General features: G+C 47.0%; 5 protein-coding genes across 6 annotated transcripts in view; 1 reads left to right on the top strand and 4 right to left on the bottom strand.

The window, feature by feature from the left end:
* gpr171 (G protein-coupled receptor 171) overlaps positions 1 to 2475 on the bottom strand; it is a 2541-nt gene extending 66 nt beyond the window's left edge. The window contains exons 1-4 of the mRNA XM_085371559.1: positions 2308 to 2475; positions 972 to 1181; positions 713 to 841; positions 1 to 462 (exon numbers count right to left, since the gene is read on the bottom strand). The exon at positions 1 to 462 is cut by the window's left edge and continues 66 nt beyond it. Of these exons, the coding sequence (XP_085227685.1) occupies positions 1 to 462; positions 713 to 841; positions 972 to 1181; positions 2308 to 2475 (969 nt within the window). The remainder of the gene's footprint in view (positions 463 to 712; positions 842 to 971; positions 1182 to 2307) is intronic.
* A 21481-nt stretch (positions 2476 to 23956) lies between these two features.
* On the bottom strand, positions 23957 to 27168 carry LOC146619533 (P2Y purinoceptor 14-like). The gene is made up of 3 exons (XM_085371120.1): positions 27049 to 27168; positions 26688 to 26947; positions 23957 to 24662 (listed from the first exon to the last, which is right to left on the bottom strand). Exons 1-3 carry the CDS (start codon positions 27166 to 27168, stop codon positions 23957 to 23959), a joined length of 1086 nt encoding a protein of 361 aa, XP_085227246.1.
* Positions 27169 to 38541: 11373 nt separating this feature from the next.
* LOC146619532 (P2Y purinoceptor 14) lies at positions 38542 to 44998 on the bottom strand. The gene is made up of 2 exons (XM_085371522.1): positions 44941 to 44998; positions 38542 to 39682 (listed from the first exon to the last, which is right to left on the bottom strand). The coding sequence occupies exon 2, from the start codon at positions 39678 to 39680 to the stop codon at positions 38631 to 38633; it is 1050 nt and encodes a 349-aa protein (XP_085227648.1). The 5' UTR covers positions 39681 to 39682; positions 44941 to 44998; the 3' UTR covers positions 38542 to 38630.
* An 8777-nt stretch (positions 44999 to 53775) lies between these two features.
* On the top strand, positions 53776 to 61441 carry shkbp1 (SH3KBP1 binding protein 1). The gene is made up of 17 exons (XM_085370517.1): positions 53776 to 53929; positions 54800 to 54853; positions 55156 to 55201; positions 55285 to 55417; positions 55501 to 55581; positions 55980 to 56150; positions 56259 to 56349; positions 56794 to 56984; positions 57097 to 57212; positions 57350 to 57437; positions 57665 to 57781; positions 57933 to 58103; positions 58222 to 58377; positions 58530 to 58626; positions 59013 to 59197; positions 59294 to 59396; positions 59589 to 61441. The coding sequence occupies exons 1-17, from the start codon at positions 53874 to 53876 to the stop codon at positions 60304 to 60306; spliced, it is 2574 nt and encodes an 857-aa protein (XP_085226643.1). The 5' UTR covers positions 53776 to 53873; the 3' UTR covers positions 60307 to 61441.
* A 1497-nt stretch (positions 61442 to 62938) lies between these two features.
* On the bottom strand, positions 62939 to 68378 carry LOC146619530 (estrogen-related receptor gamma-like). 2 transcript variants are annotated; one of them, XM_085370514.1, is made up of 8 exons: positions 68329 to 68378; positions 67136 to 67454; positions 66570 to 66723; positions 65352 to 65468; positions 65166 to 65273; positions 64921 to 65130; positions 64444 to 64716; positions 62939 to 63177 (listed from the first exon to the last, which is right to left on the bottom strand). In XM_085370514.1, the coding sequence occupies exons 1-8, from the start codon at positions 68376 to 68378 to the stop codon at positions 62939 to 62941; spliced, it is 1470 nt and encodes a 489-aa protein (XP_085226640.1). The 2 variants fall into 2 exon arrangements, with proteins under 2 accessions (XP_085226640.1, XP_085226641.1); XM_085370515.1 differs by having other exon boundaries at positions 64921 to 65082.
* Between the last annotated feature and the right edge of the window lie 1239 nt (positions 68379 to 69617).

Below are 69617 nucleotides of genomic sequence, written 5' to 3'. Positions count from 1 at the left end.
TGCGTCTCTGATGGCGTGGTTTCCGAGGCAGGGAAACAGCTTTCTGATGGTGTGTCTGAACGGGGCGTTAAGGTAGAAGAAGATGAGCGGGTCGAAGCAGAGGTGGAGCACGCTCAGCAGCAGAGTGGACTCCTTCCCCAGAAACAGCCGCTTCTTGGTTTCACAGTCTGTGATGAGTTTGGTCTGGGCCAGCGTGTACGGCGTGCGGACCACGTGGTAGGGGACGAAGCTGAATACATAGGCCAACGCCACAGCCGCCACGCTTGCCGCCACCCTCCTGGCGTTCGCCCAGAGTTTGGGGTCGCTGCGGCTGCGCAGGAGCTTTTTGACAGCCAGGGTGCTGGAGATGAGCGTGGCGGCGGAGGCGTTGAGGAAGAGCGCCGTGCAAAGGAAGACCGTGAGAGCGTGCCAGTGAAGGCTGATGTCCTCCTTCAGAGAAGAGCAGCTGAGGTAGGTCTGCTCCTGCAGGAGCAACAGAAACACACCAGTCTGAGGCACAGTGTCACCTCCTTCTGCTCAGAGGACAAAACAGCAGCAATTTCCTAATGTTGTAAACCTGCTCAACATTTGGCAATAAAACCCTTTCTGATTCTGATTCTGATTCTGAAAACGTCTCCAATAGCCGCCGCCGGCCTGCATGGTGCACTTTAGACATGTGAATCGTGCACCTCCAACGGTCACAGAGGCTTTATTGTCAGGACTGTTGCCTTACCTTGACCTGTTTTATTGGCAGGGCCATGTTGGGCACCATGATGAGCAGCAGCAGCAGCCAGACGACCAGCGACAGCAGCCGGGCGAAGCCGACCTCCTGCAGCCGCAGAGAGCGCACAGTGTGGCATTCCTGCAGGAGGACACTCACATTTTTGTTTCTGATGTCTGAAAACGATTTCAATCTAAACACATAAGAAAGACCGCACGGTGCGTGGTGCCCACTAACCAGAGCGCTGCTTTTGAACATTTTTGGAGAGTACCTGGAGGTAGCGGTCCGTGATGATGAAGGCGAGGAAGGCGATGGATGCGTAGAGGCTGATGTAGATGGTGACGGCGCTGGCCTGGCAGTGGAACACCATGAGGTTCCACGGCGCCACCCCGAGGTCCTTCATGATCTTAAAGGGCAGCGCGAGCAGGAGCAGCAGGTCGGCCACCAGCAGGTTAATCAGGTAGATGCTGGCGCTCTTCTGCTGAGGGACACAAAAACATCTAAACATGGACACGGACTCAGATCATCAGCTCTGCTACTACAGCCACCTGTGCTGCAGCTGCCTTAATACTATCTAACCAGGTGAGTGTTTAAAATAAACTTCATGCATTTGTTGTGAAGCAGTTCTGTTGGACCTTTGAACATGCAGGACTGTGGGGACTGACTCACTGTCGGAGCCTCCAGTGGACATTAGAGGAACTGCAGTTCAGGGGAAAATTAATAAATTCTAACAAATGAAATTTAAAATGACCAAAAGCTCTTTGAATTTGTCCAGAACCTGTAGTTTGGGTAAGGTAGGAGTACTTACCCCACACTGGGGTAAATGTGTGTTCATGGGTGTTTTTAAGGCTGTGCTGAAGCGTCTTATGCCCCATTTTCATTAGTACCTAATCAGATCGACTTGGCAACCGTTCGCCACGGTTTCCAGGGTTTTCCATTAGGTCATAGTCCCTGCTCACCCAGGCAGGTACTAAAATGTGACATCATCAGACTGCGTGCCACATATTGGCCGGTCAGAAGCGCCACTCGATGAGTCATGAGAGCGTCTCACTCGCAAAAATTAAAACTGTCATTTTTTAAAACTCGGCAACGAAGGAAAGCAGCAGGTTTATTCTTGCCTCGACGTCCTTTCTTGTAGCGTTCGTATCGCATGATTATGTCGCTGGCCACACAGATGCGTTGCTATGACGACAAGCACGCACACTGGGTTGTAATGGAAAACCGGTTGATCTGAGTAGGTACTGATGCAAAAGGGCTTTAAATCTGCCTTCTTTTTGTCCACATCTCCATCTGAGAGCTTTGAGCTCAGAAGAGTCAGAGGCTGATGGACGATTTCATTTTAAAGCTTCATTTTTAAAACCTCGACTATATCTTCTTCTATGTCCGAGGAAAAGAGAAGCTTACAGTGAGTCACGGGGTCAGAGAAATCCTCATTCCAGCTCATTTCACCATAACTGACCACAAATCCTCTCATCACTTCTTCTTCTCTTATCTAATACGTGCTCTTCAAGCACCTTTACACTGTCATGTGACACCTCGCCACAGGACATTCGCCTCACTTTTCACCTCGTGTGTGACCTCGGGTCATCTCGAGTCGTCCTGCCTACCTTGGCTCTGGGGCTGCGGATGAAGGCCCACACTGACACCAGATTTCCAGGCAGACTGATGATGAAGATGAGGATGTAGACAACTGTGAAGGGTCCCATCTGGTCGTTGACGATGCAGGGCTTCTCCTCCGGAGCGCCGCCGGTGCTGAGATTGGTGGCAGGAGTCATCGTGAGGTGGCGCTCGTCGGGAGGTGAAAGCAGAGAGGCTGCAGGGCTGCTCACGGCGGCATTCACTGTCGGCCTGAAAACAGGAAGAGGATCCACTCCAAAGATTAAACCACAAAATCTCATTTGTATTACAGCGTCGGATGAATTCATCTCGCTCTGTAGAAACGCAGAGAGATCGATCGAGCACACGTTAAAAATGCACAATCACATGTTTTTATCTGTCTGCACTGAAAGTGTTGCAGTCAGTTTAAACACACTGGTTTCATTTCTTTCCCAGCACCTGCAAAAAATGTTTTTATTTCATAAATTATTTCACATATTTGGCAGTGGATTCATGAGAAGCATGAAAAAGGGGCCAGTTTAGGTACAGGTGCATAGATGTGTAGGCGGGCATGAATGTGTTAAAGGGTCGGTGAGAAGGAAAGCGTGTAGGTTGACAGGGAAAAGTGGAAAGCTCTGCCGTAGGAGGGAAGCAAAGAAGAAGCAGGAAGGTTTGAGGTGGGAAGGAGGTGCTGTAGCTGCTGGCACGAGCCAATGAGAGTTTATCCTTTTAAACTGTGAGAGGTCATCGGCCAAGCAGGGGGCGGGGCTCTGAGAGATCCCGGCGTACACAAGTGGTTCACTCAAACTGTTACATGCAAGTTTGCAAATCTGCAGCAGCTGTGACACACACACACACACACTTGTTTTCATATCTTAGTGAGGACATCTAACTGACACGATGTTTTCCCTAGCTGCTCACCCTAACCATCAAGAATGAATGCTAACCATAACATAACTGTAACCCTGACACTAAAACCACACTCTGAGTCTCAAACATGCCTTCAAACTTGTGGGTACGGGGATTTTGTCCGCATAAGGGCTGTTGGTCCTCACAAAGATATGTAAACATGGTACACACACACACACACACACACACACAGACACACACTCACACACACACACACACACACACACACACACACACACACACACACACACAGAGAAACAAACACATTGAAATCAGAGCAGCAGCACAGACACGTTTCTCTGCACAAACATTTACTCAACTTTAGAAGAATTTAAACAGCTGCTGCTGTAAACACCACGTGCTGATCAGCCACACACAGTCTCATCTGATCTTAACTGACATGTGTCCGTGTCTGTGACTGTGATGTGACTCTGTGTCCGTGATGTGACTCTGTGTCTGTGATGTGACTCTGTGTCTGTGATGTGATGTGTCTGTGATGTGTCTGTGATGTGACTCTGTGTCTGTGATGTGTCTGTGATGTGACTCTGTGTCCGTGATGTGATGTGTCTGTGATGTGTCCGTGATGTGACTCTGTGTCTGTGATGTGATGTGTCTGTGATGTGTCTGTGATGTGACTCTGTGTCTGTGATGTGTCTGTGATGTGACTCTGTGTCCGTGATGTGATGTGTCTGTGATGTGTCCGTGATGTGACTCTGTGTCCGTGATGTGATGTGTCTGTGATCTGACTCTGTGTCTGTGATGTGTCCGTGATGTGACTCTGTGTCCGTGATGTGTCTGTGATGTGTCTGTGATGTGACTCTGTGTCTGTGATGTGTCTGTGATGTGACTCTGTGATGTGTCTGTGATGTGTCCGTGATGTGTCTGTGATGTGACTCTGTGTCTGTGATGTGTCTGTGATGTGTCTGTGATGTGACTCTGTGTCTGTGATGTGTCTGTGATGTGACTCTGTGTCCGTGATGTGTCTGTGATGTGTCTGTGATGTGACTCTGTGATGTGACTCTGTGTCTGTGATGTGTCTGTGATGTGACTCTGTGTCTGTGATGTGACTCTGTGTCTGTGACGTGTCCGTGATGTGACTCTGTGTCCGTGATGTGTCTGTGATGTGACTCTGTGTCTGTGATGTGTCTGTGATGTGACTCTGTGTCTGCGATGTGACTCTGTGTCTGTGATGTGACTCTGTGTCCGTGATGTGTCTGTGATGTGACTCTGTGTCTGTGATGTGTCTGTGATGTGACTCTGTGTCTGCGATGTGACTCTGTGTCTGTGATGTGACTCTGTGTCCGTGATGTGACTCTGTGTCCGTGATGTGTCCGTGATGTGACTCTGTGTCTGTGATGTGTCCGTGATGTGTCCGTGATGTGACTCTGTGTCTGTGATGTGTCTGTGATGTGTCTGTGATGTGACTCTGTGTCTGTGATGTGTCTGTGATGTGACTCTGTGTCCGTGATGTGACTCTGTGTCCGTGATGTGTCCGTGATGTGACTCTGTGTCTGTGATGTGTCTGTGATGTGTCTGTGATGTGTCTGTGATGTGACTCTGTGTCCGTGATGTGACTCTGTGTCCGTGATGTGTCTGTGATGTGTCTGTGATGTGACTCTGTGTCTGTGATGTGTCTGTGATGTGTCTGTGATGTGACTCTGTGTCTGTGATGTGACTCTGTGTCCGTGATGTGACTCTGTGTCCGTGATGTGTCCGTGATGTGACTCTGTGTCTGTGATGTGTCTGTGATGTGTCTGGGATGTGACTCTGTGTCTGTGATGTGACTCTGTGATGTGTCTGTGATGTGTCTGTGATGTGACTCTGTGTCTGTGATGTGTCTGTGATGTGTCTGTGATGTGACTCTGTGTCTGTGATGTGTCTGTGATGTGTCTGTGTTCAGGGCACTTTCTCCCTGCAGTTAAACAGACTTGAAACAGGAGCTGACACAGAAACAGGTTTACAGCCGACGGCTTCAAACTCTCAGCTGCACTAAATTTCCTCTCACGCTCACAGTGGAAATCCAGCACGCCTACAATCTCAAACTCACAGGTTTTTGTCAATAAGTTTTGAAATCAGAGGAATCATCATGAAGCGCCCTGTTTGAAGTTTGTTAGAGCGTCTGGTTTACCTCAGATCTCTCACCATCTAAACCCTGAAAACGAGCAGCAGCTACTGAATCCTCCCGATGTGCCGACACAGCTGCTCCCAGCTGGTTTCAGGTCTTCTTCATCTTCTAACAAGCTCCCCTCAAACTTGTTATTTATGATGTTTGTAGATGTTTTCTTATCGTGAATCATTTCCTGTTATCTACATTATTATAAGCAGCCACAAACCAGATGAACTGCACATCTTATAGAACATTAAACCAAAAGTTCTGGTTTTGAGGCTCAGTACATCAGCAGTTGTTAGCAAAGCATTTATGAATGTAACCGTCACGTAAACATAAAAAGGCTGAGAAGCTGCTTTCTATGTTTACATACGAGCCTCTGACCTCTGAGCATTTCTGCTTTTTCAGAAACAGCAGCGAGCTGTGGCAGAGCCCGAGGTGTGAGACGGGCACACGCTGACGTGCAGGATGTAAAATAAGCTCTGTGGTCGCAGCAAACCTGTGTGAAGCAGGAAGTCAGAGAAAAGAAAGCTCGCGATCACGGGAGCTCATTTTCATGTCGAAGACACACAAACCGATGCAGATTCTGTGATGACAGCTGCAAACCATCAGCACGTATCCTGTCCTGGTGATAATCCTCTCAGAGAGTATGAGCAGGTAAGAAACATCCTGTAACGTCGAGTCAGGATCACAGATCTGCTGCATTTAAATGCAAAAACATTTCTTTTTGATCCCATCAAACCACCGAAGCTGAACTGAGCCAACCGCTGCGAGCTGCACACATGAAACAAGTTATTTCCACCTGCTTCTGCAGAAAAAGTCACATTTTAATTTTCACAAATCCGCCTTCCGTAATAAAACATCACTCGTGTCATATTTTGACTTCCAAAGAAGAGGACCGTTGGTCAGCCTGCTCACGTCCTTCAGTTTTCCTCACTCTGAAGGTGATTCTGTCCAAAAACATTCACTTTCTGCTAACGCTTAGAGCGCGGCGTCCTCCCTCCACGGCGCTCGTTTCTTAACGGTAACTAGACGTTAGAAGTTAAAGTAGGGTGACCAAGCGTCCTCTTTTTTTGCACTTGTTGACTTCTTGACTTTCACCATTCATTAACGGCACAGAAAAAGCATCATTTAAATATGTTAAAATTTTCTTTAAACGAAGTTTATCAAAGTCCTTCGTGACTGGGCCAAGTGTCCTTTTTCAAAATATGGTCACCCGAAGTTAAAGCCCGGCTGAAGCGGCTGAGCGTGGTGGTTGAAAGTGATGCTATCAGGAGGCCGCTGCTCGCTTCACGCCCCAAATCAAAATGGAGGATGCCAAAAAGCACCCCGGGGCGCTATGATGCCCCCAACACTCGCAGAAATGTGTTTTACCTTAACAGTTTTTCCCATGAGGGCCTCATTCGTTCTCATAGGTGGAACAGGAAGTCCTCGAAGTTCTCAGCCCAAACCAGGAGAACGTGGCCTCCAACACGATCTGACTTCCTCTCTGTCTGTGGCTTCACCTGAACACTGGCTTTTGTTCAAGCCTCGGAGGAGAGAGCGCTCGTCTTCAGGACTATTTTCAGCGGCGGATGAATCCACATTCTGTGAATATTTGTGGCAGAAGGACGACGCATGTGCACCCAAGTGAAAATAAACTGCGTTGCATTTTTCGTCCAAATAAGGAAAATAAAGCAGGAAAATTTAGACGAAGGAAATCGTCTGTACTGAGTCACACAAACTGGGGAAAATCAGCTTTACAGAAAGCGACACTGGGGGTTTAGCTTTCTTTGAAAATGAAGAGTCATCTAAAGGTCATGGCACTCAGACACCAGGGTTTGGGACTAGAATTTCCACCTGCAGCTGCAGTTGTATGATAAACAAGCAGAGGAGGCAGAAATGTCCAAACCCGTGTCGAGACCGCAGAGACGAAGCGGTGAAAGCTGAAGGAGAGAACCACGAGTCTCAAGATGCATTTCAGCATGTGCCCAGGAACCTGCCGCTTTTGGATGCATTCAGTATTTTTATCCCCTGAACCTTAAAAAAGGAACAGCCTGTATATAAAAGAGGGACACCATAGTGTTTACACACTGGTTTTGTATCACAAACGGGGTCCGGAGGTCCAGTTCAGGGACTCCAGCGAGCCGAAGCGAAGGCCAGCAGACAGCTAGCAGCTACCTGCCAGTCAGAGAGGCCACAGCCCCAATTATGCAAACGTTAAGCCTTGAAACAATCAAACAGGTGAGTCACGTACAGTTGTTGTGAGGAAATTAGCTAAACCGTTTCTGTATCAGGCTGTAAACATGTTTTACCTCACTGCTCGAGCCCCTGCTGGATGTTAGAGGAACGCAGCTTTTGGTTCTTCATTTGTAATCCTTTAACACAGCGATATGAAATATTGAGGAGAGGTTAGAAAATAAACCTACACGCTGTGAAATGTGTGAAAAGATTACCAAACTGTTACAGAGGTGACATTTCCTGTTGTAAATCAGTCAAACAACCCCAAAGACACACAAGCTCAGCACGAGAGGATGTAAAACCACCAGAGTGACACGAAAGCGACCACAGAGACGTGAAGTGATCAGACAGAAAACTACTGAAAGGAGACGACGAGACTCGAGGACGGGAGCAGGAAGAGAAAATGACTCTCAGATCACAGATCTCAACTCTGTTAGTTCATTATTTCACAGTGTGTGTGTGTGTGTGTGTGTGTGTGAGTGTGCCGGTCATCCATTTCACATGGTCCCCCTTGAAACAGACATTCCCACACAGTCACGATTGTTTCCCCTTAAAAACAAACCTGAGTGAATCTTCAGCTCCCGCCTCGTCCCCTCCCGGGCTCTCGGACCGCGTGTTGGATCCCTAAGGGACTGAGCGGGCCCTCCGGCTTCTCTTCGGGTCCTCTGTGTGCGTTTGATTCGGTGTGTCAGTGCAGATCATGTGCTCGGAGCTGCGGAAGCTGCAGACAGATGGAAGGTGTTTTCCTGCCTGTTAGCAACATGCTGCTGCTGTCGTCAGTGTGACCACAAGCCCCGCCTCCCTGACACACACACACATATATGCATATTGAAGGCGTTTCCAGCAAATGAGTTGTGAGTAATGATTCTTTACAGATAAATTTAGAGACTTCTGGTTTATCTGACGAGGCTGATCGGCACTTATCAGCTTTTAGCAGAAGTGGGAAAAAAAGTTAAAGTCCACAGAAGAGAGGAAGGGGACGATGACGTCTCTTTAACAGTGAAAATGTCAGCTTTAGTGAAAGTAAAGAGTAACAAATGTGCTCTAAATAAATGGTTCGACGTCACAGCGCTGAGAGCAGAAAACCCCGGGCAGGCGCAGAGCGAGCGACGTCCACAGGTGAGGTCACACCTGCGGTTCCTCTGACCCGCTGCAGCTCATCAAGCTGTCTGTTTCTTTAACACAAGCACACACTCGGAGCTCAGCCCAGCAGAGCCGCCGTGTGATGATGTCAACACGGAGCAACGTCTCGCTCCTCGTTGGATGAGCCGCGATGAAAGAAAAGGGAAAAGCAGGCGCCCGGCCCAGCACGTCTGCGGCTATGAACAGAGACGTCCTCAGATGCAGTTAAAGACACGGGGTCCTGTGGACAGGTGGGCAGCGCGCACGTCTGTGTCAACGTGATAACTCAGTGAACTCAACTTAAAGGTCGGAGGTCAAGTTTTCTGAAAATCGAGGTGGAGAAAATGTAGGGTTTTCATACCGTAGCTGCGGGGAGGCCGAGGGTGAGGCACGAACTCCCCCCTGAGCTTTACAGCCTGAGCTGCACACAGTTTGCAGAGACTGTGATGATTAATGCTTAACCTCAGGAAGATACGCACAACTACAGCAGGTGTCTTAACACAGCAGCGCAAAGCTACACCGCTTGTGTTTGTTTTCATTAAGGAGGGAAAATGCACATAAACGAATTCATCATAGGAGCGTGTGGATGTGATGGATTCATGTGCGGTGCCTGCATGTAGATGCATGCAGATGACACTTAAAGGCAGTGGAAACATGTAAGCGCAGCCAAGAGCAGGAAGCACAATGAATGATAAGATGAGAGTCATACACCAGTGTGAGGTCTGTGATGAAGAGAAAAGCGTAGAGACAGTCAGGGCTGTTTGTGCTGCGTCCCTGCAGGAAGTGTCTGTCTGATGTGTAGGAGGGCAGGACGCGCTGTGATAAGTATCTGCAAACTGAATCACGGTTTCCCACGTTGTAAAAAAACACGCGGCAGTGCGCTGTGTGAATGAACGTGAAGGAGCGGAGAAACTCTGCAGACTTCCAGCTGCTTCACGCACAGATGAGAAAGCGCAGTTACACAAATGTCACGCACTCGCTGCTCCATCATTTCAGACGATTCTCAAATTGAATTCGTGTCCAGAAAAATGAGGCAGGCAGACTACGATAACAGGATGTGATGTCACAACATGTGCAGGACGTACTTCTTTGTTATGGAAAACAAATTAAAATCACCGTAAATAAACAGGAGTGCTGATTTCTACAACTAGGCTGGAAGTGCACAATAACATTTCTTTTAACTTAAACGTTTCTGTGCAAGACTCAGAAGAGAAACAGCGAAAGTTGTGTGTTGTGCGTGAAACAGGAATGAAGTCTCTGTGAGTGCACACACAGCAGCTGTGAGGCGAAAGCGCTGAAATCAGATAAAACGTACAAAGCGAAAGAAAACGAAGGCCGTCTCCTGACCTGTCCCGTGAACACCGGCGTCGTGACGTTTATTTGTTTGCGGTCGCTTCGTGTATGAGAATATTTTATTGGTCAAAAAGGCTGCGGTGTGTGTTTGAAAGGACCTCACAAATGTCACAGATCAGATGTTCAGTGTTTATTTGCTGGTTTGTCGGAAGCGGCTCCAAGTCTGCCGCTGTCTGTTAGTCTGGGACCCCGGCACACAGCTTTCAACCCCCGCTGGGTTCAGCTCTCGGTGGAGGTGAAACACCGGCCCGGTCTGTCTGTAGGGTCACGCTTACGTCACTGTTTAATTTGGCTCAGATTAAAGTTTCATAACTTTAGTTTAATGTCTCACTGAGCACGTGTTCGACTGAACCATTCGCGCCAACTTTGAATTTAAACTAACATTTAAAATATTTTTTACAAGGAAAGAAGAGAAGACGCTGTCCAGAAATGATCATCTGTTATTAATATGTGTTCAACTATATTCTCAGCACCAGCTGTCTGTTAGGATGACTGAAATAAAGCAAAAATAAGTAACATCTGATTTGTGTTTGTTTGATGTTGCGTTTAACTGTGTTAGAAACTGTGAAACACACGACAGAAGGAAACGCTGCTCACGAACGAGACGGAAGGAAAGTTTCCTTCATAGCTAAACATGTTAATAGCAAATCCACATTTAGTTTATAAATATATAAAGCACGTGTGCTTCAGCAATAGCCTGTTTATTTCAGTGCAGTGGGGAACCGTTCTTACCAGTTTGTCTTGGAGAGTCCACACCAGTCCAGATTTCCGAGGACACAGCTCACGTGGGTGTTATCTGCGATACTCCTAACTATAAGTTAACCAGGTCAGACAGTTCGTTCGTAATGAAAACGTAAACACGGAGTTGCCGCAGTGCCAGCTGTTTAATTCACCGCAGTAACCATGGTAACCACGGACGCTGGGTGGATGTAACCCTCGTGTCTGCAACACATGGCTAAAAACTATTTTCCATTGTTTGTCCCACCAAACATCCAACCATTTAAAATCAAGGCGCTGCTGAGAAACAAAAGGTAAAAGTTGCGTTTAAGGTTTATTTATCCAACAAACAAAAGATCAGTGTTCGTTGTTTCCTGCTGCTTCTCCTGCTCTGGTACAGAACCACAGGCCCACCCGGTGCATGCTGGTCCTATACTCGTCCTGAGTGACTTTCAAAGAAAAACAGCAAAACTAAAGTTAAGCAATTATTAACCTACAAATAAAACTTGTAAATAACCCCAAAATATAAGTAAACTGAGAACAAAATTTAACACTTTTCAAAGTAATAAAATGAGAATTATTTTTGTCTTTAGATTAATTAAATAATTAGTTAAATATTAACTTAGTTATTGTTTTGCTTTGCCAGCGCACCTCTCAATGAAGTCGCTAGATGGCGCCGTGCGCTCGGGATAACCGAGCAGGGCTGCTGTGCAGGTGTTTAGCGCATGCAGGTGAGTGTTAAAGCAGCATGTAGCTCTGATGAGAGAGCGCTGACTCAGTGCGGAAGGTTTAATGCGCAGCACTGAATGAAAGTGGATCACATGATTCGCTGTGACACAGCAGGAGGAGCCAACGCTGCAGGGAGGTTAAATGGGAAGTGTAGAGATGCTGATTAGAGACGGCAGGTTTGCTTTGTGCGCCGTCTGCAGTGCTGATACTGATCATCGGTGAACTCTCAGTAGCTGTGCTCACGCAGGCCTGAACCTGAGGTTTGACTGAGAACCAGAATATGTGATTTACTCTCATATTCACGACCCAGAGTCTGTTCAGCAACAACAAGGCGGCCCCAAACCTGAGAGAGCAGCAGAACACAGCAGCTGAGCAACGTCTTCAGTATGTTAGAAAAACCTCTTACAGAGTCTGTTTCACCGGCATGAACATCACAACCCAAAGCAGAGGATGAGGCTGGCTGCACATGCAAACAGGGGGCTGTAGTTCCCAGCAGAATCAGTCACGGACTCAGCTTTGTGAAATCCGGTCTGCCATCAGGATCGGAGTGCTTGTGCCGGTCAGCGTCGACGCCTGCAGCCTGTTCTGAGTCGCCGTGAGGGTCACAGATACGTGGACCACGTGAACGTTTTCAAAGGGCTGATCTGGCCCACGAGCCACGAGTTGGTGAGAGACGGAGAGGAGTTCAGAAATAAAACAGCTGCACAGCTGCACGTGAGCATGAAAGGTTTTCTGGCACTTGAAAAGTTTATCAGCAGAGTTTTCAGTGTGTAAACACAGCGTGTGTTTACCCTGAATTAACTCCCTATGTGATGACTCCAAAAAGCCAGCATCAATAAATCACTGATATTATGGTTCACCGTGGCAACCAGCCAGAAAGATCCCCAGCTTACCTCACCCTGCACGAGCTGGGTGTTCTGCTGCATGCCTGAGGCGTGTACGTATGGATCTCGCTCTGGGATCAATTCAATCACTAAAGTCAGAAGTGGCCGAAGGCCGGTGTGCCCGTGCTGCACTGCTCTGAGACTTCCTGTTTGTTACTGGTTGCTGATGCCTGGCGGAGAGTGCAGCTCAGGGAACCTGACACAGTTTTAACAGAACGATGAAGCTCAGCTCGATCGTTGCACATCAGTCCTTATTTAGTCCTCATCGGTCAGAGCGTACTGCTGGCTGCACAACAGCAGGAAACCCACTGTGTGACTATAATACTCAGACACATGCTGTTTGCTGACTTCCTGTTTGCACCTGCTTCAGCATGCTCAACACAGAGACAGACCAGATCAAAAACCTGCAGCGTCCTAAATCCCCGGGATGATGTCACGTCAGTGCGGCGTCTGTCACACTCTGACTTTAGATCTAAGAAAGGCTCCTGGAATCACACCCATGTGTGTCCTCCCAGCTGGTCTGAGTGAATCCTGGAAAACTGGTGCTGACGACGACGAGCCAGTAAAGGTCACGACTACATCGCCTCCTGCGGTGACGCTGAGTTTGTTCTACAGGAGCTAAACTTAATGCTGCGTCCACATCACGCAAACAAAAGAAGACGACATGAGCAAAAAGCAAAAAAAAAAAAAAAAAAACACATCGAAGAGTCTGCAGTGAAATTAAAAAACTGAATCCTGGGATAATAAAAAGCATCAGGCAGCTGTTTGTACAGCTGTTTTCCTGCTTGTCTCCTAAATGTCACCAATACCATTTTTGGAGCTTCAGATGATTGATCAGCAGCAGATATCGGAAACTTCAGGCCAGCAAGTCACAAAGTTTTCTGAGTTGAACTGAAGCGTGATTATGTAGACCGTCAGCCGTTTTTACCCCCCATCACTGACACGCTGACAGAGGCTTCGTTCCCTTTGCTGGGCACCGCTGTCGTACATGTCAGCTGTAATATTCTGCCTGTCGTGTCGCACCAGGCGGTTCTGTGCCCGTTAGCGCATAGTTGGTAAGGTTGTTGGCGTTCACCTCCATGCACGAGGGGGTGAACAGAGGCAGAAGGTGGAGTGACGCTCTGCTCACTGTGAAAGGTCTGAAAGGTGACTCTTTCCCCGCACGACCAAAGTGATGATGATGATCCTGAATGTGTCCAAAAAGCAGAGAAAGATTTCAGAGATGAAGCAAAGTAAAAGCTGCAAGCTCATTGTTTTAAACTTCTTTTTTCATTACTGCTGTGAAAGTGGTCAATAAAAATATCATAGCAAGCATTTGAGATGCCTTTGAGCGCTGTCTGATGTAACTGTGATCCAAACATGGGTTTCGAGGTCGGACAAACTGGAGAAAGTTTGAAGATTTTCACTGTTAAGTTCCTGAACTCTCAGAAGTTATGATGCATCTGTGCTTCCAGCATCTTTGTCCTTTTGAGCTCTGTTCATTTGGGGATTTACAATATAGAAAGAGCCAAACTTCCCCATTATGCTGTCTAATGCTGCAGCTTTCAGTGTCTGTCAGTCGTGTGGTTGAGGTTACCAGAAGAGGAAATGAAACACTGTTACTTCCCTTTAGTGAGAAAAGTCCCACCAAACTCCCCTCACATCATTTCACCTATAAATCCACTTCTTTAACACCTCTGAGATGACAACAGCAGCCAGATGACAACAAAAGTATTCCAGTCTCTTCCATGTTCACAGGTGTATAAAACCAGCACCTGCAGACTGCTTCCACAAACATCTGTGCATCGCTCTCAGGAGCTCAGTGAACTCCAGCGTGTTACTGTGATAGGAGACTACTACTAAATATTCCACAGTCAGCTGTTAAGATAAGACTTTATTGATCCCACGACGGGAAAATGTTTGTGTTGCGTCAGCTCAGGTACAGATAATACCAAAAATACAAAGAAAATACAAAGAAATGAAAAATAAGTAAGATAATACTGGGAAGCTCATCTCGTAACCGGAAGGTTGCAGCTCTGTCTGTCTTGGTTGTGTCCTTGAGCAAGACACTTCACCTGCTGCCTACTGGTGATGGCAGGTGAAGTGCCACAACTGTTTTAGATCAAAGATGTTACTGCACCATGAGAAAACTGCAGTTTGGTGAATGAGTTATCTTAACCAGCAGGTTAGTTGAATCTCCTCTCTGCTGTGTCCTCAGACTAGTCTGGCTTTAGTCATGATTTCTAACCTTGTGAAGCACCACAGCTGTCATGTATGTCATTTCAACAGACAAGGTCAGTGTGCGTTACTTCCCGCCCTTTTCTTCTGTTAATCATAATGAGATAATAATAATGGATTGCATTTATATAGCGCTTTACAATGCTACTATTCACACACTCTCACATTCACACACTGGTGGAGGCAGCTACAGTTGTAGCCACAGCTGCCCTGATATAATTAAAAGCTTTGTCCATCCTCTCCTGCTTATCCTTATCAGGGTCACGGGGGGGTGGAGCTACCACAGGTCGCCAATCTACCACAGACAACCGTTCACACTCACATTCATACCTGCGAGCAATCAGTTTTATAAATAAGCCAAACATGATAGGTGAAAACCCGACAGAAGGATGGTGCAGCGGCAGAGTTCGCTGATCTTATCATTCAGGTCATCGCAGTTGTTTTTACTTTATCCTGTGTATAGAGAGCACTGCAAGGCAGCTGTTATTGTGATTTAGTGCTATTGAAACAAATAGACTGAAGCTGAATTAAATCGATTAGAAACAAAACAAAACACCAGGAGCACAAGTCCAGATATACAAAACTAAACTAGATTGGGCCAAACCATGAGTCCACGAAAAAGTTCGGGGGGTCGACCCGAAGGTAGACAGCACGGGGCCAAAAACAGTTCAGGGGGCCGGCCGATAGCAGCCAAAACACATCAGGAGGTCAGCCACGCGGAAGGCAGTGGCGGCGACAGAGCAGGTCACGAGAAAGTTCAGGGGGCCGACCGTGCGGACGGCAACAGCAGCGACGCAGGTAAAGGAGACAACAGTGCTGATTCGGAGGCCGCCTACGACGGCGATGACGTCCGGCAAGAGGCCCAGAAAGTGGCCGCCGACGCTGAGGTGGCAGTTGGGGACCTGAAGACGGCGCGGCCCCCACAGCACCAGGCGAGGCAGAAGCTGAAGCAGAGGCTGGACCAGGCGTGGATGATGAGGGTGATGACGCAGACGAGGATGAGGGTGATGACGCAGAGGCAGGACCGGGCGAGGCAGGACCAGGTGAAGCTGTGGCTGCAGGCGTGGGTGAAGACACGGAAGGCAACAGTGTGGAAGCCGCAGGTGGTGGCGCTGCAGGCGATGGTAATGGCTGGACGGGCTCCTCGGACCCTCCAGCAGGGCCAGTCACAGGCCCAGTGGGCACAGGGGCCCCTGGAACACACAGGGCAGAACCAGCAGGTGCTGGATTGATGCTGGTTGGTTGATGCTGACTGGAGCAGAGTAACACCTAGGTTTGGCTCAGACAGCAACAGTTGGGTGCAGTCCTCGGCTGACTTCTTAGCCTCCAGGGGTCCAGAGTCGACTGCGGGTTGAAACGCAGACTCTGGGGAGGCCCTGGAGAGAGTAACTGTCTCTAATCGGGTCAGCTTTTGAGAAACAAAAACAGTCTTATTGGGTGCGTCTGTTTCACACGAGTGAGAAAAGAGGACTGCTCAGCAGGCGACTGGGTTACAAAAGGCTGAAGTGACGGTGTGGCAAGAATGAAACTGGTAATGGAGCAGATGATTGAGCTATAGGTAATGGAGTAGCTAACTGGGCAGCTGAATGAGCTGACGGTTGGAGAGTAGTGAACGTGATGCAGGGGGTGGTATAGGCTCCCCTGAGCCTCTAGGGCTGGGTTTTACTAGCAGAACGAGTTCAGAAGAAACAGTCCTGCTTAGGCTTCTCTGCTCAAAGAGAGCAGGACAAAAACAGCCCGTTAAGTCTCCCTCTCTATTCTTAGATTGCAAACCCACAGCATTATTAACAGATTCAGCAGTGCACCTCAAAACTGAATTCAAACTGTCCGAGGTTAATTCTGTATCGACTCAACAGTTCTTAGCAGGCTCCAACAGAGGACGATTTCGCGGCAAGCTCCTTATGTTGCAGCCGCCGCTGCTGCAAGCTCCCGAGCTTGTAACACCTCATGAGCTTCATGCAACTGGTCCATCAGGCCCATATATTCTCCAAGCTGACGCAGATGAGAATTCCCCTCCAGGATCGCTTTGATAGCGTTAATCCCAACCGCCATCACCTTAGCGTCTGTTGTGTGGGAAATCTGCTTAACCAAACATTGAATGCGGGAGAGATCACAGTCCTGGGACGAGCCCGCTGGGTCCAGGCTATGGTCGCGTCGTTCTGTCATGACTGTGTGCGGGCAGGCAGGGAGATAGGACCCAAAATGCAGGACTCAGACGTGAACTCAGAATACACAGCTTTATTGCTGGAGAAACGGAGCAGAAACTAAACTAAAGATACAAAAATAAACAGGCAGGCAGATGGACCACACAGCTAACGTGAGGATGCGACACAACACTGACACGAAGAAACACTGGGCTTAAATACACTGAGGAAGTTATTAAGGAATTAGAGACAGAAGGGGAACACAGCTGGGAGGAATAAGACCTAATGAGACGGGGGAACAAAGCTAGAAACACTGACATGGAAGACAGGAACATGAACCTTCAGAGTAAAACAGGAAACAAGACACACTTTACCAGGATACGGACTCGACAGAGTGAGACAGACAAGACGCTGAACCGGCAATAATAACCAAATACAACCCGAACCTTAATCGTAATGCAGAAACATACCAGCATAACTGAAACACCGACTCATAATAAAAACCAACAAAGCACCAGAGAAACATAAAGAACAATCCATCATTCAAAAATAAACCAAGACATAAGCAACTCAAGACGCTGGGTCGGTCCGACTCAGGACCGTGACGCTCTGAGACAGGATATTTCTAACTTTAGAGATGTTGCACAAATGGAAGAAAGCAGTCTTACATATTTGTTTAATATGTGCGTTGAAGGACATGTCCTGGTCAAAAATGACTCCAAGGTTCCTCACAGTGTTACTGGAGGCCAAGGTAATGCCATCCAGAGTAAGAATCTGCTTAGATACCATATTTCTAAGGTTTTCAGGGCCGAGTACAATAACCCCAGTTTGATCTGAATTAAGAAGCAGAAAGTTAGCGGCCATCCAGGTCTTTATGTCTTTAAGACATTCCTGCAGTTTAACTCATTGGTGTGTGTTATCTGGCTTCTGTCATGGTCCTGGGTCGGTGACCCAGCGCTTTTGGTTTGTTATCATTTTCTAGATGATGATTGTTTAAGTTCTGTGTTATTTTCAATCTGCCTCTGAGTCTGCGTCTGTATCTGTCTGTCTATGGTGTCTCCCCATCTGTTTGTGAATCTGTCTGTCTAGTTCAATGTCTTGTCTGGTTCCATGTATCTGAGTTTCCTGTTTTATTGTGAAGGTCCGTGTCGTATGTGAGTGTGATCAGTTTACGTTTCCCCTGTCCCGTCAGCCCAGATTCCTCCCAGCTGTGTTGCCCTCCTGTCTCTCATCCCTTGATTACTGGTGTGTGTATTTAAGCCCTGTGTGTTCTCCTGCCTGTTGCCGGTTCGTCTGTGTTCCTCTGTGTCAGTCTGTTACCCTGTGTTCCACGGTGTCCTGTTCCTCGTCTGCGTCTCTCTGCTATTCATCATCCGTTGTCATATGCTCCCAGGTCTGTTATTTTAGTTCTCCCAGTTTAGGTGTCTTTAGTTATTTGTTATGCCCCACTGTTTGTTTGCCACCACACCTCTGTAAATAAAACCACCGGTATCTCATCCACTGCCTGCATCTTGGGTCCTCCTTCTATATCCACACGGCTCGCCTCGGCAGCCGTGACAGTACGAACCGGCCACTATGGACCCAGCAGCATTCAACCCGCCCAAGGAGCTCCGGGAGGACATTGTTTACTCCGTGGACAAATTAATCAACGCGTGGCTGGAGCACGAGGGGAGAGAATTTCGCCAAGCCGTGGCTAATCGGCTACAGCGCTTGGTTTCTGGTCTCCCCTGGCTGCTCAGCTCACTTCACCCGCTTGCACAGAATTTCATTCTGAATGGACTCCGTCTTCACCCCCCGGCTGCTACCACCCACCCTGCAGCTCGTGCTTCACTGCCCAGTCCGACAGAGGATGTTCTGCCCGGCCCGTCAACCCAGCCTTCGAGGGGGAAACGGCGCTCACGCTGCCGACGCTCCTCGCCACAGTCGGACCTGGGGATATCCGAGCAGCCAGCTGTGGTGAGTGGACAGGACAGTATTGTTGGTCTGAACTGTGGGACCGTTTACTCAGGGGTGATGTTCTGTACGGCACTGGACAAAAACTGTTTATCGCCAGAAGCTCAGTTAGCCGCCCGGCCAGAAGCTCAGTTAGCCGCCCGGCCAGAAGCTCAGTTAGCCGCCCGGCCAGAAGCTCAGTCGCCACCTCCGCCACATTCAGCCTCACAATCCATAGCTCAATTACAGTCACAGCCAGACTTATTACAAACCCTGTTACAATCCGTGGCCCAGTCAATAGCCCGGTTAGCAGAAGAATCATTAGCTTTATCCTCAGTTCAGCAGTCACCAGCCCTGCATCCTGTGTCGGTTGCTCCACTACCTGTTCAGCCATCATCTTCACCTACTCCTCCTGTACAGCAAGCCATGTCAGTCCAACCCATAACGGACAGTTCAACAACTCCGTACTCTAAGCAGAGAGACAAACCCAAGAACAATGTCAACATTCCTCAAAGGCTGGCCAGTTCTGAGACTGAGATGCACTCCAGGGCCTCCCCAGAGGCTGGGTTTCAGCCCCCATTAGACTCTGGACCCCTGGAGTTTAAGAAGCCAGCTGAGGACTGCACAGAGCTGTCGCTGCCTGAGCAGGGTCAATGCTCTGCGCGGCTGCAGGCCGCTATGTGTTTGCCAGAGGCCCGTGTGCCTGCTGGTCCTGTTGCGTCCCTGCCAGAGGCCCGTGTGCCTGCTGGTCCTGTTGCGTCCCTGCCAGAGGCCCGTGTGCCTGCTGGTCCTGTTGCGTCCCTGCCAGAGGCCCGTGTGCCTGCTGGTCCTGTTGCGTTCCTGCCAGAGGCCCGTGTGCCTGCTGGTTCTGTTGTGTTCTTGCCAGAGGTCTCCGCACCTGCTGGTTCTGTTCTGTGTGTGCCAGGGGCTCCAGTGCCCACTGGTTCTGAGACTGTTTTTGCTGGGGGGCCCGAGGAGCCCGTCCAGCCTTCTTCCTCGTCAGCTGGGGGGCCCGAGGAGCCCGTCCAACCACCAGCTGCTCCACCAGCAGCCTCATCCACGCTTGCAGCAGCAGTTTCATCCATGCCGCCACCTGCTGCAGCGCCTCCGTCTGCATCCTCCACGCCGTTGCCTGGCCCGGCCTCTGCTGCATCCTCCACGCCGTCGCCTGGTCCGGATTCAGCATCCTCAGCCTCGCCTGGTCCAGCCACTGCTTCATCCTCGCCTGGTCCAGCCTCCGTGTCTTCATCCTCGCCTGGTCCAGCCTCCGCATCACCTGCAGTGGCCTCCTCTTCAGCTTCCTCATCAGCTGCTTTGCCTGGTCCAGCTTCAGCATCCTCATCAGCTGCTTTGCCTGGTCCAGCTTCAGCATCCTCATCAGCTGCTTTGCCTGGTCCAGCTTCAGCATCCTCATCAGCTGCTTTGCCTGGTCCAGCTTCAGCGTCCTCATCAGCTGCTTTGCCTGGTCCAGCTTCAGCGTCCTCATCAGCTGCTTTGCCTGGTCCAGCTTCAGCGTCCTCATCAGCTGCTTTGCCTGGTCCAGCTTCAGCGTCCTCATCAGCTGCTTTGCCTGGTCCAGCTTCAGCGTCCTCATCAGCTGCTTTGCCTGGTCCAGCCTCTGCGTCCGCCTCGCCTGGTCCAGCCTCTGCGTCCGCCTCGTCTGGGGCTGCAGGGGCCACGCAGCCTTCAGGTCCCCTACTACCACCTCCACATCGTCGGTCATCTGCCTGGCCGCCTGTTGGGCATCTCCGCCGCCGTGGACTCCCTCCTGAACGCCGCCACTGCCTTCCACGTGGCCGGCCTCCGGACTTGTTTCCACGCCACTGTTGCCGTCCGCACGGTCGGCCCCCAGAACTGTTTCCACGCCGCTGCCTACTGCGTGGCCGGCATCGGGACCGGCCCCGCTGCCGTTCGCATGGTCGGCCTCCTGAACTTGACCATCTGGGCCTTTTGGACTCTGTCCCTCCGTCCTGGGCCCCCTCCGCCCGCCCTGGTCGGGTGTTTTTTTTTTTTTTTTTTCTTTTTTTGGTTTTGGTCCGTTTTTGTGTTTCTGCTGGGCTGTCTGGAGCCAGCCCTTGAGGGGGGGGTACTGTCATGGTCCTGGGTCGGTGACCCAGCGCTTTTGGTTTGTTATCATTTTCTAGATGATGATTGTTTAAGTTCTGTGTTATTTTCAATCTGCCTCTAAGTCTGCGTCTGTACCTGTCTGTCTATGGTGTCTCCCCATCTGTTTGTGAATCTGTCTGTCTAGTTCAATGTCTTGTCTGGTTCCATGTATCTGAGTTTCCTGTTTTATTGTGAAGGTCCGTGTCGTATGTGAGTGTGATCAGTTTACGTTTCCCCTGTCCCGTCAGCCCAGATTCCTCCCAGCTGTGTTGCCCTCTTGTCTCTCATCCCTTGATTACTGGTGTGTGTATTTAAGCCCTGTGTGTTCTCCTGCCTGTTGCCGGTTCGTCTGTGTTCCTCCGTGTCAGTCTGTGTTCCTCTGTGTCAGTCTGTTACCCTGTGTTCCACGGTGTCCTGTTCCTCGTCTGCGTCTCTCTGCTATTCATCATCCGTTGTCATATGCTCCCAGGTCTGTTATTTTAGTTCTCCCAGTTTAGGTGTCTTTAGTTGTTTGTTATGCCCCACTGTTTGTTTGCCACTACACCTCTGTAAATAAAACCACCGGTATCTCATCCACTGCCTGCATCTTGGGTCCTCCTTCTATATCCACACGGCTCGCCTCGGCAGCCGTGACAGCTTCATGGACAGAGCTGGGTGTCATCAGCATAGCAGTGTAAATGTATGCTATGTCTTCTAATGATGCTGCCTAAGGGAAGCATGTATAATGTAAACAGAATTGGTCCTAGCACTGAACCCTGTGGAACTCCATAATTAACCTCAGTGTGTGAAGAGGACTCTCCATTTACATGCACAAACTGGAGTCTATTAGATAGATATGATACAAACCACTGCAGCGCAGTACCTGTAATACCTACAGCATGTTCTAATCGCTCTAATAGGATATTATGGTCGACAGTATCGAACGCTGCACTGAGGTCTAGCAGGACAAGCACAGAGATGAGTCCACTGTCAGAGGCCATAAGAAGATCATTTGTAACCTTCACTAAAGCTGTTTCTGTGCTGTGATGAGCTCTGAAACCTGACTGAAACTCTTCAAATAAACCTCTGCAGATGATCTGTTAGCTGTTTGACAACTACTCTTTCAAGGATGTTTGATATGAAAGGAAGGTTGGAGATTGGCCTATAATTAGCTAAGACTGCTGGGTCTAGAGATGCTTTTTGAGTAAAGGTTTAACTACAGCCAGCGTGAAGGCCTGTGGTACATAGCCGATCATTAGAGATAGGTTGATCATATTTAAGATCGAAGAATTAATTAATGGCAGGACTTCTTTGAGCAGTTTTGTAGGAATGGGGTCTAAAAGACACGTTGATGGTTTGGAGGAAGTAATTATTGAAGTTAACTCAGAAAGATCAACTGGAGAAAAAGAGTCTAAATGAATACGCCACCTTACAAATCAGAGCAAAACCTGATGTTTAATAATCCACATTTCACTGTGTTACTCTTTGGTTCAGATGTGGATACTGTATTGTTCTTTCTTTGTGATTGTTTAGGTTTAAGTTGTTTGTTGCTGGTTTTTAGTTTGTTTTTTGTCTGTTTGGGAGCTGACACAGTCTCTATGGAGATGGGTTTTTGGGGGGGTAGCAGGAGGAGAGAAGCTGCAGAGAGGCGTGTAAGACTGCAACTCTGCTTCCTGGTCCCAACTCTGGATAGTCATATTTTGCAGGGTTTAATAAATTTGTCCATATTTCTAGAAATGAGAGCTGCTCCATCCAAAGTGGGATGGAGGCCGTCTCTCCTAACAAGACCAGGTTTCCTCCGTACACAGACAGCGTGATACTGTACAGCAGAGAGAGCGAACACCAAGCAAGAAGAGTGAAACAGATCATCTGTCTGCACTTTGAATACACTTAAACTCATAATTAATCTTGTTTTCATTGTTGTACTGATCATTTTCACTTAAGAAAACAGACTTTTTAATTCACACCTTCTAGGAGAATACTAACCTTTCATTTACAGTAGCTTGTATCTCAGTGCACACAGGAGTTATTCACAGTATTTGTAGCACAGAAATATAACAGCTCTGCATAGTACTGTTGGTGTGGTAGGCGTACAGTGACTGTGATGTCCTTTGGCCCAGGTTTATGTCAGAAAGGTGTGATGACACATGGAGGAAGGGCGTGGGAGGAAGAAGAGTTACAGAAAAAGCCTGTGCGTGTGTTGAAGTGCTATATTTGTTCATTTGCAAGTCAAAATTCAAACCTTTTCCTCCTGATAAAGAGGCCGAGGCTTTCCAAAGATGTTTGTAGAAAAACCCCTCTCGATGCAGCGAGTCATTGTTGCTCTGCCTGCGTCTGTGGTCTTATCACTGAGTTATCTGAAAGCTGGCGCCTGCATGAAACTGACTTTTTGGAGAGACTTGTGAAGTATCTGAATTTCAGGAGCAGGACCACGCCTCCAAACACGCTCAGGTTCTCACATATATAGGTTCCCCCAATTCTGCAAGCTGTTTGTTCTCATTTATGTGCCCCCCCTTCAATTCTTTAACTTCTATTTAGTGCATTGGGATCTGTCAGGCCCGGGAGCCGCCACTGGTCCCCTTCACCTTTACCTACTAAAACGCTGTCAAACCTCAAATGAGGGGCCAGCGAGTGAAATGTTTAACGCTTGGGAACAAAACCTTATTTCAGTGTGATAAATGTATTCGATTTATTTATATCCAAAGCAGTTTGCATACAAATTGTGGCTCTGGTTCAGGTGAACAATAACATAATGTACATATTTACAGTTTTTTAAACACATGGGTTTTTATGCAGTGGTTTTACGGGTCCAGTTCACCTGAGACCAAATCGGACTGCTTCCTGTAAATGAGCTTGAGAAGAGGCTAGTTTGGACGTTTTAAAGGTACATCAGTGCAGGAGGAGGTCATAAAATGTCAAAACCTCTGAGATATGTTGGCTTGCAGTTTAGCTGTCCATCAGGGATCATTTATATTCATAGAGTTAAAGAAGATAGACGATAAATAGTTGCTAAGTGATGAAATTCCTCATCTATTAAAAAATACTTCAGTGTACTGACATGACTTTTCTTAATATTTAGGCCTTTGATAGCAAACAGGAACGTTTCAGTGCAGGTCTCTGAAAAGCCCGACGTGGTACCACCCCGTGTCCTGAAACAGCTGGTCCCAGCAGGCAGCTTTGGCACATAGTTGCAGTTTTTAAAGCTCACATTCATCACAGTCGTTCGTGTGCTAGCTTAAAGCTACAGCACGCTGGTCCTTGTCGTTGGGGTGAGCGATAGCTTCCTTTTGATGGAGCTCTGCGTATCGCTGCTCCTCCTGTCTGCGTTCGCTGCGACCGTTGACACCTCTGTAGTGGCTAGTGCATTCTTGAGGCTCAACCTGGCCCGGAAGGCCTTGCAGAAGATGAAGTAGATGAGCGGGTCCAGGCAAACGTTGAGAACTGACACAAAGACCGCCATTTCCTTCACGTAGAAGAAGACCTGGCTCCACGAACAGTTGCTGGTCTTGGATGTGTAGGCGTAAGGAAGACGAACCAGGTGGTAGGGGACAAAGCAGACGCAGAAGACGCTGACCAGCACCAACATGTTTCTGCGTGATCTGGCGAGCTTCTTGGACCCGATAGACGCAGGCTGCTTCTCCTGTGCCACTGAAAGCTTGCGAGAGGTTTTGTAGTAGAAGAGAACCAGGCAGACGAGGACGGTTACAAAGATGGTGGCCGAGAAGACGTGGATGATTTTGTAAAGCACGTTGAGCTCTTTACTGTGCATCTCATCACAGCTCACTTTTGTTAGTGTTTCATATACCGGCTTTTCTGTTATAAGAGAGACCAGGATGTAGGAGCTCGTCACAGTGATGAGGAAGACCCAGGTTAGGATGGATGTTATCTTAGCACCTCGTACTGTCTGCAGCATGTGATTTCCCAAAGGGTGGACGATCTTCAGGTACCTGCAGGGAGGAGAGAGCTATCAGTGTGTGAGTCAAACCAACTCTTTCACCTCCTGAAAACCAAAGACTAAGCATGTTCATCCAGTGTGGACTCATGTTCTCCCAGCCTGCACTTTCCACCGTGTCTGCAGCCACTGCCTGTTGGATGATTATGCCCCAAAGAAAAGCTTTAACCTATAAGCTTTACGCACAAAGACTTCCTCTTCAGGAAGGCAGGAGGAGAGGGAGCATTTCAATGAAGACAGGAAACCCTTTATTCACAGGGACATGGCTGATGATTGACATTTCAAAGTAGACTGATAACTAGATTCTAGTCTGTTCCCCCAAAATTTGAAAACTACTTCATGTCCAGAGTTGTTTGGACTCACACTGTTACCAGATCCAGATCTGTGTGATTCAAACTGGAGCCGCCTCTTATTAAACTCACTGTGACAGGGATACAGCGCTGTATGGGTTCACTGAGTCTGACAGGGGTGTGAACACGTGATCTACCGTATTTGTCGGACTATAAGGCGCGCTTAAAATCCTTTAATTTTCTCAAAAATTGACAGTATGCCTTATGTATGAATTCTGGTTGTGCTTACTGACCTCGAACAGATTCTATGTGCTACACGGCGCTCAAACATCTGTCGTAGGCAGGAGCCTGGAGGACGTGGAGGAAGCACGAAGAATGAGTTGAGTAAAGTTTGACTTATCTGACTGTTTTGTTTCGCTGAATGCGCCTTATAATCCAGTGCACCTTATGGTCCGAAAAATACGGTAATCTGGCTGTTTCAGCTTTCCTGGGTTTGGGGTTTTCCATTGGTCCGTCTCAGAGTGGGTCCAAAACTTTTCAGGTCCAGCAGTAACAGCCGAGATCGAGTGGAGATGCACCACAGTGGTTTAAGCAAAGTCAACAGTACACAAATGTTAAATGCAGATGCACCGATGGTGGTGTTTCACTACTTAAATGACCCTTTTGATGTGTGCGTGTTTGTGTAATGTGTGCAAACGTGCTGAGTCCGTGATGAACTCTGCTGTTGATTTCATTCTGCTGCTTCAGCTCTGACCACAGAGGCAGAAGTAGCATCGAGACCACATCCTTTGCTTTTCAAACACGTATGACAGTATCCTGCTGATACCTTTGTGCAGCTGCAGAGACAACACGCAGCGTCGCACTGACCGCCCTCAGGTGAACTGACAGCTGCTAGGATCAGGCTCATGTCTACATCTTTACCTGTAATTTCCTCCTGTTTAGCTGAGAAGCCAGATGAACTGTAGCCACACGAGTTCATAAAATACATGGTAGCCCTCCTAAGTGATTCACTGCTCACCTGGTGGATGTTACAAAGTCTTACGATCCACCTGGTGAGCACCGCCCCGCCCAGGATCAGGTTAGGGTTGTATTTTTGGACTCCGGGGTACCTGGAGAGGTAACGCGCAAACGCCACACTGGATTTGAACCCTACTCATGCTGCTGTGACCTAGTTCTCGGGCGATGGCACTAATCGCCGCGGCGCGCCTGCACATCGTGAACTGTTTATGGTTTTTACAAAAAGAATCTGTCATGTATGCAGGTGGCACTCAGCTCGGTGCCATGACCCGAATAAAAGCCAGACAAACGTAACCACGTTCGATTTCCTTGAAATTTAAGTTGACACAGAGTGATGACAATCATCTACCACAAGATAAGAACCCACATCCTATCCACTGTTGGTGCGCTGAAAATGTTTACAGCAGACACAAACGTGTTACAGCCTCGGCGTCGTCATCTCGCTCAGCTTTGTTTTGGATTGTTGGGGATTTTTTGACTTTTGGCGTCTGTTTTCGTTCCCTCTCTGTTCCCTGTTTTTTGTGGTTTTTTGTAGTTTTCTTTCTGTCCTTTGAGATTGTCTCCACCTGTCCTCTGTTCCCTGCTGGGTCTCATCTGATTATTTAAAGTCCTCTCTTCTCTCTAACGCCTGTTTTTTCCCTGCTTTCGCATGTTTGCCTCAGTTGTGTGCAGTTCTTTGTCGGACCCCTGGAGTGTCCTGATTACGTTCCCACCTGTTAGCAGCGATGAAGCCCATGAACATGATGCTGGCGTACATGTTCAGGTAGAAGGCCGAGGCACCGAAGTTGCAGTAGACCTTGCGGATGATCTCAGACTTAATGTTGGCGTACTTCATAATTCGCAAAGGGAGGCAGAGGCTGATGAGGAAGTCGGCCGCTGCCAGGTTCTTCAGGAAGAGGGTGACGCTGGACACGTGCCGCTGACCCCTGAAGAAGTAAACGTTCAGGGTGAAACCGTTGAGGAACAAACCGACCTGCAGACACGGGAGGGACAGGAAGGAGGTTTGCATTATTTAGTCAAAGTTTAATATTTATTTTCTGCCACATCATGAAGACAGAGAGGACAGCGACTCACTAGAAACACCAGGGTGTAGATCACCATGAAGAAGATGTGGGCTGAGGTGTCCTGGATGTCTTCATAACAGCTGGAGTTACTGTTGTTGTTTCCGGAGGGGTCGAAGGTCGAAGCTGCCATGTTTCCAGGTCTGGAAAGACCAACCCGGGTTAGACGGTGGTTAAAACAGAGACGGTCACCACGGGAACTGCTGAAGGCTAAAAGGGAAGTGGTACAACACATGGTTACCAATCGTGCCTTTTTCAGGAGGCTGCTGCTCTCACGCCACCTGAACAAATGTGATGCTAAATAAGAGGAAGCTTTTAGTAATAACCAAAACAAAAACTTGTGGTGAAAGGCGGCGAAAATCACAGACGGCCAAAGAAACTGGATATTTAAAAACAGCAACAACGCTGATGCAGAGGAAACAGAGGTAACTGGGATTTTTCTAATACAGACCTCCATCCAGACCAGATTCAAACATGTGAACATAAATCACACCGTGAACAGCAAACGGATACAAAGAGAAACTCAAACTATATACATGCTGAACAGGTGAGGAGAAGCTGACCTGCTGTAATGATATTTCATCATTTAAGCCATATTCACACAGGACAGCTCCTTCCTCCCTGCAGCCGTCAGACTGTACCAACAAACACAGATGTTTACATCTGCGCTGCAACTTGCACTATTTTATCAACCGATTCACACTACAACCAGGGTTTGCCTCTTAACTGTATTTAATTTTATTTTATTTAATAAGGGTGCAGGACTCTGTTTTTGGTAACCATCGCCCTCGATGTAAATATGTAAAAACTGTGTATGTTTCTGTCCTGTGTCTTGTGTACTGTTTGTTTGTATTTGTGTCTTTCTGGCTGCTGTGACACCCACATTTCCCCCCAATTAAAGGATGATTCTATTCTATTCTATTCTATTCTATTCTAACATTGTTTTAATTCCATATTAACGTGCCCACACACGCTTTTTTCTAACATTTGCAGATACTTATGTTAATATTTGACACCAGGTCTTATTTTTGTGCTCAATAGTGATGACATCACTCGACCGCGCCTGTGATTAGAAAGAATGATGCTATGATGCCGTCTGGGGCGGCGACTCTACGCCACGCACTGTGTGGATGTGGAGAAACGTGCTGTGGTCGTCCCGTAAACTCCTGCGTCACACATCAGCGACGCTCTTTTCACCTCTAAAAGGTCACTGAGGGTTTTTTTATTTACTACATGATTAATGTGACGTTTCTGTTTGACCTGAATCTGATTTTTTACCTTATCATGTTTATTTATATCAAACCATTTTTAAATCCTGTGGAGGTGCGGCTCAGATTCTCACCACAGCCCAAAACAGTCACATCATCAGCAAATGAAAGTCACTTTAGAAAACCTTGTAAATATCATTGATGTGTGGTAAACACAGAGTGGACGTGTTTCCAGAACCACAGATTTGTTTCCTTCGGTGTAATTTCTCATCTCTTCTGTGAGATGTGTTGGCGGTTGCGTTGTACACCTGACACACCTGCACAGTGACACAATGGTCTGTCACTGCAGTTTTTCTGCGCTGCAAACACGGCCTCGTAGCTGTGCAGCAAACAGGACAGCTGACAGCAGCAGCTGCGTTACTGCACTCGTCTCTGTCAAAGTCAGCAACATGTGGCGTGATGATGATCATTAAATCACCTGTGCCTCTCACAGAGCAGCGCGTCTCCTCCTGACGATCACAGCGGCTCAGACTTTCCTCCCGGAGGAGGAGGAGGAGGGCTGTCGGTCTGATCTCCTCATCGATGCGACGATATGTGACCTCACAGAACCGATCGCTCTTATCTTTTCATCGGCCCGTCTCTTCACAGGTCAGAGACGCAGGAAGGATCCTGCTAGACTGCGTTGACCTACTTACTATCATGAGCTTATCTGACCTCAGATCAGCACCCGTCTGTGCTTTTATTGCACAGTGTTTGTTTCATGTGTTCCACTTTTTTAATGATGTTGTTGTTACTGAAGCGGAAAGATCACTGCACAGCTGGGACTAATCACACATAATAAGACGAGGGGAAGCAAAGCTAGATACACTGACATGAGACTTTCAAAGTAAAACAGGGAACACAAGACTATCAAAGACACTGACGAGAGCTGAGACACAGAGACACGACGGTCTGAGGAGACAGAGGGACTCTACGAGGGACACGGGGAAGACAAACAGAAACTGAGACTGTAACACAAGCAGAACCAAAACCATGAAAAAGAATGAAAGAGAAAATAAATTAACCACAAACCACAAACACTGAGTCAGAACACTCAGGACCATGACACACAAGTCTGATATGAACCTGTGAGGGCTGCAGAGCAAACACCACGGCAACAGGCAGCCCCGTATCATCATCATCATCATCATTATTCTAGAAGAAGGGATGATTGATTTCTCCACAGAGGTCTCCCTCCCTCTCTGAGCAGCTAATATAAAATCAGCTGATGCTGAGGTTTCACTCGTGTGACTGAGAGGACCGGCGGGCCCACACCCCCTCTTAAACTCTGCAGACCTTCACACACTCGAAATCTGAGCTGATGTTTCACGCCTGTTGATGTGGCCGTTCACACCGACTGTGCAATTTTGCAGGAGGAACGTGAAACCAAACTTGAGTCTTCAGAGACGAACAAACACATCTGACCAATCAGGTCACTGCATTTGGCAGCAAATCAAAAGCCCATACTGAGTACAGCAGAAACAGGGAAATAAGCGAGTTTGACCTCAGACAAACGACTGCACGCTGCTCTCAAACTAGTTATCAGTTTCATCGCTCGCTGTCCACAATCGTTTTTTCCACAGTGGGGTTTTTTAGGAAAATGTTCAGCGAGTGTATGTAAGTCGATACGTTTCCATTTGAAGAATTCAGCCTGTAGTCTACGCTCTGACCGAGGCGTTGGCCTCACGGATGTCGATGTGGGCTTCGTGCTGTCGGCCTGTTTATCGCTCTGACTTCACTGCTCTGTTAAACGAGGGCTTTGGGTCCTGTGCGTGGCCCTGAGGGCTGAAACGCTCGTGTCTATGCGACAGGTCGACGCCGTTTTCTGTTTCTAATCGCACAGGTGACCCTGCAGGACTTTTAAACTAAGGCTGAAACAGCAGACGCCATCATCTGCAGGGTTGGGGCTGTTGTTTTCCTTACAGGTGTTTCCAGTTCAGGTATGTGTGGTCATGTGACGCAGCTGTTGGCAAACATGCAGAACTCGCCCTGTTTGTCCCTCCACGCTAACGTTTGTATTTGAACACACAGTGGCTTTAAAGTAAATGAAACCTCAATCTGTTTGTGATTGTGACTGCAGATATTTCCAGCTCTGACGTTTCTCTCCTGACCAATCAGCTCAGTGCTCTCTCTGCTCTGTTACATCAGCACCGCGAAGCTGCAGCTTGTGGTCACAGCGGCTTAGTTACCACAGTGCGACCCAGTTACAGAGAAACAGCAGCCACCGCTTATCGAAACTTCATGAGAATCTTTTTATTGGCAAAGAAAACATTGTTTAAAAAACTATTTCCAGATGTGACACATCAGCAGCAAAGTTTCACACGCAGAGAGGGTCTATTTTCTCTGGTGAAACCTCGTTCTGATAGTCGACTAATCAGATCATCATCCATTGGACGTAAAACTACAGCTTATTGCACCAGCAGCATCTGCTCTTATATAACTATCATTAGCTTACAGCTTTAAGTGTTTAAGGTGCTAACTAACAATAAAGACAAGATGATAGTTTATTAAAGTTTAATGACATTTGCAGATTGTTTCGGTAAAGTTTAATAAACTCCTTGCTATCTAAAATATAACAGGACACTGGAGTAAACTCTGGAGCATCTCACACTTCTGATAATCAGTTGTCTGCTTGACGTTTATTCAGCTGTGTAAAAACTATAACTTTAATCTCAGCCAAACAGATTTACTCAGGAACAAATAAAATACTAAAGAAAGCCAAACAATAACATTTGTAAGTTATCTAAGTGACTCATATATATGTTTAACCTGACTAGCGAAAGACGGCGGTGGGTTTGAAAACGATTAGTCGGGAGTCCGGTGTTCTCACGGCTCTAGTGACCTAGCCCCCGGCTAGCTATCGAGCTAGTGGGTAACAGACGTCTCTGAAAACGTCGGAGCGCTTTTGAAAATATGTGGTGTCCTGATAAACTGAGCAGATATTTGAGGTTTACACAGCTACATTCTCGCCTGAAAATATGTTAAACATTTATTTTGTGACCCAGAAAGAATAATAAGAGTAATATTAAAACTAACTAGCTGCCGCCATTGTTGGAAGCTGCGCTATGAATTCTGGGACACAGTTTCTTCTTCTTTGTGGTTTAACGGCAGCTGGCATCCTTGTACATGCAGTGCTGCCATCTTCTGTTTCAGTCCGTTATTACACTCTTAAATCCTGCTACTTATTCCTGCGTCTTTTGTGATCTTACAAAGCTTCAAACGACGCGTCGACGATTTTGATAGTCGACTAATCGTGGCAGCCCTAGTCACAACGCTGCGTCGCCACCGGTAATGTCTCCCAGAAGACTCACTGACATGTCACTGACAACTAAACCTGTCCTCAAACATCACTGTGGTGTCTGTGTGTGGTCGACAGGGAGGATTTGTGCTTCAGCAGGAATCTACGCCGTACCTGCGTGAATCCGTCTGCACCTCACGAGAGATGCAGGTACACGTTGGGTCGACGCAGCCCGCAGACCATCCACACTCCGCTGCATTTCCAGCTACTTTTTCAACCACAGATTTCAAATGTCAGTGAGAGGTCAACAATCATGGTCTCAATATTAGAAATACTCATCACAGCATCAGTATAAGGACGTCAGCCCATTCCCAGAGGGAGATCAGACTGTCGGTATGGACGTGAGGGAAAAACAACAAAGTGGAAAATCCTGAGGGACAAATGTTTGACCACGAAAATAACCAAGTACAAGACGTCCCAGCGTTTCATGTTTTTGTTGCACATTAAACACCAGCACGAGTAGAAACGGCAGCCGTGATGTCGGCCACACTCGGTGCCGAAGTGCAGATCAGGCCCGACAAGCGGACGATGGGAGGAGGTCGAGGGTTGCTGTGGTGACCAGTAAAAAGAGCGTTGCGTCAATCTGCCACAAATTCACATCAACTGGCCTCATCATCAAAGAGCTGCGGTGCAGTCCGCCATATTAGAAGCTTTCAGTGAGCAAACAGCGTGTAGGGTATAAATCACACCCAGACGGCGTGATGCCTCGCATCCACTTACTCCAGCACACGTGTCTCCAGACCGGGGAGGGGGGCGCCAGAGAGCCCTGATGGGACCCTCACAGCCACGGGGACACCTTCTTACTGTGAGGCGACAGCACACAAACGCAGCCAATAACCAATCAGTTACCTCGCAGCTAAAACGCTCACATCCATGGTTCTCATTAATGATGGACAGCAGAGGAAAGCAGATGTTTGGATGTTTGCACCTCTGTGCAGCCTGCAGGCCAGGAACCACTGAACCACATTAAAGATGCCACCTGTGAGACACAAGCTTGTGCGCGCCGCGAGCAGTGAAACCACAGGAAGAGAAGCTCCCATCGCTACATTCTCATCCCGAAACCAGAAAACATTTTCCTTTTTTCACTGTTTTCACACTTTCAGATCTGTGAGCAGACACACTAATACCAACAGGTTCTGTGTAAATATAGCTGCTAATCACAGCGTTTAAAGGCCAGACATGTGACATGTAAGCATATCGGTGAGGTGGGGTAGAAACAGCAGGCTTACCTGCAGCACTGTCCCGTCTGCGCGTCTTCACGGAGAATCTGTGAGAAACCCTTTATGACTTCCTTCTGCACAGTTTATATGAGCAAGGCCAGGCCACACAGAGAGAGGGAGGGCGGTGGAGGAAGCTGGTGGTTGCTGCTGTGCTGACGTCCTGCATGCAGCACCGTTCCTCATTTGCAAGTCAAAAACACACACCTATTTTTACCAGGAAGTTTTCATTTTTCCAGAGAACTTTATTTGAAAGAGCTTTGCTCTGAGCGGGTCTGTTGTGTGCGACAGTGATCCTCTGAAAACAACAGCTGCTGGAAACAGACTCAGTCAGACACACAACCCAGAACCAGCAGGTAAACGCGGCTAAAGGTTAACCAGCAAGCTTTAACACAGATCAGAGTCGACTCGTAAATGTCCCGTGACTCACAGTGTTCGTGTTTTCTTATTTTCAATCTGCAAACTTAATTCTGTTTCTATTCGGCTTACACGAGTGTTGAGTGTGAGCTGGGAGTGCCTGTCAGTTATTCAAAGCCGGTTCTGGGTCCAGCACATGTGTCAGAGGAAGCGCGACATGTCGCTGCTTGTTGAAGGTTTCTGGTTTTTAGCAGCAGAGTGAGCGCGTGCTGTGTTTTAAACACTATGCTGTTGCTATGCTGGCCTTCAGCCCAGGAGGATCTGATTAGGAAATGAACTTGATGGCTGAATACCCATAATGCTCCTCCCTGTGAGACATACGAGCTGTGCAAACAGACACTAGTGCAGGACGGTGAAACCACAGAGTGTAGATCACATTTCTGGTTTTAAATTCTATTAGGAAGTGCTGAAGGCTGGTGCGAGTCCAGAGTTTACATCTGCTTTTGCAGCAGCTTACTGGACTCAGTGTTTTCTCTCTGTATCTAATTACAGACTGGTTCAGATTTCACAGCTGTTTTGGACTCGTATCTGCTTCATCCTGTTTTCAGATTCCCTCAGACTGGTGTGGAACTTTGGGATGGTTTCACATCCTGTTTTGGAGCATCTGCGATGACTTGCCGTGGCCACACCGGCCCTCTGTTTGTATTCCCAGGCTGACTCCAGGGCTCAGTGTGTTTTTGTTTTGTTTTGTTTGTTTGTTTTTCGTTGTTTCCAGTTCGTTTGTACTGTTTCCAGTTTAGCCTCACTTTGGCACAGATTTTGGACCAAACTGAAGTGATCGGCAGCAATCTCCCACACCAGCCTATTAACCAACCAAAGACCCAGACAGACTTTTAATTCATTTGAAAGCCTGATGCTTCGCCTCGTCCACCCCAGCTGTAAAACTCAGAAACCAGTCTTACTTGTTATCATCTATCGTCCACCTGGGCCTTACACAGAGTTTCTGTCTGATTTCTCAGACTTTATATCTGATTTAGTTCTCAGCTCAGATAAAATAATTATTGTGGGTGATTAGACTCAATTGGATTTTCTCAAAATGTAAAATCACACTGGAGATCACAGGTGTCGAACTCCAGGCCTCGAGGGCCGGTGTCCTGCAGGTTTTAGATGCGTCCTTGAACCAACACAGCTGATTTAAATGGATAAATGACCTCCTCAACATGTCCTGAAGTTCTCCAGAGGCCTGGCAATGAACTAATCATCTGATTCAGGTGTGCTGACCCAGAGATCTAAAACCTGCAGGACACCGCAGGGACCCCTGATCTAGATCTTGTTTTAACATACGGCAAAGAAACTGAACATTTAACAGTGTTTCCTGAAAACCCTCTCCTGTCTGATCATTTCCTGATAACATTTACCTCCTCACTACGTACGACTCTGGATACTGTAGCTCCTGTGAAAACTAAGGTCTCTAATCAGAAGTACCTGACTCCGTGGTATAATTCTCAAACACGTAGCCTAAAGCAGATGACTCGTAATCTGGAGAGGAAATGGCGTGTCACAAATTTAGAGGATCATCATTTAGCCTGGAGAAATAGTTTGCTGCTTTATAAGAAAGCCCTCCACAAAGCCAGAACATCTTACTATTCATCACTGATTGAAGAAAATAAGAACAACTCTATGTTTGCTGTTATAGTCTACAGGCCTTTTAGGGTCACAGCTTTAAACCTTTACTCAAAAAGCATCTCTAGACCCAGCAGTCTTAGCTAATTATAGGCCAATCTCCAACCTTCCTTTCATATCAAAAATCCTTGAAAGAGTAGTTGTCAAACAGCTAACAGATCATCTGCAGAGGTTTATTTGAAGAGTTTCAGTCAGGTTTCAGAGCTCATCACAGCACAGAAACAGCTTTAGTGAAGGTTACAAATGATCTTCTTATGGCCTCTGACAGTGGACTCATCTCTGTGCTTGTCCTGCTAGACCTCAGTGCAGCGTTCGATACTGTCGACCATAATATCCTATTAGAGCGATTAGAACATGCTGTAGGTATTACAGGTACTGTGCTGCAGTGGTTTGTATCATATCTATCTAATAGACTCCAGTTTGTGCATGTAAATGGAGAGTCCTCTTCACACACTGAGGTTAATTATGGAGTTCCACAGGGTTCAGTGCTAGGACCAATTCTGTTTACATTATACATGCTTCCCTTAGGCAGCATCATTAGAAGACATAGCATACATTTACACTGCTATGCAGATGACACCCAGCTCTATCTGTCCATGAAGCCAGATAACACACACCAATGAGTTAAACTGCAGGAATGTCTTGGTTTTGTTGTGCTTGTAGTTTTTTCTGGTTTACTCTGTGCTGGGTCGCCTGTTTCCCCTCCTTCCTTCAGCTTGTTGTTAGTTTGTTTCTGGTTTTCACTTTGATCTGTTGCAGCTGACGCATTTAAGTTTGATTTAACGAGTTTAAAGTGCTAAAAATAAAGCTGTGGCCAGCAAGTAGCAACAACTACCCACAGTCTGTAATATTTTTATATTCTACATAGATCTGCTCTGTGAAAGTCTCTCACTGGAGTAGGTGTCACACAATTGGTCGGTTTGGTGCAGGAAAAGAGTGAAAGTCTGACTCGGAGAGCCTGGATAAACAGAGGCCGCTGATAACCACCGTCAGCATAGCTGCTGTCTCTGCCTTTGGTCGACTGGGCTAACACAGAGGCAGCCTGGCTGCGTCTGTCCTGCTCTGCAAGCTGGTACCTAATGTCCTTTAATGCACATATTAAACACATATGTAAGACTGCTTTCTTCCATTTGTGCAACATCTCTAAAGTTAGAAATATCCTGTCTCAGAGTGACGCTGAAAAACTAGTTCATGCATTTATTATGAATCCCCCCTTTAGTTACGCTGCAGTAGATCTAGGCTGCTTGTCCTATAGGAGATTCCCATGATGCACTGAGTGTTTCTTGTTTATTCACTTCATTTTTCTACACCTCTCTGCATTGTGTTATCATTAGTTATTATTAACCGCTGTCTCTCTTCCACAGCATGTCTTTATCCTGTCTTCCTTCTCTCACCCCAACCAATCGCAGCAGATGGCCCCGCCCCTCCCTGAGCCTGGTTCTGCCGGAGGTTTCTTCCTGTTAAAAGGGAGTTTTTCCTTCCCACTGTCGCCAAAGTGCTGCTCACAGGGGGTCATATGATTGTTGAGGTGTTCTCTGTATTTGTACTAATATGGGGTCTTTAACTTACAATTTAAAGGCATTAATGAAACTGTTGTTGTGATTTGGCGGTGTATAAATAAAACTGAATTGAATAGTGATAGGTTTGATACCATCAAACAGACGAGGGGGAAGACCAGGTTACTGAGAAGTGCATATGGGTATAATAATCTGTTCCCACCATCACCTCCACCTTGCTGCCACAATGAATGCCTGGTTTCAGATTAAAAGATGCTGATTTTTTCTCTTTTCCAAAGAAGAGAGGAAAGAGTTTTAAATAGATCTCGTCTTCCGTTCACAGATGGGAGAGCCTGACTGTTACCCTATCAGCCTGATCTCTGCGCAGCACAGAGGGAAATATTCAAACTGCCTCAGGCTGGTTTGTCTCTGCTCTGGAGGGCAAACTGTCAGGACATGTTTTTGGAATAACGATCATGAAGAAATCTTTCTACGGGGATTCTCGGTGGGTGCATGTGGAGGCAGCCTAAGATCGGTTGTAGAGGTGCAGCGGAGAAAAGGCTCGCTTTAAGATAAATCTGATTATTAAAGGTAGATTTTCCATCATCGGCTGGCTGTGATCTCTTCACCTGTGCGGTGACAGCGACAGGTCTGGCCTTGCTCTCAGCGTTCACCTTATCTCCCCATCTCTTCCAAGTAATCGGTGGGTGGAGCTGACCCGGTGATTAAGGATGCAGCTCACCTGAGCAGGTCGGGCAGCCCTGCTGAAAGCTTTCACGGGCTCTTCTCCTCTCTGTCATGCTGGCTGGCTAATGGAGCGTTCGGTTTCTCTTTTGATTTTGCACGCACACAATCGCTCTTTGATTCTCTGACGAAGCTCGGCACTGAGCTGGAATCTGTGGGAGGATTCGGTAACGGCAGACAGGGAGGTAGATGTTTGACTTTCAGATGAAGTCATGACCCCTGCCTGGTCCCGGCTCCCCCTCCCTCTCCCTGTGTCTCTCTGGTGTGAGATACTCACTGCAAACAGTTCTGATGTGATGATTTTGAAAATGCTGCTGCTCGAGGTTATATGCTGATGGCTGCTGTACAGGAAGGAGGAATTCCTCAAATGATACTAACGAGCATCATGAGCTTAACCTGAAGCTCCAACTCCCGTCACTGCACACTGTCCAAGTTTATCCTGCACGTCTGCTGCTGTCATTGCTTTATCACATCTGTCTCTGTTTATGATCAATGCTTATCTGCGTGCTCACACACACACACACACACACACACACACACACACACACACACCAAAAGATGACAGAAACAGCTGTAACATCAATCAGTCTCAATTCTTCACTGCTGCCTTTAAAAACTCCCAAAATATGTGTTTTTGATGTCAGAGCTGTGATTCAGACTGGCCACGTGTGATTTAACAATACCTTTACTGGGAATGTCATCAGCGCCCCCTGCTGGTCACAGGGTTCCATTACACTCCATTTTTTCCCCTTTAACTTTGTGTTTTTGAGGAACAGGTACTATCACCTCATTTAATTTACTTTAAAAAGAGGGATTTTAAAATGTCAGCAAAATAGTTATTAATATTTTTTATCCCACTCTGCTGCTCCTCGTGTACCTGCAAACAAACATGTAATGACAGATATGACCACCTGATGGCAGCAGAGAGGCATCAGCTGCAGTGAGCAGAGATTGAAAACATGACTAAATAGGAGTTATTTTAGAAGAAGGAAAAGCTTTATTTAAAATACAGACATCATAAAGCAGTTGTAATGACTCTGACAGCAGGAACACTATGACATCACAGTCAGATTGCTGCTCGTCCTGCGGTTTGACACGAGCTTCTAAAAAGAGGCGACTCGTGAGCAAATCAGCAGATTCTGCATGAACGGACTTTAATGCTGCAGGTTTGATGCCCACTCATCACAGTTCAGTTTCACTTCCACGTCAACACTTCCTCTTCCTCGCTGACCTTCCCTGTCCTCTCTGTCCTGCTTTTGGTCAGAACAATAAATAAAACCAAGAACTGAAGCTCTGAATACTTCTCTTATGTACACATAAAGGGATAAAAATATACATTCATGTCTCTTTCTATTTTACACATACAACTCCTGATTTACACACTTTTCTATCAGACCGAGAAACAAACACAAGAGAGCAATTTTATTACAGCAAATAAAAAAAATACATGATTTCAGCTTCAACATTTAGGTTTTGCGTCTCCTCACGTCTCCTCAGGGGTCTTCTCCTCTCCTTGCCGCTGCCTTATTTGCCTTGTCTCCTCTCCTCGCCTTCTAAATGTTGCTCAGACTCTGCGCCGTGGTCAGGGACCTCCTCCTCCTCCTCTCTCGCCGCGACACTTTTCTCAGCAGCGATTCTCTGAAGGTTCGGCACATGAGGAAGTAGATGATGGGGTCGAGGCAGACATTGAGTGCTGACAGGAAGAGCGTCCCCTCTTTCACCTGCAGCAGCAGGAAGCGGGCGTACCGGCTGAAGCTCGACTCCGGCATCTGGCTCAGCGTGTAGGGGATGCGGCAGACGTGGTACGGCACGAAGCAGATGAAGAACACCACCAGGATGCTGAAGATGCTCCGGTTGGACTTGCGGCAGACGTCGCTGTTATCGCAGCGAACCCGGCGGTACGACTGGTAGATGCGGCGGGAGATGGAGGCATAGCAGAAGGCGAGGACCGCCAGAGTCACCCAGAACATTGAGACGCTGAAGATCGAGGACACCCGGTGCCACTCTTTGCCCAGCGCCGTCTTCAGATCCATGCACTTGCGGGCGTTTTCCTTGTTGGCTTCCTTGCTCGTCAGCAAGCTGTTGGGCATGAGGAAAACGGTGAGGAGGGTCCAAGAGAGGACGGCCAACACCCGGGCACACTTGGGGTTCTGCAGGTGGTGCAGGGAAAAGATCCTGGCTACTCTTGTCCTGCAGGAGGTGGTGGTGATGGAGGAGGGGGAGGTTCGGACAATCTTGACGTAGCGCTCGAGGCTAATTAAGCCCATGAAGAGGATCCCCATGTACATGGAGCAGTAGAAGATCACAGCGCTGTAGCGGCAGACGATCACGTGGATGTACCAGCCGCCGAGTTCCAGCTGAGCCACGATCCTGAACGGGTAGGTGCACAGCATGAGGAGGTCGGCCACCACCATGTTCTTCAGGTAGACCACCAGCCCAGAGTCGGCGGGCACTCTGAAGAAGATACAGGCGGCTCCGCCATTCAGAAGCGAACCCACCAGAAAGATCACAAAGTAGAGCAGGGGCAGGATCTTCAGGGTGAAGACGCTGTTGAAGTCTGCCGTCTGGTTGGACAGTAGGCTGGTGGAGTTGTTGTGAGCCATCCCTGCAAACACGAAGAACACAGTACGAGCTTTAGGACGATTACAGGAAACATTTTTCATTGGCATTAATAAAACGGGAGAAATCAGTGACAGAGGTGACGCTCTGTGGCTCCACCTGCAGAATCATTCTCTTTGAAATGAGTGATAAACGTAATCGTCACTTGGAGGAGGTGGACAGACTCTCTGTGGTCAGTGTTTGGTTTCCACTGACAGAGCTGCAGACTGTCTGCATGCACCACCACAGCGGCGTCATGGTGTTATGACAGAGCACAAAGTAACGACCGCTGAAGGCCTGAATCTGCATTTGTGCTTTAACCCATGTTCAGTGTTACGTTGTTTCTGTGCTGCTCGGCTGAAAAAACCTTTTGTGTTCATGCAGTGAGCTGCTCTGTTTACACTGGGCACGTGCACAAACAAGGTTTCACGGACGCTTCCTTTGTCCTGCTCTTCACGCACTTCCCTCCGATCCTGATTCATCCCAGTCCAACACGCAGCGCTCTCGTCCTTCATCTGCGCTGTGAAAACACTTACGGTCGGGTTTGACAGGACAGCACCGGCTGCATCGCGTGTTCCCGTGCTAGTAAAGTTATTTTTAACCTCAGATTTCTGCTAGTGGTCATTCCTGCACTAACCACACAACCTGCTGGCTTTAATTCCACCTGAAACACTATTTGGTTTCTTGTGCACCTACACCAGTCAACAGAAGCTGTTAGTGAATAAGAAATCCTGTGTGGAGATGGACACTTCCACTGTGGATCAGAAGAGCCGATATGAAGAAGGATCAGACAGCAGTTTCCATTTCAGGGAAGCAGCTAAACTCCTGATCAGGCAGCGTGTGGCGTGTCCCTGCAGTGTGCTGTTCCTCTTTTCCTACCATCTCCACATTGCTGATTGTCTCATAAAGCCACTGAATGCCCACAGCTTTAGAACGAGGATGTTTACTTCCTGTGCCAGAGCCACCAATAAATGGCCTGTTCCTTTGTTTGCTGCAGCTCAGAGCGAGCCACAGGGGACGATCATGTCGACTAAATGCACCAACGTGTTATATTATCGACCCTTACGAGGGTCTTTTCAGAGAACAAGAACAAACATAAAGTTTTTTTGATATCACATCACTCCAGGAAGCAGGCTCAACAAACTCTGAGTTCAAAAATAAACCCGGGAAAGGAATCCACTATCAACGGAGCGCCGATACCAGGATTCCCCAGACTTTACCCTGATATAACTTCATGTTAAATTAGACTTTAACCATCCATCCACTCTTTTATAATTATAATATTTCTGACTGTCTGAGGCAAAATTTCCCCGATTCAATTAGAATCGAATCGTGGATTGAATCGATTCGGGACCTTGTGAATCGAATCGATTCTAGAAATCAGTGACGATACCCAGCCCTAGTTGCAGGGCTAAGACTTTAACATTGCTTAAAATAATGCCGATTACATCTTGTGAACATCTGCTCTGCCAGCTGCCTGCACTGTTCGTCTGCAACCCCAAGCAAACCTAAGGCGTGCTGGACTCGAGCTTGGTAAACCAGCGGTGCACTTGACTCTCCTCCACATCCATAAAGTGCGCTACAAACACAAACAGCTAACAGGTGGATTTTCCTGTTTCAGTGCAGCTAGCGATGGGTGGAGAACCACTTACTGCTGACGGGTGTGGACAGTTTAGGATCAAACCCACTTCTGCTGCCACGGGCAGCGCAAAAGTACCCCTTAGACTGCTTTTAGTTTAGTTTCCTTGTTTTCCACTGCATCATTGATTCTATCACTAGTTAGCTAACATAAGCTAATGTAAGTCTGTTAGTGGCAACCAACCAACCACATGACAGCACTGTAGTGGCACAAGATGGCGCTACAAACTCTGAAGACGTCAGCTTCACAGACGGACTTAAATAAGACCGTTTTTTAGAGCAGGAGGGAAATTAGCCTTTAAACATGTGTGTGTCATGTCCACTGTAACACCAGAGCTCAGCTCAGAGACGTTAGCTAAGCCCGGTTCCTGGACCTGCGTCCTGGACTTCGTGGACTCTGCATTCTTTTGGGATACAAGTTCCCAAAGTTTGCATCTGTAGTATCTGATCATACACACTGAGAGGATGCTGACTATGCAATAACAGCTGCAAAGCTTCTGCTTTTACCTTTGACAGGCACAGGACGTGGTGCAGGACCTTCACTGATATTTCATGTTTATGAGACTTAAAGGGAAGTTTGCTTATAACTCCAGCCATTGTGTGAAGGCTGTAAACATTCACAGGAATCATTTGTTAAGTAAACGAGTCTCATCCAGCTCCCCGATGTCATTCCTGAGCATTTGTTTGTTTGCTGTGACTCAGTTATGGAAACAAACTCACTTCTTTGAAACTGAAGCTCTCACGAATCAGACCAGCAGACCCCATTTGTTCTGACTCGATAGTAAAACACTCATACTCAGTAAAACAAGAGCATCCATTTCCTGGATGGTCTGAACCACACAGTGTTTGTCGGGCACAAACAGTGAAGGTTTCAGTGTCAGTGACTTTGATTGGTGCAGACGAGGCCAAGCACATCACTCCGGGCCTCCTGTGACAGGACTACATCAATGCTGTTATTACAAATAGAAATTCACCTCACCCACCCAGGTGAAAAAGGTTTCTGTATCAGGCTGTTTCTTTATCCACTGTGGACTGACTGCTGGACCAAAGCACACAGCATGTTAAACCATGAGGCAGGTGGGCTTCAGCAGCAGAAGACCACACTGAGGCCACCTAAGGTCACCTAATCCAGGTCTAAGGATAAGATTTACCAAAGGGGGAAGTTAAAAACTTAATCTTAAGAGTAGAGATAGTCTCTGTCTCCTGAATCCAAAGCAGCATTTTGGATTAGCTGAAGGCTTTTCAGGGAGTTTTTAGGACTTCCTGATAATAATGAATTACAGTCGTCCAGCCTGGAAGTAATAAATGCATGAACTAGTTTTTCAGCGTCACTCTGAGACAGGATATTTCTAACTTTAGAGATGTTGCACAAATGGAAGAAAGCAGTCTTACATATGTGTTTAATATGTGCATTAAAGGACATTAGGTACCAGCTTGCAGAGCAGGACAGACGCAGCCAGGCTGCCTCTGTGTTAGCCCAGTCGACCAAAGGCAGAGACAGCAGCTATGCTGACGGTGGTTATCAGCGGCCTCTGTTTATCCAGGCTCTCCGAGTCAGACTTTCACTCTTTTCCTGCACCAAACTGACCAATTGTGTGACACCTACTCCAGTGAGAGACTTTCACAGAGCAGATCTATGTAGAATATAAAAATATTACAGACTGTGGGTAGTTGTTGCTACTTGCTGGCCACAGCTTTATTTTTAGCACTTTAAACTCGTTAAATCAAACTTAAATGCGTCAGCTGCAACAGATCAAAGTGAAAACCAGAAACAAACTAACAACAAGCTGAAGGAAGGAGGGGAAACAGGCGACCCAGCACAGAGTAAACCAGAAAAAACTACAAGCACAACAAAACCAGATATTCTGCTAATCTGGGCTCTGATAACTGACCAGGACCAGTATGTAACCAGTATGTAACCAGTATGTAACCAGTATGGATAGATTTGTCGGCACATCCTCACGAGTTTGGGGATGTGAGAAGAAATGAATCCACACATTAACCCTCTGTGGTTTTTTTGATACCTTTGGCGGTGTGGATGGTTTGTTGCTGTCATTTCTTTGGTCGCTGTTTTTTCCACTTCTCAGCATGCATGTGAACGCACCCACACACACACACACACACACACACACACACACACACACACACACACACACACACACACACACACACACACACACACACACACACACACAAGTAGGTTAAGAAAAAGAACCCTTTGGTTTAGCATGAAAACATGACCACATCACTTCATCTGAATCTTCAGTGCAGCTCGACCACAAACCAGCGGCTCTTCCTCTGCAGCGTCAGTACAAACCCTGTTTTTGACTCTGTGGTCAGAAATAAAAGATCAAACTGACACAAAACACAACTGAAGGATTTCTGAGTAAAACATGAAGTCAGCCTCAATCATGTCACAGAAGTGTTTTTCCTTGCAGCTCTGACTGTTATATTTCTGTAAGCTGCGCGTCCTGCAGCAGAATCTGTCCTCACGCTCGGGCTCCTGCGTTCGTGCGCCGTTACATCCTGACGTGTGTTTGTGCGTGTTTATGAGCTTGTTTGTGTTTGTTTTTGGGCTCGTTTTCTCATACTGTTGACATTACGTGACATGTTTCCACATTCTTGAATCAGTAAACCAAACAGAAACCTGCTGGATGAAACGACATTAATAAAACAGCACATGCCGCCAGCCTGTGCAGGTATAAGCGAGCAACAGCTGGCACACTTATATTAATGTGGAAACCACAACCGAGGTTACAGTTGGCTGCTGAAAATCTTTCTGCAGCCGCTCGTTTAGAGCAAAACTGTTGAGTTCATCTGATTCATTTGCACCTTTGAGCTCTTTTGAACATCCTGCTCTCCGTGTGTTTGTTTCATCCATGCATGCTGCAGGAGAGCGCAGCTTCTGCCCTCACACTTCGCTCTTTCTGACAGCAGCTGGGAGCAACGCATCACCACAGCGTGGCGTTTACATCTGCTGTTCACACTCGTGACAAATATCCCATCAGCTGAGGAGATTACCGACAAACGTCCTCATCTGATGGTGATGCGCTTTTTCAGTTTTCTAAAACTTTCTGAGCTCTTCTGATGTTTGATCACTTCTAATCTCCCTTCCTTCCTTCCTTCCTTCCTTCCTTCCTCTGAGATATTTAAAGAAAAAAAGTTTTGAGTGTTTTCTGTGCGTGTAATAAGTTGGCCCGCACCGATGTGAGCTAATGTTATCTAAATGTCAGAGTTGCCTCACTCAGGTTTGCAGCTGAAAGGTCAGATCGTGTGTTAATGTTTCCTTCACTCAACAGAAAAATAACCTTTACAACATCCACAAAGTTTTATAAGTAAGAAGCGCTCTGAACGCAGAACAAAGTCACATGAAGCAGCTGAGCGAGCAGAGAGCAGCGTGGTGGAGCATTCTTCCCCTGTGACGGATTTATCCCGAAACAGTTTGTTTGAGCCTCCGGCAGGTTTTACTGCTTCTTCGGGCTCCGGAGCCTCAGTGAGCCGAGGTCCACCACGCTGCCTCCACACGCATCACGCCTCTACAGCTACACCTCTCTTACATTAATCACAGACTGACCCAATAACACAGCTCTGTCATCAGCTTAAAGGTGCATCAGATGGTTCTCTCACCATAAACTCCAGATGTTGCTCAGGCTCCCATACAGATGTTGCCTTCACCTGTGGTCTGCTTTCCTGCTCTGTGAATGGGAAGCTGAAGTGCTGCTGACAGCTGAGTCTGAGCTGTTATAGTCTGCAGTGGACTCCACTTCCTCTCTCTCTCTCTCTCTCTCTCTAACCCCCCTCCCCCCGTAGAGGAGCCCTCCTCCTCTGTGTCTGACTAACACGTCTATGCAAACATGATAACCCTGCTCCGACCGTTGCATGTTACAACACACTGCTGAGGCCTCTGCATGACAAATACTCCACAAATGCAAAATCTGATGTGTTTGCTGCGTCACAGCTGGATGTTAGCAGATGTTTCTAATCACCTGTCAAGGTCAGGTCAAGGTCAAGGTCAGATTTATTTATATAGCACATTTCCAACAGCCGATGCTGCACAAAGTGCTTAACAATAACAATAAAATTAAAAACTACAGTGTAATACAATAATAACAATAGAAACAATAAAATAGAAGAATTGAAACAATACTAACTAATTCAGATAAATCCAAAATGCTTGGGTCATAATGTGTTAAAAGCCAGAGCGTAAAAGTGTGTCTTTAGTAATGATTTAAATTGCTCAAGTGTTTGTGCAGATCTAATATCAAAGGGGAGACTATTCCAAAGTCTGGGACCTGCCACAGAGAAGGATCTATCACCACGAGATTTGAGGTTAGTCCGTGGAATGGACAACAATAGTTTTGAACTAGATCTCGTGGGTTTTCCTGGAGCATAGGCAGAGAGGAGCTCTGACAAGTAGGGGGGGGCTCGGGCGTTGAGTGACTTAAAAACAAAAAGTAAGAGTTTAAATTGGATCCTGTAGGGGACAGGGAGCCAGTGTAAAGAGGCTAAAATTGGGGTTATATGCTCTCTCCGTTTGGTACCAGTTAGCAGGCGAGCAGCAGCATTTTGAACCATCTGAAGGCGATGGATGGTGGCATGATCTAGGCCATAATACAATGAATTGCAGTAGTCCAATCTGCAAGTAAGAAAAAGGTGGATGATACGCTCGAAGACGTCAGCCGGAAGGTATGGCTTTATCCTGGCTAGCTGTCTTAGCTGAAAAAAACAGGACTGAACTACTGCACTCACCTGCTTATTCAATTTAAAAGAACCATCAATGTAAACTCCGAGGTTTTTTACATGTGTTTTACAATACGAGGAGAGGGTACCCAACGTGTTGTCGATATGATTGAAATTGCCAAAAATGACAACCTCAGTTTTGTTTTCGTTTAGCTGTAAAAAATTTAATGATAACCACTGTTTAACATCGTCAAAGCAGCGTAATAAGAGCTGCGGTTGATCTGATCCTGATTTTAAAGGTAGATAAATCTGTAGATCATCCGCAAAGCAATGAAATGAAATGCTGTACCGCGAGAAGATGGAGCCCAATGGCAGCAAATAGAGTGCGAAGAGGGCGGGACCCAAAATAGAGCCTTGAGGAACGCCGTATTTAAGAGGAGCTAATTTGGAGTTGTGGGGGCCCATATTGACATAAAAGAACCTTTCTGTCAAGTAGGAGCGAAACCACTGAAGGGCAGATCCTTTTAGGCCAGCATGCGATTCTAGCCGTGATAACAGAATGTCGTGGTCAACCGTGTCAAAAGCTGCTGACAAGTCCAACAGTAAAAGGGCAGCAGGGCTGCCAGAATCCATAGTTAAGAGAATATCGTTAAAAATCCTGTGAATATGGTGCTGATATGTGCGCTGGTGTGGACTGGGTAATGCGTTAGGAATGAAAGGATGCCCCGTCGTTTGAACTCTGCAGAGAAAAACCGATGCAGCAGGCGAGTCCGTTTCACTGCAGCAGCTGGTACAGCGTCAGGGCGTCGGTGACAGTCGGAGGTGCAACCTGCTGGTATTAGACCCAAACACAGTGTCGTGACCTCATGCTGCCAAAGACGAGGAAGGAAAAGGTCAGCGGCCTGCAGCTGTAAACCCACTCCTGTTGGGGTTGTCTCACACTGCCCTTTTCCATCAGTGCGTACTCGACTCTCAGGGTTTCCACAGGTGCAGGTACCTGGTACCGAGTACTCGACTACCTGCTCTAAGCAACCATCCAAAAATGTGATGTGGCTGGATTGGCTGACCAATGGCATCGCTCGATGTGTCATGAGAGCAACTCCTTCACAGTGCCGTCTCTGAACTGTGACAAGATTTAAAACCAGAACTCTTCACATGCCACGAGTGTCCAAAAAATGCATCTACGTGCCTGAGTGCACTGAGGCGCTGCCACGCGATTGGCCGATTAGAAGCGAGCAGTTAGTGCGACTTTATTCTTTTGCCTCTTTGATTTGTGGTTTAAACATTTGCCTTAGAAAGACCTGAGCCGACACGAAGCCAGCATGAGCTGAAAGTTTGCTTCTCAGGTTCATCTGAACTTTTTTAATCTGCAGGGATTTTAGTTTTTTCCTGTCATGTTTTAAACTGACATGTTTTCTGTCCCGACTTTGCTTCCTGCCAGCTTCATTCTGTTGTCACTGTTGTGCACGTCCTTGTTTTCGGGTGAATCCCTTCTGTAAACACTTCTCGTTCCAAGTTTGCATTTCTTGTAAGCTTCTAACCTTCTTCCTGTTGAGCTTTAGACCTTTGCCCCCCTCCCAGCCTGCACCCTGCGTTATTTTTGCTCGTCTCAGCCTCTTCATTCTGTTTCCTTTGTTCTTGTAACTGTTGGTTCTTTAATTGAAGCTTGTTTTTCCACTTCCCTCAGAGGCCCGGGGTAATTCCGGGTCTGTTGGTTTGCATGAAATTAGTGAAGATGTGAAATATGAAACAGCTGCTTTACATGTATCAGAACCTCAAATTCAAAGATGGCCAAACAGGACATGGCGGCAGAAACCCGAGTGCAGAGTTTTGTCCTGCACTGTTCACCTGTCGCTCTGAGCAGATAACAGGATGTGTTTCAGACTATTTCTGGGCAGATGTTCTCACTGCATCTTTTTTTTTAGCTCCAGCGTTTTCCAATTTTAGCCTTTTAGATCTCTCCCTCTCTTCCTTTGTTCCACTATGATGGGGGCTCCTCCTGCACCTCGCCGTCCACTTCAAATCGTTCTTTGGGTTTATTGTGCATCAGGTGCAGTAATGCTAAAGTTCATCCATCCACTCGTATCACCCACAGGAAGTCGTTTTAGGATTTTAACCTGTGTTTTTAGGGTGTGGTTTTTAATTAGCAGGTGCTTCATCTTTACTGCACGCTGTCTTAATCTTCTGACTGGATGCAGCTCTGCACAGCAGGGTGAGCTGCCCCTGTGCAATTTGCAGTTTTGCATGTTGACCACGTGACTTTAACTCGTCCACAGCTTTGGTTGGTGACAATTATGGTTACGGGTGGGATCAAGAGAATAAGGCCCAAAACCAGGCTGCGAGTGGGTGATGTACTGCTGGAGTCCAGGTCAAAGGTCTCCAGACCAGTTAGTGACTCCTGGAAACCACCTGTTGCTAAGGAAAACCTGTACTCGTCTTTGTGATTGCGTTCATCAGTAGCATGTTGCTGCAGTCGTACTTTCAAAGGATTGTCTATGAAAGCTGGGGAGCGTGCCGTAGACTGGACTGGGCCGACCGCTGAGTGTCGACCGTCATAACTACAGTACATGGTGTTTGGGTGAGATGCTTTGTAACTTCAGTCACGATTTTCACCGAGATTTAACACAAGATCCAAACCACACTGTGCCACTGCCCAAACACAACATTCAAAGTATAAAAACTGTTCCTTTGTGTTACATTCATACCAAATCACGTGTTTGAAGCAGTTCTTTCTTCCACACATTGATTCTCTGTATGCCATCGATGAACGTAGAGATGCATCTTTGATTAATACAACATCTTTTAGACTTTCTGCAAAATGAAAAAAGTTGAACCTGATCAAAGTCCTTTCTAAATGATGCTCATCAAGGCACCTTTGTAGGCAGAGCTGTGGATACAGTGAAGAATAGTTATCGTGACAGCGGCGCTCATGTGCCGACGTGTACACAAACATTTCTGGGGGATTTTCTGTTGACCGGTCCAGCAGTTTGTTTCTTTGTCATCTTCGGTCCTGCTGCGTCCGCCCACGCTGCCTCGCTCTGCAGGAGAATGGGAGGAAGAGGAATCCAGCAGGGAGGAGGAAGATATCAGACACGAGAGGAGGAAGTGGAGCATCTCTGTCATTTGAGCTGAAACAACACTAAACATCTGCACAGCTGCAGGGACGCGCGCCCAGTGAACGCAGCCCTGCTGCGCTGCGCTCAGCGCGCATTTACACTCACTCACATCTGTTTTTGTATGGTAACCTACATTTGTTCTGTACAGCAGCAGACTGTGAATAAATCCTCGTGGTTACCGCTAACAGCAGAGGATCGTGGCTCAAGAGTTGGGAGTTCGTCTTGTAATCGGAAAGTTGCCGGTTCGATTCCCGGCTCGGACAGTCTCGGTCGTTGTGTCCTTGGGCAAGACACTTCACCCGTTGCCTACTGGTGGTGGTCAGAGGGCCCGGTGGCGCCAGTGTCCGGCAGCCTCGCCTCTGTCAGTGCGCCCCAGGGTGGCTGTGGCTACAATGTAGCTGCCATCACCAGTGTGTGAATGACTGGATGACTGGATGTGTAAAATGCTTTGGGGTCCTTAGGGACTAATTAAAGCGCTATATAAATACAGGCCATTTACTATTTAGTCACATTCACGCTGTCTTGGAAACTGTGAGGTTGCTTTAGGATGATTTCACATGTCTTTGTATTAAGCCGGGCTCGCTGACGGGGCTCTGCCTTTTACTATAGAGGGCGCCGCAACCGTTGCTTGCCACCACTGACAAACAGCCCATCCCACTCTGAACACGTTAGTTTAACCCTAACAAACAGGATGGATTATGGAGAGATAAAAAGTCCAGTGGCTTTATTGTCATTCCAGCCATGTGCACAGTGAAGTGAGACAACATTCCTCCAAGACCACAGTGCTACAGATGACAGACAAACATGGGACCACAGAAAGTGCAAGTGTGCAAAAACTGCTAAAAACAAAAACAGTGCAACAGCAGACAGAAGTACAAAAGAAAAGTGCAACGATGACAGTGGGCTGTGCAAAAGTAACTCAGTGTGTGTGTGTGTGTGTGTTCCTGTCCAGCTATCTTTGTGAGGACCAAAATCTGCATTCTACTATACTTGTGAGAACCAACAGTCCCTTGTGAGGACACACTCACCGGTCCTCACAAGTTTGAAGCCTTTTTGAGGCTCAAAATGTGGTTTTAGTGTCAGGGTTACAATTAGGTTATGGTTTAGGGTTAGGCATTAATTTTTAATGGTTAGGGTAAGGGGCTAAGGAAACCATTATGTCAGTGAAGGTCCTCACTAAGATAGCTGAACAGCCTGGGGGAGGAAACTTTCTCAGTATGGCAGTGAGGGTACCTTTGCCAGAAGGAAACCGGGTGAAGTAGACAGAACAGCCTGGCTATGCTCTTCATCTCTCAGCTGGTCCTGCGTAGCTCTTCCTCATGTATCGCTGAACTTGTCCTGGTGTATCATCAAAAGCCTCTGAATCTGTCAGCCTGTCCTGACTGTGGACACCTGCCGTCCTCGGAGGAAATCAAACACGACAGTTAGCAGAATATTCAGAATTTACCTTTTTCTTAGACTCGCTTTTATAATTAATAATAATATTAATATAATTAATAACTTCTGCTGAGGTTTTGTTACAGTTTGGATTTGTCTGGGCCTCACGCTTTAATTTTTGCGCCCTCTAGTGGTTAAAATACTTCACCACAGGTGTTTGTCGCCCAGGGCTGGTGTTTAATCCTGAATGATTGTATTTGTCAGACCCTGATGCAGACTTGGAGTCAACACATGTTGGTCTGGTTTGCTCATTGAATTATTCCAAGAATAAGTCTGTTACATGATTTCATCCTGAAAAGATTTTTGTGAAATACTATTAGATCTCCTTCTGATTTCACTCTTTTGCTCACTAACATGTTTCAAAGATGTGTCCGGCAGCCTCGCCTCTGTCAGTGCGCCCCAGGGTGGCTGTGGCTACAATGTAGCTGCCATCACCAGTGTGTGAATGGGTGTGTAAAGCGCTATAGAAGTACAGGCCACTTACCATTTATATCCCCATCATGAAGTCTGTCCTTCTACAGAGCCTCTGCACACTCCCCACACTTTCATTTAGTTTCATTTCTTTTCATATTCTGAAGTCTGCAGATTTTCTCTGATCGGTTTCATTTACAGTCACGTGAACAGGACTGAAGGAGTGGAGTAGTGGAGAGCTGCAGCACTTTCACTTTAAAGATCAGAGGCTGACATCAGAAAATGACCTTGCGATGGTCACCTGAATATATTTTGCTGAGGTCTGAACTTTGAATGAACCCCTGCAGCCGCTTCTTTCTTTTCTTTTCAGCCATTCTGTCGGACATTTACCTCTGGGCTTGGGATCATCGGTCTTATTTACATACAATATTTTAAATAAGGCCATAACAACAACAACAACAACAATAATAATAATAATAATATGTCCTATTGAATAATATTTACAGTTTTCAAAAAGCCAAAAAGTTTTCTGAATTGATTTGCCTGTAAAGAAACAAAGATACTAAATGCAGAGGTGCAGGCTTTGACTTTAAAATTAAACATACTCCAGTATTCCTTATCTCTTTTTAGTTTTTAATCAATTAACTTTGTTTTTATTTTATTTTAGAAGAGATTAGCTTTCAATCAGGTCAAAACAATGAGTATATTGTAAAAGAATTATTACTATTGAGAACGCAATATAATGAAATGACAAGTGAAAAAGCAGCTGTTAATTTATTGAGATTAAAGCAACAATTCTATGACCAAGGTGAAAAACCCAGCAAACTCCTGGCATGGCGTATAAAAAAGATGGAATCTGAAAAGGCAATTACAAAATTAGAAAATTCAAATGGTAATACTATAGTAGACCCATTAGAGATAAATAATTATTGGAAGGATAAGTGTTCTTAAAATGAATGTATTACCTGAACTGTTGTATATGTTTCAAAATGTCCCACTGGCTCCTCCTGCTGGATTATTTACTAAATTAACATCACTAATCAGAGAGTTTATCTGGAACAAGAAGCAGCCTCGTATTCGTTTGTCTTTGTTGTACCTTCCCTTTGATACAGGGGGGTTGAAATGCCCCAACTTTTACTGGTACTATTTGGCTATTCAATTAAGGACAATAAGATTTTATTTTTCATCCCAAAATACCCCGTCATGGGTGGGGATGGAAGCAAATGCTCTTAAAATGCCATTAAATTTGTACTTATATTCTGCAAAATCCAAACAGTTAAAGAAAGAAACAAATAATCCTATAGTTCAAAACATGATTGAAGTCTGGTTTACAATAAAAGAAATGATGAATATTAAGAACAATCTCTCTCAGTTTAGCCCCATCTGGGGAAATGCCTTATTTGTACCAGGAAAGTTGGATGCAGGGTTTCAGGATTGGGCAGTAAAAGGTGTTAAGAAAGTGGGTGATCTGTTTTGTGATGGAGTAATGGTCTCATTTGAGGATTTAGTCTCAAAATTTCAAATCCCCCAAAAACACTTTTTTAAGTATTTACAAATTAGAAGCTTTATTTCATCTATGCAAAATAAATCCCTTAATTTTCCCCAGTTAAGTAAGCTAGAGGAGTTTATGGTGAAAAAAGGTGGTAATAAAGGCTTAATTTCAACATTTTATAATTGGATCGTTTCTGCCTCTTCAGAAACATCAGTTTCTAAGTTGGAAGCTTGGAGAAAGGACCTAAATATTAATATTTCTGAGGAGACATGGAAGTTAATTTGCTTAAAAGCACAAAAACAATCGATTAACAGTAACTTAAAATTACTACAATACAATTGGATCATGCAAACATGTAACACCGGTGAAACTGAATAAATATAATAATAGAATACCAGATACATGTTTTAAATGTGGAGAAGCCCGTGGAACATTTTTTCATTGTATATGGGAATGTAGAATTGTTTGTGCCTTTTGGCAGGAGGTGATGAACAAAATAAACCAAATTTTAAATAAAAAGATCACTTTGGATGTAGAAATGATGCTACTACAAGTGTATCCTAAAAATATTAAATTAACAACCTATCAAATTAAGTTTATGGATTATTGTACATTACAGGCAAAACGTATGATTGCAATAAATTGGAAAACATCAGTTCCTCCTGCTATTGGCGCTTGGATAAACTCTTTGACACAGTGTATGGAAATGGAAAGGATTACGTACTTTCTGAAAAATAAGTTAATATATTTTGATGAAATTTGGAAGCCATTTAAAAATTTTTTAAAAGTAGTAAATATAGAACAACTTATGTAGGAGAGTGGAGTAGGAGGAAATTGTTTAGCATGTGCATGCTATTTTTTATTGTTTATTCCTATTGATTATATTTTCTTATTTCTTTTTTTTGTTTTTTTGTTTTTTCTTGAATTATGTATAAATGCCACATATGGTACAATTGTATATATATTTCATGTGAGCTTGTTCTTTTTTTTCTTTGTTCGGAAGAGAGCAGAGTGGGAGGTGAGGGTGGGGGAAAAGGGTTTCTATTACAACAGCATATTATTGGAAACTACCTTTGTATGTTGTTGGAAAAGTAATAAAAATATTTTAAAAAAAAAACGTTGTTTTTATTTACCTTTAAAAACAAGTCTTCGTTTTGTTTTCTTCTGTTTTCCCCCAGGAACTGGTCTTCGGTCCTGATCTAGTCAGACTCCGGGCTTTGGTTCATTGTGTGCCCCGGATCCGGCGCTCCCGGCCGGGTTTCTCCGCGGGTAGACCGAGGCCATAACGCGGCCATTATGCCCCGCCCCTCTGTCCGACCTCCGGAAGCCAGCTTAAAGCACAACGGAAACAGAGTTTATCACCGAAAAATGGATTAAAACTGTGTCTTTGGCGGTCATTGTCGGAGTCTCCGGGCCTTTAGAGGATGTCCACCACGGCGAGGAGCGGAGACATCATCCACCTGAACGTCGGAGGGAAGAGGTGAGACCCAGGAGTGGCTGCTAACATGGGAGGATCCGTTATCGGACAGACTGCTTCCAGTATCATAGTGTAGTAATGTTCTCTAAAGTATCTCTGCGCTAAGACATTAAACACGTTTTATAACCCCTTCTATTGCACAGTATACTTTAGATGTTTTTAACCCGGTTATAAAGTCCGTGTTTCGCGCTTTGTGAGTTTTTCCAGCCCCGCACTTTGTTATTGTTAGCTAGCATAACTTTGCTCACACCAGAACCAGAGGAGAGAAACAGGAAACGAGCCGCTGTAAGCTAGCTGTACTGCGCACATTAAACATATAAACGACGAATAAATAATAAAGTTCAGATTTACTTCAGTAAGAGTTTATATTTGGCCTGTTTAACGTAAATAAATTAAAACTATGCTGTCCGACAATGGAACTGTTAAAGTTAGCAAAACAGGTTTGTCTTTTGTTGAAAGGCAGGTGATGTCAGGTACATGTTCACCTATTAAACATGTCAGAGTCAGGCAGAGGGACTGTTTAAGTCAGGAGTGTTTATAAAGACTGAAGCTCATCGCTCGTTTTTTATTCAGTGTTTAGTGATAAAATATTGATCTTTAACCAAGACACGGATGCAGGAAATCACGGCGTGCTGGAGCGCAGCAGGGCAACAGTTTCATGTCCGTTAGTAAAAACGGATGTAAAAGTTTCTCGGTGCTCATTAGACTTTAATGTGCACCTGTGACTCCGTGCACGAGGCGCAGGTATCACCAGGGTCAGATAAGGAGTGAAAGGTCAGTGAGGAGGAGGAGGAGAGGGGAGCTGTTCACACTGCTGTTATTTCTGTTGTTTTATGACAACACGAGAGTCAACGAGTGTGTGTTTGCTTTCAGGTTCAGCACCTCCCGCCAGACGCTCACCTGGGTCCCTGACTCCTTTTTCTCCAGGTGGGTCAGAGAGGGAGACCCTGGCTGTCGGGGGCTTTTAGGTTACTTTCTCTGGACTACATGCACTTCACTCCCTAAAAGCTGATTTTGAGCTGGACATGCTAAAAGTCTGCTCATTTGGTCGAATGTGTGCAGAAACATGCATGTTAATATGCGTACGTGAGCTAGTCTGTGATGTGATGAAATTGTCGTGTAAGTGAAATGAAAGGCAGATGTGACTGAACTGGTTCTTGTATTTTGGAAAGCTGAGTTTGCTGGTTTCTGACATCTTGATGGTTTCTTTGGGGGTTTTCTCTCTTCAGCCTTTTGAGCGGCCGGATCTCGACTCTGAAGGATGAAACTGGAGCTGTAAGTAAAGCTCCTCTTCCTCACGTCCCCGCATGCTTTTCCTCCTCGCGATAACTGCGTTTGTCCCTCCTCTCTCGCTGTAGATCTTCATCGACAGGGACCCCTCCCTGTTCGCGACCATCCTCAACTTCCTGCGGACCAAAGAGCTCCACCCGCGCTCCATCAACGTGCACATGCTCATGCACGAGGCCGAGTTCTACGGCATCACACCGCTCGGTGAGGCTGGACCGCACTCTGAGCTGAGCACGTAAAGCCGCAGACGTCGCTAAACGTTCTTCATCACTTTGTTTTTGGAACAGTGCGTAAGCTGCAGCTGTGTGACGAGCTGGACCGGTCGTCCTGCGGAAACGTGCTTTTCAACGGTTACCTGCCGCCTGCAGGTACACCTGTCCTCACAGCACACCTGACCCCCACCTGACAGGGCCTTCAGGAAGTTTAAATGCACAACACATAATTTATGCAGGTGTTAGGATGCTTTCTATAAAAATGTAACTAATTTTAAAAAAATTTGAAATTAAATATCTTAAACTTCAAAATGCTTTATCGGGTAAAATTTTCATACAATGTGAGCATGTCTGTATTTATTATATACGAATCATTGCAAACTTAAAAAGTTGTTATGATTAAAATAACGAAATCTTTTCTGTTTCAGATAAAATGTGCCGCAGGAGGCTCACCACTCACATAAAACGATGCAAATATAATTAATGTCCTGTTTCTAACTGAAACGTGGAGGCGTGATCCTGATTCACAGCTCCTTCTGTCTGTGTCGTCCCAGTGCACCCGGCGAAGCGTCGGAACCGTCACAGCGTGGCCGGGTCGCAGTTCATGGCGGGCCGCGTTGTTCCTGTAGAGCGAGCGCCGGTCCGACGCAGCAACACGATGCCTCCGAACCTCGGGAATTCTGGGATACTGGGAAGAGGCATGAACGAGGATCGGACGTCAGGAGGTCGGCACGTTAAATAATGCTTCTTTATTTTGTACTTTTTTAAGATTGGAGGGACGTGGTGGGAGTTTCATTGTGTGTGCGTGCGTGTGTGTGCGTGTGTGCGTTCAGGGCACTCATCTGACCCCGGCATGGTTCGGATCATCTGCGGCCATCATAACTGGATCGCTGTGGCCTACGCGCAGTTCGTGGTCTGCTACAGGTAAACGCGTCACATGACCTCTGTTGTTTATTTGTTTTCACGTGACTGGGAGCGGCTCAGACACATCGGCACATCCTGCTGCATCCACACCTCCGTCCGAGCATCTGTAGCCGTTTCAGTAACACCGTGAGCCTCCTTAGAGAGACGTGCACACACGTGCGCACAGGTCACTGCTGCGTGCTCTCACACACCTTTAACTGCAGGTCGCAGGTCATTTATCACCCGTTTAAATTTGACTGTAGTCTGAGGTTTGCGTTAATCTCAGATTAGCTAATACTCGGGCCAAAGCCCAATAATCCTTATTCCGTACTGAGTCGTCCCGTCAGTTTGTAGTCTGTCAGAGAAGTGGGGGGGAAAAGCTGTTTTAGCTCCTCCCACTGTAAGCTAACTGTCTTCTGATTGGCTGTCCCTCTCCTGCCTCCTTCTTCCTGCCTCCTCTCTCAGGGTGAAGGAGTCCACCGGGTGGCAGCAGGTCTTCACCTCTCCCCGCCTCGACTGGATGATCGACAGAGTCGCGCTCAACGCCAAAGTGATGGGCGGGTCGCTGGGAGACAACGACAAGATGGTGGCTGTCGCCTCGGTGACGGAGATCATCCTCTGGTCCATTTGCCCTGATGGCAACGGCAATGAAATCGGTACGAGTTTCTGCGCAGTGTTCCCGGGAATCGGGACGTAGGTTTGATGAGCTGCTCGGGAAACGTTCCCAGTAACAAAAACAAAAACAAACTGGTTTCTCCCTCCCCGCAGGCGTCTTCAGTCTCAATGTCCCCGCTGAGGCTCTCTTCTTTGTTGGTAACCAGCTCATCGCCACCAGCCACACGGGGAAGGTGGGGGTGTGGAACGCAGTCACCAAACACTGGCAGGTGGGTGGAGACGCTCTCAGATGGTCGCTTCAGTGGAAGTGCTGAAGCCTGAACACCTGCCGAGGGAGCTGATTGGACCAAGTCTGTTTCAGGTGGTTATCGGTCTGCTTCACACATGTTCTCTGTGACCTTTGCAGAACCAGGATGTGGTTCCCATCAGCAGCTACGACACCGCCGGCTCCTTCCTTATCCTGGGCTGCAATAACGGCTCCATCTACTACATCGGTAAGAAGCTGCAGATCGATGAGTCGGATCAACTGAAAACTGCTCAGTACGAGTATAAATTCATCAGATTGTTGGCTCGTGGTCATTAATTTACCAACCAGAACCTGAATCTGTTCAGTAAATGCTGCGGCCACTCTCACCAGCTTTCATTGGGAGGCTTTGGCTTCACGACTTGACAGATGTTTAAAAAGTCCCCGCTGTTCACAATGTCCCTGTTTGCTGGTCAGATGTTCAGAAGTTTCCTCTGAGGATGAAGGATAACGACCTGCTGGTGACGGAGCTGTACAGAGACCCGACCGAAGACGCCATCACCGCTCTCAGCGTCTACCTCACACCCAAAACAAGTACGGAGACACTGACACTGCTGCTAATACAACCACTGCAGGGCGTCAGTTTTCTCCACATTCCTTCACCTCAGTCTGTTAGAGACGAGTCAGGGAAAGTCTTATTTTTCATGTTCCTGCAGCCGTCTCACACTTAGCCCGGTTTGCTCAGGTGACAGCGGGAACTGGATCGAGATTGCGTACGGGACCAGCTCGGGGACTGTTCGCGTCATCGTTCAGCATCCAGAGACCGTGGGCTCAGGGCCTCAGCTTTTTCAGACCTTCTCTGTCCACCGCAGCCCCGTCACCAAGATCATGCTGTCGGAAAAGCACCTCATCTCAGGTACGAGAATCGCCTCGTCTTGGAAACTGGCGTTCTGTGTCGAATGCAGGGCTTAAGCTGATGTCTGCAGCTCGTTCATGGTGTCGTTGTTTCTGAGCTCCTCTTCGTCGTCCTTCAGTTTGTGCAGATAACAACCACGTGCGGACGTGGACGGTGACTCGCTTCAGAGGAATGATCTCCACCCAGCCGGGGTCCACGCCGCTCACCTCCTTCAAGATCCTCAGCCTGGACGACGTGGACGGGCACGGAGGCTGCAGCGCCGGCACCGAGATCGGTAACTGTCACCCCGATCGCAGTCCGAGCTGTGTTTGAGGACTGTAGCTCTGCTTCTGTAATGAAGCGATGGAATTCATCAAAGACAATCAAACTTTGACTTTGTCAGATTTCTTCAGATCTCCTTTCGTTTCACTGTCTCGTTGGTTTCAGGGCCGTATGGAGAGAGAGACGATCAGCAGGTGTTTATCCAGAGAGTCGTTCCCGACACGGATAAACTCTACGTCCGGTTGTCCTCCAACGGGAAGAGGTGGGAGAGCCGTAGACACTTGTAACCCACCTGGTTATAACTGTGTGTGGTCAGTTTAGTTTTAGGATCCCCGTTCGCTCCTGCAGTAACAGTAGCTGCTGTTCCTGTTCCGTACATGCATGAAAGACAAACAACACAATTAAAAACAACAACACTGTCCTCGGCGTCACATTGGTTCAACAAGGAGGTAACGAAACACGCCGCCTGTCTGTCGACTGGCGTGTAGAGTATTGACGTCCATGTTGGAAAGTAAACGTAATAACAGAACAACCCGCGAGCACACGATGTGTGATCATGTGACACTGAAGGTTAAAGAACGTTTAGAACCAAACGTCTGTTAAGACCAAAATATCGTGTGTGTGTGTGTGTGTGTGTGTGTGTGTCAGGGTATGTGAGGTGCGTTCGGTGGATGGGACCTCCATCACGGCCTTCATGGTCCACGAGTGCGAGGGCTCGAGCCGCATCGGCTCTCGGCCGCGTCGTTACCTGTTCAGCGGCCACAGCAACGGCAGCATCCAGATGTGGGACCTGACCACCGCCATGGAGATCGCCGGCAAGGTCGACATCAGAGGTAAAACTCCAGACTCGTGATGTAGAAGAACAACTTCTTGTGCTCTGCAGTTAGTTAGCAGCTGATCAACATGGGTTCTCATTGGCTGTTTGGCAGCACTGGGCGGACCCACAGAGGAGGAGCTGCTGGAGCTGCTGGACCAGTGCGACCTGGCTCTGACCAGAACACCTGACAGCACGCCCCGAGCTTCCACCTGCAGGTAGAGTTCCCTCCCACTGAGCCTCATTCACACAGGGTGATGCGGTGCAGAGTCCACGTTCTTCTTTGGTGTTTCTATTTTGACAGATGACTTCTAATCTCGCGTCTTTGATGGATGCCATTGGTCGTTTGCAGTCGTAAACATCATGCTCTTACTGTGGTTGCTGACTTGTGTCACTTCCTGTTCCTGCAGCCTTCACTCTCAGCTCAGCGATGCCTTCAGGACAGAGCACCTTCGCTCTATGGGAGGAGGACGAGGTGCAGCCGGAGGTTCGGGTTCGTCTGCGTCGCTGTACGGCAGCCTCCCCCGCCAGGCTCCGCCCCCCGTTCCCTTCGCTAAACCTGCCCGAGAAGCTGGCCTTTCACCTGGACTGCAACAAGGCCCCTCCTACCCCACCTGCAGCCAGACCAGCAGCCCCCGTCCCCTCAGGCATCTGGACCGGGACAAAGAATGTGGGTCTGTGCGCAGGGGGAGCTTTGTTGAGCGCTGCCAGGAGCTCGCCAAGGGTTCAGAGGCGGCTGTGAGCGTAGGGTTCCCGCCGGGGTCAGAGGGCATCAGGCGGAGCCTGGCGGTGTGCAGTGAGTTGGAGGCCAAATTCGGCCTTAGGACCCCTCCCACCTTCACTGTACCCCCTGCTGCTCGACATTCACCTGGACCGCCATCATCGCTGTCCTCGTCACCGCTCTCCTCGTCATTACACCGCAGGACCTCACCCGCTTCCCCGCCGAGCCCTGCCTCCGCAGCGGTGAGCCCGACCCGTTCTCAGGCATCTGTCTCCCCTCGCCACAACACTGCGGCGTCACCCGTTGATTCCTCGGGGACCCCCGAGAGTCCCCCAGGTCCCGACAGCCCCACCCCTTCTGGCCCGCCCGCCAGCCCCAAACCACATATGAATGAGACCAGCTTCTGATTGGCTGATCTGCCTGAGAGCTTCGGGTTCAGGTGGACACACGATGGCTGAAAAAACTGAAAACATGACTAAAAGCTGTTGTCAGGTGAGACGTGAAGAAGAAAATGATACGATCAGCTCCTCCGGTGGTTTTTGATAACGGCTGCAGATCGACCTTCAGTCTTTATTTCAGGTAAAACAAGAAAAGGCCCCAAGGCGAGGAGAAGTAACCTCTTTGGCACAAAAGCGTCTTTTAATTAGAATTGGATGGTTGTGACAGGATGAAGACCAGGTCAGAGCTGCTGCAGGAAGCCTGGGTTTGTTTGAACCACGTCAGCATGCTGATGCGTCGCTGTTATCAGAGTAACCTGTCGCACTGTAACGTCACAGTTCAGCTTCTGGCAGCTGAAGAGACGGACGCTTCCTTCGGGAGGCGGTGGAGACCAAAAACTGAGCTAAAAGAGTGAAATCCCAAACGGAGACTCCTCAGGTGATCGAGCACAAAGCTGTTTGTAGCTTTTCTAACCAGCACTCTTTCTAACTTTTCTAACAGACTTCACAGTTTTGTCTTTTTATTTCATTTGTATGTTTGCTGACTTACCGACCCTGAACGTCTCACAGCTGCTTTGAGGAAACCTGATAATTCCCCAGAATCTCCAGGAACTTCCCTGGAACAAAAACTAATTTGCAGATGAAATAAAATAATTAAAGGGTCAAAAAACTGAAGCGATTTGAAGGGAACTGAATCTGTGTGCATCAGGACTCATTTCCCTGTTTGGGTCTTCAGGTCTCTGAAACCGCCTTTGAAGGTTTTATGAACTCTACATGTTTACTCTGGACGTTTTCAAACTCATCATGTCACCAAAATATCAAAAATCCAATTTAAATTTAAAGTCTGAGCTCGTTTGAAGCTCATTCCCTGGGAGTGCAGAGGGTGTAACTGTTTAGGTTTTCTGTAGTACACTTTATGGCCAGCAGGGGGAGACTCCAGTACAGGAATGTTAGGGGTGCAGCTCACCTGTTACCCAATTTCTTCATGGTGCGTTCAGGGCTGTCAGGCGATTATTTTTCACGACTTTCTACTGTTTCTCAGATTTTGTAAGTTACCTATGAATCCTGATGATGCATTAATAATCCTAATCGATAATAAACAATAATATATCACTCAAAGCACTGAGTCCTTTTTCTGCTACATTGGTGCTTTTAAGGGGAAAATGTATTTCCAGGAAGCCTCAGAGTAAACCGGTGATTACAGGAAAACTGCGTCTTCCTCCTTTACTGTGATGAAGCAGAGCCGCCTGCTGCCCACAGTCTTCCTCGGGTAAGCTGACCTCAGACACGGGTTAGTTTCTGATGTTCGCTCAGCTTTGAACACACTTTTAGCTTCAGCCTGTCTCTGTTTGCTTTGAGCTGCTTCGTGGTTCAGGCTACATACACTGCATTTTTTTATGAGTACTTGACGTTTGTGGTATTTACACTGCTATGACTGAATTTCCCTGTGGGAATAATAAAGTCTGAGTTACAAGATGAAGATTTTACAGTGACAAATTGACAAACTCCACGAGGTCTTCGCTCTTATGTTTTACTTTTTTTTTTTTTAAATATCTTTAACTTAACTGTTATTTTATTATGTCTATTTTATTATTTATTAATAATATATCATTATATTATGTATATTGTTTGAAATGGTGAAAAACTAGAGAGAGACTTCCACAGAGGATGACAAATTTCTAGTTTCCTACGACCTGTGAATGCAGCATCTTCAGCCATTAGGAATCTGTAATGTTTTTAATGGTTTCCAACTCTGTGCGTACAGCTCAGCTCGTGTTGTAAAGACTCATGTCTTAGAGACATGACGAGATATTTTAGAAGATAAAAGATGAGCACCTGATTTTATTCCAAAAGCTTTAATTTATTGTTATAACAAACAGCTCTGACACAGTAAACATCCACAGCCATTTAAACGACGACTCAGCATCGCAGTTTGATCGCATCATCGTGGAAAAATGGATATCACACAAAAATATTTTAGTTTATAAAAATAAATTTAAATCTGACTCTAGATATGCCCACCTTTTCCTACAGGAGGCGGAGCTTAAAGAAGTGTTTGCTGATTGGTTAAAGTGGCTCTGTTCTGCTTTCCTGTTCATAATAAACATGAGCCAAGTTTCTAATAACGACTTCAGTGAGACGAACACTCTGTTTCAAACTTTTTTTTTCCTGATGTTGGTCTGTGATGTCACAGAGGATATCCCTACTGTAGTCATCTCAGACATAAAGGCCCCGCCCACTCGCCGTTCAAACATTTAAGTAGGACGGTAGCCCTTAAACAGGGAGTAGCTTGTTTGAGACAGAGGCCCAGTATCAGACAAAGAAGGGTTATTCTGAACTGTGACTCATGCAAAGCTGCCCTAGCAGAACCCACGCTGCAAATGAGTAGAACGGTTCCACTTTAATGTTTTCTGATGAAAAGCTGTAACGCTGGATCTTTGAGCAGAAATGAGCTTTACTGAGCAGGAACGGTCCCATAAACAAAAAATACGGAAGCTCATTTCTGCCAAAAAACAAACATCATGATACAAAAATATAACTTCTCTGAAAGCTAAAAGTCAAGTGCATTGGGTCATTTTACAGTCTGGCCGACAGGACGCAGTCAGGCCTTGGCGTCGAGCATCTCCAGCAGCAGTTTGTGGATGGGGACGTGGCGGTGGCGGTGCAGCCGCAGGAAAGCCTGCACGGCTCGGTCGGCGGTCTGTCGTAGCAGGGGGAGGGTCATGAGCAGCCGTCCTGCTCGGTGCTGCTCCCGGCGGGACGACTCGTAGTCCTGCAGCGCCTCGTGGAGCCCGTCCTGAAACCTCTGCACCGAGTCCGGGCAGTCCACCGGGTCGGCGTCTGACAGACGGACAGACGCAGGTTAGAATGCTTCCTCACTCATTACACCCAGCATGCTCAGCTGTATCAGGACAAACGACCAAAACACTCTGCTACAAACACAAAGTGCAGTTCCTCTCATGGCCACTTGAGGCTCTGGTCTAAATATGGTCACTACTGGCTCCAAAAGTCTCTCACCTACATCATGTGAGGTCATGTGATTGGTTGGTTTTGTGTTAGCAGGAAAACTGAACTGGTTACGGATGAGTTTGCATGAAACTCGACATCCGATGGTGGAGGACGTGTGCAGTGTCAGACTGCTTTAGTTTTTAAAGACTGGGTCCTGTTCACGTCTCTAAATCACAGACCAGAACGTTTGGGTGCTGCGTGTTAATCAGCTCAATATGTTTCCCCTGATCGACTGATCAGAAGCTGTGAGTGTGTCTGCACGTCTGAGCCTGAGCATCTGCAGGTTTAGGACGGCTGTGCAGCCACAGGCCTGTCTGCCAGTCTGTTTATTGATCTGAGGCTGAGACAGTGAGAGTCTGAGCAGACTTCAGTGTTATTGATCGGCTGCTCCTCGCCTGCAGCCTCCAGCGCCGCCACTAAACGCTCTGCTGACCACTGAACTGCGACAGAGTGAGAGCCACAAAACTAATTCAAGTCTGGGATTAATCAATACTGCTGTTTCAGCTCCCAGAGTCTGATCAATATCAATAACCACTCCTCTAAGATCAATGAGTGGAGTGGTTATTGTGGTAAAATCAATATCTGAGTTCATGCTGGAGCTCCTCAGCTGTCCCGCTCACAGATACACAGCAGCCATATTGATCAGGTGTGTGTGTGTGTGTGTGTGTGTGTGTGTGTGTGTGTGTGTGTGTGTGTGTGTGTGTGTGTGTGTAAAACTGTAAAAGATGTAAAACATGAGAGTGCTGGAATTCCTGCATCATTTATACCACAGTACTGTCCTGTGAGATGCAGACGAGTTGTTTAACTTAATCATCATTCATCTCAGGCTCTTATTTTGAAACTCAGACAGCCAGGAAGTGTTAATATCTGAGTTCATGTGCAGCCATAACGCTTTGAGTCAAACAGAAACCATGAAGAATGTGTCTCCTAAACACTGAGCATAAGCAGGTTACTCCATCAGGACGAGATTAAAACGAGATTATTTGTTTCTCCGATAAAACTGCAGGGAAACATCGCCCCCTACAGGCCTGTTCTGCCCTGACACACAGTACTGTCCTACTGTGGTTACAGGCAGTGGTGCTAATGGCTTGTTCTTACCAGAGTTGGCAAGTGCCATGGCCTTCAGGGTCACCACCTCCTCAGGGCTCAGCTTCATCGCTCTGTATTTCGCTATCAGGTGACGCAGCGCCTCGTACAGGTCAGCCAATCCCGTGGCTCGACACTGAGCTTCGTCCAGACACAGATTCCCGGCAAACACGAGCTCGTCCCCCCCTGCGCCCTGGGAGCGCCAGGCCACACCCACCAGCAGCGCCTCCATCCAGCCGCTCTGCAGAAGCGACATCTGATCGACCAATGAGAGTCCGGAGAAGCCTGGGAGTGGGCGGGGCAGAGTAATAAATGACAAATAATAATAATTATTATTATTATATTACCTGTGTTTATACATAATGTTCCAGTGCTCTGGATAACCAAGTAAAGGTTAAGGGTGGGTGTGGTCTGGATTGGGGACCAGGTGGAGGTTGAGGGTGGGCGTGGTCTTGATTGGGGACCTGTTTGGTGGTCTCGAGCGTGTACCTGGAATCTGTTTTGCCCAGCCAATCAGAAGCAGCAGCTCCCGGTTCAGGAGGTCACACAGGATCAGCAGGATCCGCAAGCTGCTGTCATTGGTCGAATCGTCCTGATTGGCAGCTAAAGGGGCGGGCTCTGTGAGCAGCAGGTGGGAAATGACCTTGTTCCCTAAAAGACAGGAAGTGGATGATAAACGGCGTGGACGAGTAGTTTGACCTGAAAGCCTTCAGAGGGAGCGAAGGTGAACTCACTGCTGCTGCTCGGGTGGCTGTACGGGGCTTTGCTGCATAAACTCAGTCCCGTCTCCACCCGCCTCTTGTACTTCTGGCGCCCCCCTCTGACGCGGTCCAGACGGACACCTGCAACACACAGAGGCGTTTCACACACACGTAGTTCTACTTCCTGCCAGCTCGTAACGGTCGTTTGGTGTAACGTACCCTCCCTCATCATCCCGGCCTGCAGACATTTCTGGAAGCGGCAGGCCTGACAGGCTTTCCTCCTCCGCTTCGTGATCTCGCACTCGTTCATCACCGGGCAGCTGTACTCGATGTTACCTAGGTAACCACAACAGGAAATAAAAGCAGGAGTGTCAGTAGCTGTGTCCCAAAACGTAGGCTGCATACTTCGGAGGCCGCATTTGAAGGCCGATTACGTCACAGCCAGGCGACGAAGGCTGTCCCAATTCATCGACTCCTTCAAATGTGTCCTTCATTTCCCCGAATTTGAAGGATGGGACGGGTGTGTCCTTCGTGGCCCACCATATCCCAGAATTCATAGCGCGGCCCAGCCAATTCCAGTTTCCAACAATGGCGGCCGCTACTAAGTTTTAATATTACTCTTATTAATCTTTCTGTGTCTCAAAATAAACGTTTAACATATTTTCAGTAGCTGTGTAAACTTCAAATATCTGCTCGGTTTATCGAGACATCACATATTTGCAAATGCAGTGGTCAGTTTGTAGGGTGCTTTATATTCTGTGGTCACAGCTCTGCAGTAATGCAGGATCTTTGTGAGAGTCTCTCAGACTGTGATCGTGGATCAATAACGTGGATCATCGTGCCCTGTAATATTGAAACCCTCTGCTGTGAGTTTCTTCGTGGCCTCCCTTTGACCTCTCTGCACAGATCAATAAGTGAAGTCATCGGGCGTGACCAATCGATCGCCCGGAATGAGAAACAAGCAGCTGATGTGAGAGACGACGGCTTCTCACACTAATCGATACAGCGAGCGCTGCTGTATTGATCGGCTAATGAATCACACAGACTGTAAGACCTTTGATATTTAATAGAAACCAGCTGAGCGTCTATTTATTTATGACTCTACTGATGACTTGGATTCCCTGTTTGTCCTTTTTAGTGTTTTTTGTAAGGCAGTTTCACATCGCGGGTCGATCTTCACAGGATGTCCTTTGTAACCACGTTATTCTAAAGGGTGCCGTTAAAAACCTATTTGGAGGTTTCACACAGGAGACGTGCAAAAAGCGTAATTTGGCTGCTGTTTGGACACATTTACACTCAACAGCCTGATGTCATAAACGACCAGCATCGTTTACACTAGTAACAGTAAGAATTATATTTTATAAATATATCATCAGCCGTCCTCATCCTCATGTTTTTATTTCTTTATACAGGAGATGATGAACGTGCTCCTCCCACCTTGGATGGTCCTCTTGAAGAAAGCCTTGCAGGCCTCGCAGGACGCCACGCCGTAGTGATACCCGGAGGCGAAGTCTCCGCACACCAGACACAGCCTTTTGGGCCCCACGGCCCCCATCGAGGTCATGTAGTCGCCCCTCAGGATCGAGTTGACCTGCAGATATACGACGTCATCATCAGTGGCGAGCAGTAAGACGGTCCCCACAGACCTCAGCTAACTGTTCCTGGACTGGACCTCGGGGCTGCGTTTAAGTGGTGTTGGGGCCTTTTTAATGGCCAATCACATGACTGCTGTGAGGTTTCTGTACTAACACACCTCCATGAAGGCGGAGCTCCAGTTTTAGTGACGTTCGAGGATTTTATTTGGATGTCAGTGAGCTCAGCAGGTACCTCAGTCCAACCTTCAGCTCTGACTCTAGTCTGGATTAAGACTTTTGGGGCACCAGAGAAAACTTCCAGGAACAGTTGGATACGGACGTGAATTTGAAGTTTGGCAGTTCGACCCCGGGGACGTTCAGACTTTAAGAGTGTTTGTGTTTTTAAATGTGATTAAACAGAAACTTCACCTGCGCTGAAAACGAGTCCGATACAGAAAAACACAGCGACGCTTCCGACACCAAGACGCTACTTCCACCGCTGGAACTACATCCTGTCGGGGAGTCGGGCTCCGCTGCTCGGCACAGGAGACTGTACGGTGAGGAGGAGGAGGAGGATGAGGAGGAAGAAGAAGCCGGGCTGTGGAGGAAGAATTCTGCATGTGAAGGGCTGAGAGTGGGAGTGGCTTCCAGAGGAAAGGCGGGACCAATGGGGGAGGAGTGGAGGAAGGAGGGTGGAGATTGAGGTTCATCTCTGGGGGAGGAGGAGGGAGAAGAGGAGTCCAGGATGCTAAGGAGGAAGAAGAAAGAGGAGCATGAAATACAAACCAGGACAAAATGTGCAGAACACAAAATAAAATCTCGAGCCGACTGCTGACATTAGTGAGGCCGTTAATGACCTGCAGGGTTAAAAACAGAAGATTTGGGTTTCCCATGAACGCATTCCAAGTTTCACAAGTTTGGTGCGAAGAGTTTAAACGTGCATTCTGTGTAATGACCAGCAGGGGGCGCTTTACAAGAAAATGAGCCTTTAAATCTGAGCTCGTAGTCGTGCAAAGGTGACGTTTGTTCGCGTTCATCGGGACAAAGTGTCGCGTTGTTAATGCCAGATCGTGTTTTACGATAATGAAAACAAGTCTTTTCAGATAAGGTTTGGTCTGTGTGCTTCTCTGATCAGAGAAAGCTCCGCCAGTAAAAGTGGAAATCATCATTAATGTTGTGCACATGGACATGAGTCTGTGTGGGAGTGCAGCGCTGCAACGTCGCGTTCAAGGACAGGAAAACTTATTATTCATATTCACATCAACACAGAGGTTGTATTTCACAAACCGTGTGAGTCTGCACAGCGTGTTCATCATACATAATATACAAACGTCATACACATTTGCACAGAATTGGAGTTATTTTAAAAACAGAGCAGCATCGTTTGTTTTTGTTTTTTTCAGACGCACAAAGAACAGAGTTAAACGCTGCCACACAGTGTTCGCATCAGATTTTAAAGAGTTTCCAAAAGTACCTTCAAACGTTTTAGATTTATTTGTCTGTGCTACTCAAAACGTGCTGCAAAGAAAACTGTCACACATCCAGAAAAAGCGCGTTAACTTCACTAAAACGTTTGAATCTGGACCTGAGGACGGTTTCAGGCCGAGGCTCCGTGAACTCACCGCTGCGGGCTGAGCAGGTCGCCCGTCACGCAGAAGTCCTTCAGCTCCATCGTGAAGCTGCTGTGGAGCGTCCAACACCCGAGTAATAAAAGTCTCTGATGATACTTCAATGTCCAACGAAAAAGTGGGACAAACGTGCTGAGACTGTCTCAGAGGGACATCTGAGGCTTTCAGGAGTCTGCACTGTTATTTATCTGTTTGTTGTGTCATCGCAAGGGATGGGAGTGAGGGGGCGGGGCCTGTAGGATCAGCCAATCAGCATATTGCTTCTCTGAGAGGGCGTGGTGGGAGTTAGCTTCTCCTCCTCTTCCACCAATCATCTCTATTGATTTGGACAGAGACAGATGTAGGCCACGGGAGGCCGAAGCTCCGGTCTGCTGATGTCACCCTGTAGCGTCTACATCTGTAAATATGCAACACACAAATACAAGCATACTGTAATTCGTGAAACTGGATGACGGTAAAAATAAATAAAAATAAAAAGAGACGCTGAGAGCACGTGAAGCCTGAAGGTCCGTGAGGCGTTCAGGAGCCTTGAAAATGTTCCTACTTTTCCTACTTTCATGCCATCACAAAACACAATCAGTACAGCTATGACCCTGGTTTTTGCCCCACTGCGGGCTTCCGGAAGCTGGCCAGTCAGAAGGAAGAGGCCGTTTTAGGGACTTTAAAGAGACGCATGTTTCAGACAGAGGATGAAGTGAGGCGCTGCACTGAGGCAGACAGAAGGAAGGGTGGAGCTGAGAACGAGCAGCGGTCCTGCTTTAGCAACTTAAAGCCTTTTCATGTATTTCATTTCCAGATTAGAACTTTTTGTTTTGTCGTGTTGTTTCGAGCTGCCTGAACATCTGGCCAGACGCTGATAATGATGTCACAGATTCTTAAGTTTGAGCAAAACTTATATAAAAAAAATAGTGTTTTATCCACCGTAGAAGTTCTCCTGTGGTGAATCATGTTTTTTGTTTACATCAATAACTGATGACATGAAGGACGAGAAACACTTGAAAACCACTTTGTGTTCAGGGCGCTGACCCGAGCGGCGAGGATTGAGGCTGCTGAAGCAGCAACTTTCTGACAGCGAGGTGTGTGATGTAAACACACACACACACAGTGTCCTAATCTTACACTCAGACGTTCAGGCAGCTCAGATCAGTCTCACCTACATCTGCTGTTTCATAAGAGCTGCATAACCAGACCCGTCTGTCGGAAGATGTGGTTCAGCTGATGATTCACACACAGCTGAAAGTTAAAGGATGAGTCCTGTTTGCTTCAGCCTTCGTGTCCACTCA

The sequence above is a fragment of the Diplotaxodon limnothrissa genome, linkage group LG14 (assembly GCF_057381915.1).
Source record: "Diplotaxodon limnothrissa isolate DT_005_m linkage group LG14, D_limnothrissa_male_GT1.1, whole genome shotgun sequence".
Lineage (NCBI taxonomy): Eukaryota > Metazoa > Chordata > Actinopteri > Cichliformes > Cichlidae > Diplotaxodon > Diplotaxodon limnothrissa.
Note: the sequence above shows the minus strand (reverse complement) of the source record. Positions and strands in the feature narration are given on the sequence as shown.

Bases quoted from the DNA above. Each gene is read 5' to 3' on its own strand.
- LOC146619533 (XM_085371120.1), bottom strand. From the start codon at position 27,168: ATGGCAGCTTCGACCTTCGACCCCTCCGGAAACAACAACAGTAACTCC. The intron at 26,948-27,048 runs GTGAGTCGCTGT...CCGTGTCTGCAG, and splicing joins TCTACACCCTGGTGTTTCTA to GTCGGTTTGTTCCTCAACGG. The intron at 24,663-26,687 runs GTGGGAACGTAA...TCCTCCCTGCAG, and splicing joins GGCTTCATCGCTGCTAACAG to GTACCTGAAGATCGTCCACC.
- LOC146619532 (XM_085371522.1), bottom strand. From the start codon at position 39,680: ATGGCTCACAACAACTCCACCAGCCTACTGTCCAACCAGACGGCAGAC.
- shkbp1 (XM_085370517.1), top strand. From the start codon at position 53,874: ATGTCCACCACGGCGAGGAGCGGAGACATCATCCACCTGAACGTCGGA. The intron at 53,930-54,799 runs GTGAGACCCAGG...GTTTGCTTTCAG, and splicing joins CTGAACGTCGGAGGGAAGAG to GTTCAGCACCTCCCGCCAGA. The intron at 58,627-59,012 runs GTGGGAGAGCCG...TGTGTGTGTCAG, and splicing joins TTGTCCTCCAACGGGAAGAG to GGTATGTGAGGTGCGTTCGG.
- LOC146619530 (XM_085370514.1), bottom strand. From the start codon at position 68,378: ATGGAGCTGAAGGACTTCTGCGTGACGGGCGACCTGCTCAGCCCGCAG. The intron at 66,724-67,135 runs GTGAAGTTTCTG...GTATATCTGCAG, and splicing joins CGGACTCGTTTTCAGCGCAG to GTCAACTCGATCCTGAGGGG. The intron at 65,274-65,351 runs GTACGTTACACC...TGTGTGTTGCAG, and splicing joins GGCCGGGATGATGAGGGAGG to GTGTCCGTCTGGACCGCGTC.